The 55,065-nt window shown below is 50.1% G+C and overlaps 1 protein-coding gene across 1 annotated transcript; it reads left to right on the top strand.

The window, feature by feature from the left end:
• Positions 1 to 12,661: 12,661 nt before the first annotated feature.
• ZC3HC1 (zinc finger C3HC-type containing 1) lies at positions 12,662 to 27,988 on the top strand. Its single transcript, XM_032780930.2, has 10 exons — positions 12,662 to 12,822; positions 14,800 to 14,911; positions 15,158 to 15,308; positions 17,604 to 17,687; positions 18,163 to 18,290; positions 19,841 to 19,998; positions 21,418 to 21,661; positions 24,786 to 24,992; positions 25,882 to 26,091; positions 27,408 to 27,988. Exons 1-10 carry the CDS (start codon positions 12,686 to 12,688, stop codon positions 27,474 to 27,476), a joined length of 1,500 nt encoding a protein of 499 aa, XP_032636821.1. The 5' UTR covers positions 12,662 to 12,685; the 3' UTR covers positions 27,477 to 27,988.
• The last annotated feature ends 27,077 nt before the right edge of the window (positions 27,989 to 55,065 follow it).

The raw sequence follows: 55,065 nt of genomic DNA, 5'->3' as shown, positions 1-55,065 counted from the left end.
TTAAAGGAAAGCTGCACTCATTCTGCTCAGCCAAGCAGGATCAGTGTTCACATGGTAAGAACTCCTTGTCATGGCAAATAAAACACATTTCAAGGCTTTTTAATGCAGTTATTTCTGAGCCTAGAGCTGCAGGCAGGCACGTGGGGCTTAATCAGTTTTTAAACTCACTTTAACACCTAGCAACAATGGTTTAAGCAATCAGAACTGATTGTTGAAGCAGGATAGAGACTGGTTTAATGTCTCTTTCATAGGGCCCGCAGAATGCCAGTCACGGGAGACATTCTTTTCAGCAAGATGGCTGCCTGCAGCTCTAGGCTCAGAAATGCTAAATGCATTTTAAGCACACCTGCTTAAAAAAAAAAAGCCACGTCATAGTAGAAAGGGCTTGTTGCGTGAGCACTCTTACCAGAGGGGTGGTCAAAGTAGGGGCAGTTTTCCTCTGAACGTGGAAGCAAAAATGGAGGGTTTAGATGATTTTTGTTTTCTGTTTTATTTTCACAGGCTTAAACAAAGACAGTTCCCCTGCAAACAAATCACATCTGTTTCATTTCCAACCCCTCCCGTGTGCATTTTACAATTTTACCTCACTCACCATCTCTAGTTTGATACTCGGTTACTGGCCTAGAAAGGGATGTGGAACAGAAGCAGTGCCCAAAATTGGAATTCTAGTTCTCAACTTTCGACATCCTCTCCCCACAATTCACTGAGTTTATCCAGATCTGTGTGTACTTGACACAAAATGCTTGTGCCTTGCTTTGATCTATTGCATAGACAGTAGGTTTCGGACAATTCACTTGACAGTTTGTTCATTACGCCTTTAAAAGAAGCTACAGTATGTAAAAAGAAAAGAACAGGAGTGAGAAAAGAGTCAGTAGCAGACAGTAAGGTCTACCTGTTATGGTTAGGCTGAGCAGACATCCCAATATTAGTGGCTTTGTCTTATATAGGTATCTATACTGCCCCCACCCAAAAAAAAGTGTCCTCATTTTTCATACTTGCTATCTGGTCACCATAGTTACAGTCCCAGAAAGACAGAGGGAGATTTTCGAAGTCAATAGCACTTCGGCTTCCAGCTGCCATTTGCACATTTGAAAAACATCCTTTCCTGTTAAGTTGCGTGAAGTGTGGCCACAAGAATTCTCTCTCTCTACACATGCGACAGACTCCCTCTTAGGGCATGTCTTCACTCACTGCAGTTAACTCAAGTTATTTATACTCCAGTTCAGGGGTTGGCAACCTATAGCACGTGTGCCGAAGGCGGCACGTGAGCTGATTTTCAGTGGCACTCACACTGCCTGGGTCCTGGCCACTGCTCCGGAGGGCTCTGCATTTTAATTTAATGTTAAATGAAGCTTCTTAAACATTTAAAAAAATCTTATTTACTTTACATACAACAATAGTTTAGTTATATGTTTAGACTTATAGAAAGACATATTATAGACTTCTAAAAATGTTAAAATGTATCACTGGCACGCAAAACCTTCATTTAGTCACTCTAATTTAAGATTCAGCGCATCACATCTGAAAGGTTGTCAACTCCTGCTCCAGTTACTCCTCTTAATCTTATCTAGCATGAGTCAGATCAACCCCACTGGTTGCTACAGCACTCAAGTTGCTGCATTTCCACCAGCACTGCACTCCTTCATGTGTGACACTAAGACTTCTAGGGGCACATCCCAGGGCTGTGTGTGTTGCAATAAACAGAACTGCTCAATGAATTCTCTCTCAGCAAGTCTTGAGAGAACTGCTCTGTCTTTTATGAGCACACAGGGGAAAAGCGTGGGAAGGCACTGGAGGATAAGCAGCACTTGGGTAGCACTAGCCTGCATCTCACTACAGAGTGGTCATGTTATCAGCCAACAAGTTGTGCTTACTAATGTTTTAGCCTATCCTCCCTCTCGGGCCAGCCAAATCAAGTTAAAAGCACCACCAGGCCTAAGTTAAGGGCTTGTGTGTGTGTAGACAGCACTATAGTTTGAGGCAACACTAAAGTTAACCTTGCAGTGAAGACAAGCCCTAAGAGTGTATCTAACGCAAGCTGTCATTGTCTTTAACTCTCAAGGACAAGCTATGGCCTTATTATATCTGAATAAGGTAAGCATTTGAAAGGCATGTTGTACACGTGCAACATGCTTATTTTCAATTAACTTTTCAAGGCTGAAAGGCTTGAGCAGGCAGAAGTGGGTGCTCTAAATATCACGACTCTTAGAAAGTTAGCACATAACAGTGCCAGGGTGCAGTATGGACTTGCAAATACTTATGGATTCATTACAGGTAAATAACGAAACATCTTCAGCAGGGTCGGCTCCAGGCACCAGCATAGCAAGCAGGTGCCTGGGGCAGCCAATGAAAAGAGGGGCAGCACATGCAGCCATTCAGCAGCAATTCGGTGGCGGGGCCATCACCCCCTCTCGGAACGAAGCGCCTGCCGCCGAATTGCCACTGTAGAAGAAGCGGCGGTAGAGCTGCCGCTAATCGCAAACAAAGCTTTTTTTTTTTTTTTTTTTTTGCCACTTGGGGCAGCAAAAACACTAGAGCCAGCCCTGCTCTTCAGACACGTAAAAAGGCAATTGGGGATTATGACCATGGCAGTTAACGTTTACAAAAGGCATCTGAACCATTTATTAATTAACCATTATTAATACACTATTTTGCAGACGAGCTGTTCAAAACACTGTAATCTGTCCCACCAAGCGTTGTAAATGGTTTGTTGAAACTGAGCAATACTTAGGCCAGAAAAACAGTACTGCACCTCTTTATGCAATCGTATCCCAGTGATTGCTATCTGCAGTGACAACACACAGACAGCCTTCGGCTGATTTCTACCACATGTGTTGCCTGCTTGTGACAAAGAAACTAGCATAAATGGACCCAAGGTGCTATCATACTTGTTCCAACTAACATAACATTAAAGTGCTCCACTATGATGTTCAGTTAGACCAGGTCTAGCTGACTCCTCCGCTATTAGGAGATGATGGACTATTTGATAACTTTCCCCAAAAGTAAAAGATTGGTATATCCAGAGACTGAACTATCAGGAAATAGAGAGTTTCTTAGAGCAACTCCATGATGAAATAGAAGCATGAAAAAGCTGTAAGAGAAGCACCCCAGATTCAGGCTCACAGTATTGCAGGGATCGGCAACCTTTCAGAAGTGCTGTGCCGAATCTTCATTTATTCACTCTAATTTAAGGTTTCACGTGCCGGTAATACATTAATGTTTTTAGACAGTCTCTTTCTATTAGTCTATAACATATAACTGAACTATTGTTGTATGTAAAGGAAATAAGGTTTATAAAATGTTTAAGAAGCTTCATTTAAAATTAAATTAAAATGCAGAGCCGCCTGGACCGGCGGCCAGGACCCAGGCAGTATGAGTGCCACTGAAAATCAGCTTGTGTGCCGCCTATAGCACACATGCCTTAGGTTGCCCATCCCTGCAGTATTGTATAAGCTAGGGAAATTGTAATCAGTTTCAGTTGCTTTAAACAAAGCTACATATGTTTCCTCACTTTGATGGAATACAAGATTCTTATGCATTGAGCTGAAATGGATCAACATCCAGGATTTATTCCAGTCGAAGCATTTACAGCTGTCAGTGAAATAAAAAGTTTCACACTTTGCCAGCCTGGAATGGGAAGACTGCCAAAGCTGAGATCACAAGAATTCAAAAAATGACTGCTGGACTCCCAACTAAAGACAGCACACACTGATAAAGAGCATTAAACCCTCACTTCCAGGCTAGTTAGGTGTCGCATGATGCAGATGTTTTCAGTATTCACATTCCACTTCATTCCCATTTGCCTAAAGTTGTATCCAACAAACAACTGGATACTGATGAGGAATATGGACATTTAACTGGAGAGTTAAGCTATACTTGAAACATCTGAAGGCTTTCTTGTGAGGGACCAATGCCCAAATATATTTTGAGATAATTCGAATATGGATCCCCAACTGTTATGTCAGTCTACGGTTTCCTACGGATAAACTGTTTCCAAGTACAACCATGTCTCAGATTCATCTGGGGAAATGAGCCTCTAGGAGATCATTTAGCTCCATCTGCCTCCAGCATAGCAGGATTTAATTATTCCTGGAGCATGACAGACCTTTTTCTGGGACTTGCCTCATATAGCTCCAAGGCTGGCAATTGCACCATCTCCCTTCACAACTTGCATCACTACTCAAACTAGTCTTCCAGCTGTAGTATCCTCTCGAAAATGAATTCGAAAGTAAAAATTGTTTGTGCTCTTTACTGCTTCTTTACATTGCATAAACATGCCCTCAATACTCTTTTCCCCACTCACATTTTCAAAATGTGGAATTTCCAACTTCCTCCTTTGTTGCTGCAGGACATCAGCAAGATCTTTGGAGTAGGACTCTACAGAGGACCAAACCAAAGTTTTAGCCCTCCCAACCACCAATTAAAGGGCAAATTGATACTGACTTTTAGGTCTCACCTCCACTTTTTAAGGCAGTTTCAGCTTTTCAACAGTGGCCAGACAAACCAAGTTTGAAGCTATTTTAGTTAAAACCCATTCAAGAGATTTCAAACATGTTCAAAAGTCCCATGAAGACTCAATCTCCTCTCCTTCCTGCTTCAATACTTCATCTCTTTAAGAAATTGTAACCATCGCTTCTGTTTACGGTATTTCTAAGATGTCTATCCCCACTGAATCCGATCAGGCTACAGAAGCAGCACTTCAAGATTTCGTGAACATGCTGTTCCTCAAACTTCTCATCTTCCAAACTTTCCATGACAGCTAGACACCTTGGCAATTTTTAAGTTGTGCAGTCGATCACTGAGTACCTTCTATGATTAGTGAGACAGTTACATGTCTATAGGGGACACAATATCCCAGCATTAAGAGTAAAGGAAGACTCTGAAAACAATGTTGACTGACTGATCAGCTTGGCCATAAGCCTCACACAAAAGAATCTTTCTAATAGGATATTTAGATTAGAATTCTCATTATGCATGAATTGCGTTTTTTCAGAATACCAGTGCATGAAAGAGGAAAACTTTTCACCCAAAGCTTGTGTTGCTTAAAAAAAAATGCAACATTGCATAGAATATTCTAAGTTGCTTTCCACAAATTTTATATAATCTCATTCCACCTGCAAACACCCAAACATGGGTCACAAAAACGAAAAAAGAAACAAGAAACTTCAGATCATACAGGTTACTGCTTGCATCCTGTCATAAAGCATGTCAGGCAGTATATGCAATGCTTAGTTACAAAAAGAATGACCAAGTAAATACAGTAATAAGCAGGACTAAAGTTAGGGTCTAAAAACAGGGAAAGGGAAGAATTTGTATCGTGAATATTAAACCTGACCTGCAAACAAGTATTTTCCTCCTTCCTTATGCCACATACAGCGAGTCTGAAAGGCTTGACATTTCTTTTTTTAAGACACATTAGAGATTCAGATAGTGTCTGCCACAGAAGACTATGTTGACTACTGAATTAGTGAAGCATCATCACAAGAAAGTGAAAGTCAAGTCAGAGGACAGGAAGACATTTTCATCAGGCCATTTAAAACTCTCCTTTGTTAATATCTCAATCTCCCATGCCTAGCAAAAAGTTGAATCTTTAATATAGACAATTTTTCTCCACATGCCAAACATTCAATTAAGATGCAAGAACTCAAACTGCCCACCCACAGCCAAGAAATCCTCCAGGAAAAACAAAAACAAAACCCACATACATACAAACCCTCGCCCCTACCTTTCAAGACCTCAGGCCTGCTTTATATGTCAGAGAAGCAAAAAGGATTAATTTTTCCAGTCAGCTTTAACTGTTAAGGTACGAGTACAGCTTTTTGCAGTTGCTGTATGGACTGAAATATCTGCTCACCTAACACGGGTCTGTGAGCATGACTCTGGCATCAGATTCTGTAGACAGTATGACTCTTTTTATAATCCTTTTACAGTATGTTTTAAAGAGTTTTTACTTTAATACTTCAAAGAGTTTTTCCCTCGTTGAACAAGTTACTTTTATAAGTACAATTTTAATCTTCCTTCCCCCAAGTCTTTTCCTGAAAGGATCTGAAAAGAGAAAGGCATCCCCATTTTATAGGTGCAGACACTGGCATAAACGTTAAGACTTTCCATAGGTCACAGTGAGTCAGCAGCAGAGCCAGGAATAGAAAATAGCCTAGAGCCCTTTCACTTTTGTTATGTTAGTTTGACGTTCTGCCATTTAGTTCCCTCCCCCAGCAAAAAAAAATTAAAACCACACACTGCTTGAAATAATACAGAACATAGGGCTTACTGAAGGTGAAGGTATGCAAAGCCTTAGCAAACGTGCCACCTTCTACATGTGCTAAGAGCTCTTTGACATAAATTCATGTCAATGATCTCTGCACAAAAAACGATCACATCATACTTAATGGAAATCCAGGGCAGTTAAAGTAGGGCGGATGATGTCATGATAGAGACACCAAGTGGGTATTCACCCATGAAAGCTCATGCGTCAATACGTTTGTTAGTCTATAAGGTGCCACAGAACTCTTTGCTGCTCTTATGGTAGAGAGAGAAGATGCAAATTGGGTGGATGGACAAATACCTCAAAGCAAATAGTTACATACCAGCCAACATTTGAGATCTGTGAATGGAAACATTTGATAGGTATCACACTGAGTAGGTTATCACAACTGTCCCCCAAACCATATCCACAATCACTGGATGTTTCTGCATGAGTGACCAGCTAAGAAAAGTTTGACAGTTGTTACCAATCATTTTCAGCGTAAATACTGCATTGAGATGAATAAGAATAGTTTACACTTCTCCATAGTGATTGCTTGTCTGTCTACACATTCAGGAAGACAGTACTCCAACAGCTCACATTCAGGTTTTTTTCAGAACTGTAAAAGCTTAAATTCAGCAGAAATCAATGGGACCATCAGAAGACTGTAAGTAGAGTGCATTGCCAAGTCAGCTCAACCTGATCTCTGACATTTGGAAAGAAGAGATAGCACTGTAGAAAATAAGAAGTCTTGTTTTTAAAAGACAAGGAATGCCTTTAAAAAAAGAGAAAGTCTTTTGAAGTGACCTATGCCCGGATCCACAAAGGTATTTAGGCTCCTAACATCCACTGAAATCAATAAAAACAACAAGGAGTCCAGTGGCACCTTAAAGACTAATAGATTTATTTGGGAATAAGCTTTTAGGGCTTTTTACCCATGAAATCTTATGCCTAAATAAATCTGTTAGTCTTTAATGTGCCACCAGACTCCTGGTTGTTTTTGTGGATATAGCTACCGTCTGATATTGAAATCAATGGAAGTTAATGGCTTCATATTATTAGGCAAAACTGGTTTCAACTGAAAGAAACAAGTATATTAGCTCTCCTTTTTCCTAAAGGGAACCAAATTTATGTGATTGTCTTATAAGACAAAGTTGGTACAGCTGATTTTGAAGTTTAATAAAATATTTATGAAAAAATAAGAGCTGGCCTTTTAGATGGTAGTACATGTGAAGGTATTAGCAGCAGTTTTACTCATCCTTTGGTACATACAACATCCTTCACACGTAAATCTGCAGCTCACACAACCCTGTCACAGTGTTACTATTGTATGTTGCTGGCATCAGAAAGAGATCATCAAATTCAGTGTCAGGTTGACAACAAACACAATGGAAGAATGATCTTGCAGCCAAAGACAGAGCAGTCTGAAAGTCAGGGCTGATAGATTCTGCTTCCAGCTGTGCAGATTCAGTGTCTGGCTTTCTAACCAGATAGGTCCCTTGGTCCACCACTGCAGTAGTGAAGCACCTTCGAGATCACACACACTGTTCACAGGTTGTGCAATTAAAGGGCTTGACTCAATCCCCAGGGTTTGTTTTTATGATTCTGTGAGAGACTCTAGGCAAGTGACTGGACCTCTCAGTACTTCCCTGGACCCGGCTGTGAAACCGGGACCCCAACAGCTCCCAGGGGAGAGGATGTGAGGCCTATGTCCGCTGAAGAATGGAGGGACCCAGGATTGCAGCACGCTCAGCCCTGCCCCATTTCAAGCGATCGTGCCCCAGCGTGACCCTGTTTTCAGGGCAGCAGACACCCCCCGACGGGGCGGGGCAGTTCCATGGCAGTGGGGCGCCCCCTCCCCCATTATCAGGGGCACCCAGATGGGGTCACGGGCCCCACGCTTAGATGCCTCCCCCTTTCGGGGCTGCTCAGGGGCGGGGGTGGTTATGGAGCTGCCCCCTGGACAGCGGGGACGGGCCCGGGGCGGTGTCGGCCGGGGGCTCCTCAACCGCTTCGCTCAGCTGCCGTCAGGCCCACCTGGCAGTGAGTCCGCTCGGCCTCCCCCCCTCCTTGGCGGCAGCGCCACCGTCCCCGCGCCCGGGGGGGCTCCATAAACCCCCCCCCCCGCGCCCAGGGCCGCTCCATAACCCCCCGCGCCCGGGGGGCAGCTTCCATAACCCCCCCCCGCCCGGGGGGCACTCCCATAACCCCCCAGGGCCAGCTTCCATACCCCCCCCCGCGCCCAGGGGCAGCTCCATAATCCACCTCCGCCTTCTTGAAGCAGCCCGAAAGGGAGGCATCTTAAGCGTGGGGCCCGTGACCCCATGCTGCGGTGCCCCTGAATAATGGGGAGGGGGGCCCCACTGGCCATGGAACTGCCCCGCCCCCCCGATTCGGGGGTGTCTGCTGCCCTTGGAAAACAGGGTTCACGCTGGGCACGATCTCCTTGCAAATGGGCAGGGCTTGAGCGTGCATGCATTCCTGGGCATCCCTCCATTCTTCAGCGACATAGGCCCTCACATCCTCTCCCCTGGCATCTCTCTCTCTTCGCTGCACCCTCCGCCCGAGCCGCTGCCTCCAGCGCCCCCCCGCCGCCGATTCCCGTCCCAGCCGCCCTCCGCCGCCGACATGGCCCGACCGACTCCGCTCCGCCCCTCAGGGCCCCGGCCCGCTCCCTCCTCCGCCGGGGGAGTATGGGAGGGCTTCGCTCGCTTGAGCCCACGGACAGGCCAATCAGCAGCGGCCTTCAATAGCAAGCGCCAATAGGAGACAGGATTCTTGGCAGGTGGACTAGAAAGAGGGGAACGTCACCAAAGAGAGGGGCAGAGACAGACATGAGGAACTGATACCAGAGGTCCTCGAACCGCTCCGCTGGACTCTTTCTCCGGGCGCCACTACGGAATCAGGCAGGAGCAATCGGCAGCCGACTCCGGAACTCTCACCAGCCATAGAACGTTCTGTTCAGCTGTGAGGCTGGTATCTGTCTAGGAGAGCTAGGGTGATAAGGCGGGGGGCGTGTCCCATCGCAGCCTCTGCGAGAGCAGCATTCATGGGGTCCCCTCCTTCCTTGTGGCAGCTGTTGAGCACAGGGAATGCACCATACCACTGGTGGTTATTATTCATATAGAACAGGGGTCTTCAAATGGGGGCTCGTGACCCCTTGGGGGGGGGGAGTTGCAAGGTTATTACCGGGGGGCAGTCATGAGCTGTCAGCCTCCACCCCAAGCCCTGCTTTGCCTCCAGCATTTATAATGGTGTTAAATATATAAAAAAGTATTTTTAATTTATAAGGGGTGGTTGCACTCAGAGGCTTGCTACGCGAAAGGGGTCACCAGTACAAAAGCTTGAGAACCACTGATATAAAAGAAGGATTGGCAGAGACCTCAGGAGGTATCTAGTCCAACCCCTGCTCAAAGCAGGAGCAACCCCAACTAAATCACCCCAGCCAGGGCTTTGTCAAGCCTGACCTTAAAATTCTCTAAGGATGGAGCTTCCACCACCTCCCTAGGTAACCCATTCCAGCGCTTCACCACCCTACTTGTGAAACAGTGTTTCCTAATATCCAACCTAGACCTCCCCCACTGCAACTTGAGACCATTGTTTCTGTGCATACTGTGTAGGCCAATGAGATAGCAGCAGCCTGACCAATCTTTTTGTTGAGTTTGTACAGTGCCTAGCACAATGGGGCCCTCATCCATGACTGGGGCTCCTAGGGGCTACGACAATGCAAATAATAAAAACTAAAATAATTATTAATAGCAATTGCCATATTAGAACTGATCAAATGATGGAAAAATTATTCACTAATAATTATTCATGGGAGAGGGAAAAGAAAAAAATTGCAAATACCTGCAATACATTAGCCACCCAGCTCTATCTGGTCTCCTGTCTCCCATACCAGCCAGCGTCAGATGCTCTAGAGGAAAGTGTAAAACCTCTATAATTGACCTTTAAGCAATCAAATGCCTATACTGGAAGCTTCTTCCTAATCTTTTCATTAGTGGTTGACTTATGCCACAAAGATTCAGTGCTCACATCCTTTATATACTATTATACTTTCTTACATAACTGTGATGTTATTCTGATGCTTTTCTGAATCCTACTAGTTTCTTGGCCTCAATGAGCAGTGAGTTACCGCAGATACAAGATTCTAATCCTACCATTGGTCTTTTCCTAGAAAATGAAACCCTGAGGCAGTAATGACTGTGATCCTAGCAGTGAACAGACCTTGGGATTTGAAAGCATCAGCATCTGACAGTATCTCTCCTCCTTCCTTGCCTGCCTAGCTAATATAATCTATCAGTGCAGCACTCGTTGTCATAGACGCTCAACACCTGTATCCGTCAGCTGCCTCTGTTTGATGGCCACATTGCTGTATTATCTATCTTTATAGTCATACTGGGTCAGACCGAAAGTCCATCCAGCCCAGTATCCTGTCTATTGGCAGTGACCAATGCCAGGTGCCCCAGAGAGAGTGAACCTAACAGGTAATGATCAAGTGATCTCTCTGCTGCCATCCATCTCCACCCTCTGACAAGCAGAGGCTAGGGACGCCATTCCTTACCCATCCTGGCTAATAGGCATTGATGGACTTAACCTCCATGAATCTAGCTCTCTTTTAAACCCATTATAGTCCTAGCCTTCACAACCTCCTCAGGCAATTAATGTGCAAGTGTTGTGCAGAGCAGGTCAGCAGACTGTGGAATCAGTAATTAGACAGAGATGGCTACAGTGGTTTGGGCCTGTCATCAGGTTACCCTGGGACAAAAGCTCCAGGTACATCTCAGATTGGATACCATCTGGAGGGAAGAGAAGGCATGGAGGACACGGGATGACCTATCAAGAAGTATGCTGCTGTCATGGAGACAATTTATGATGGAGTCAGACATCTTGCTCTGGACAGACAGCAGTGGGAGAAATGAGTTGCCTCCTGTGCCTCTAGGCACTACAGCAGGGAGTAAGGTTTAGCAGCACTACAGGGTCACAGCTTCAGCTGCACTCATAGATGTCATAGAATATTAGGGTTGGAAGGGACCTCAGGAAGTCATCTAGTCTAACCCCCTGCTCAAAGCAGGACCAATCCTCAGATTTTTTACCCCACTTCCCCAAATGGCCCCCTCAAGAATTGAACTCACAACCCTGGGTTCAGCAGGCCAATGCTCAAACCCAGGGCTGGCTCTAGCCATTTCGCTGCCCCAAGCATGGCAGCACGCCGCGGGGGACGCTCTGCCACTCGCCGGTCCCGCGGCTCTGGTGGACCTCCCATCAATGCCTCCTCTAGGCACAGGAGACTCTAAGGCCTGGTCTTCACCTGAAACTCTAGTCGACCTAGCTACATTGCTCAGGGCTGTGAAACATCTCACGCCCTGTGCGGCATAGTTAGGTTGACCTAAAACAATTGTATACACAACTAGGTTAATGGAAGAATTCTCCCATTGATCTAACTACCACCTCTCAGAGGTGGACGTGCTGTAGCAATGGAAAAACTCCTATTCCTTCGCCGTAGTGCCTACACTACAGCACTGCAGCAGGGGAAGAGGGGTAGCTCAGTGGTTTGAGCAGGGCCAGCTCCAGGCCCCAGTGCGCCAAGCGCATGCTTGGGGCAGCACGCTGCGGGGGGGCACTCTGCCAGTTGCCAGGAGGGCGCCTGCGGCTCCAGTGGACCTCCCGCAGGTGGGCCTGGGGAGGGTCCGCTGGTCCCGCGGCTCCGGTGGAGCATCCGCAGGCACGCCTGCAGGAGGTCCACTGGAGCCGCGGACCAGCGGACGCTCCGCAGGGATGCCTGCGGGAGATCCACCGGAGCCGCGGGACCAGCGAGTGGCAGAGCATCCCCCGAGGCGTGCTCCTGTGCTTGGGGCAGCGAAATGGCTAGAGCCAGCCCTGGGTTTGAGCATTGGCCTGCTGAACCCAGGGTTGTGAGTTCAGTCCTTGAGGGGGCCATTTGGGGAAGTGGGGTAAAAAATCTGAGGATTGGTCCTGCTTTGAGCAGGGGGTTGGACTAGATACCTCCTGAGGTCCCTTCCAACCCTGATATTCTATGACATCTGTGAGTGCAGCTGCAGCTGTGACCCTGTAGTGCTGGTAAGCCTTGCTCCCTGCTGTGGTGCCGGCAGTGGAGACACACCCCCAGTAACTCCCACTGTAGCGCAGGTGCAGTGTAGACACACATCCTTCTCTTCACTCCCTTTATGCTCCTCCCAAGCCCTGTCTCCTTGTCAGGGAGGCTCCCTCTACTAGGGATGGGTTTGGAGGCTTCCCCCTATGGCAAGGGGGAGGGAGGATCTCGCTCAGTCCCCCCTGGGAGGCTACTCCCCTTAATCCGGGGGTGCGGCTGGAGATGAGAGGGCCCTGGAGCGCCCTACGTGTGGGGCCGGAACGGTAGTTCCCTGGCTCCTTGTTTCCCACCTCCGCGGGGGGAAGGATACACAGTGCGGGACCAAGATGGCGGCGCCCAGCGCTGCCGCCCCGGAGAGCGAGGAGGGGCCGGGGGGTAAAGCGAAGTCCCCAGCCGTCACCCCGCAGAAGATCCGGGAGCTGATCGACGGGGGCATCGCCCCGGAGGAGGCCGGGCTGGAGGGGTGAGCGGGGATCAGTGGGGGGACATAACCGCTGCTCCCTGGTCACCTCCCTTGGGCCCGGTGGCGGGGGGGCTGCAGCCCCACGCGGGGTCAGCCATGCCCCCAGCGTGGGCGCCGTTACGGCCGCGTGGGCCCAGGCAGGCGATGTCCCTCTCAAGCCGGGCTGGAGCGAGGGCCCCCGGGTGATCCAGGGGAAGGGCGATGAGCCTGGCAGAGGCTTTGTATTCTCAGGCCTCTCGTTTGCCCGGCCAGAGGCGGGCGTCTGCCCCTTCAGCCCTGGCATCTCGGAGGAGGCCGGTGTTTGCCGTGCGACGGGCCCTATTGTAGCTGCCACGTTGTCAGCACAGCCCCGTGGTTGGGTCCAGTTTGCAAAAGGCTTTGTGTTTACAACAGCTGACTCTCAAGTGGATTTATTTCCCCATTGGGACTCAAAACTGACTCCCTGTGTGGCTGGACTTAGGCACAGCCCTGGCTATGAGTGGTGAGCAAGTGTAGGAGCTGAAGATGGCCCCCAAGTTTTTTGGCTGGGGTGACATGGAGGGTTGTGGTATTTTTTAAAGGTGACCAAGAATGGGTGGAGTGGGGAGGGTTTCAGAGAGGATATTACAAGTTCAGGTTTGGCCAAAAGTTAAAATTGACAGCAACATATCAAGGAGGTGAAGTGTAGGTACCAGGTTCTGATGTGGAATTGGATGAAGGCCCACAAATGAAGGCAAAAGGTTTGTAATTCATCAGTGAAAAGTTGGTGGTTGAAGCCGTCTAGCAAGAAGATCTAAAGGGAGAAGAGGACAAGACAAGGGCGGACTGCCTCATGGAGAGGGGAGGAGGAAGACCTACCAAAGGAGATGTCGAAAGGAAAAAACAGAGAAATAGGAGGAGAACCAGGAGAGGACGGATTTACAGAAGCTAAGGGAGCACAAGATTTTAAGGAGGGCGTTATTGGTGGTGTCAGAAGCAACACAGGCTCAATCATAAGGAAATATTAAATAAGAAATTCACACTTTTCTTTAACAGTGCTTCACAGTCTTTTTTTCACCCCAGAAGCTAATGTAGCCTCGAGATGGGAAGAGAACCAAAGTCTTCTTGCTCCCAGTCTTGTACCCTGTCATAGCATCATAGAACTGTAGGACTGGAAGGGACGTGGAGAGGTCATCTAGTCCAGTCCCCTGCACTCAAGGCAAGACTACGTAGTAGCTAGACCAGAGGTTCTCAAACTGGGGGTCGGGACTCCTCAGGGGGTCGTGAGGTTATTACATGGGGTTTTGTGAGATGTCAGCCTCCACCCCAAACCCCACTTTTCCTTCAGCATTTATAATGGTGTTATAAATTAAAAAACACTTTTTTATATATTTAAGAGGGAGTCGTGCTCAGACGCTTGCTGTGTGAAAGGGGTTGTCAGTACACAAGTTTGAGAACCACTGAACTAGACCATTCCTGACAGGTGTTTGTCTAACCTGTTCTTAAAAATCTCTAATGATGGAGATTCCCCAGTCTCCCTAGGCAATTTGTGCCAGTGCTTAACTATCCCGATACTTAGAAAGTTTTTCCTAATGTCCAACCTAAACCTCCCTTGCTGCAATTTAAGCCACTGAATCATGCTGCTCCATCGCAAAGTTCTCAGATTTAGTATCAGTTTTCCATATTACTTCACCCAAATTTGGAAAAGAGTTGGGGGAACCTCGTGGCAAATGCATATCACCAGCTGTTACTGATCAATGTCAGGAGATTGCGTGCTGATGTTTAGTGTTCATTTTTGTTCCATTTTTCTCTTAATTGGCCTTTGTTTTGTTAACACTTCTTAGAATCTGAGGTTTGCAGGGCTTTTGGAAAAAAAAGTTTTGAGGTTAATCTTGAAGGGTGAGATTGGTAGAGGTGTTGTGGACTCATTGCTGTAATATGCATTTTTCTAGAACATTAATGAAATCTTTACACAGAGGACCAAGGGACTTTGCTTGCTGACCTGTTGCTTTATTTTAGAAAGGACACATCTTCCTTGTCAGAATCAACTAATGGATCTTCACAAACAGATGCTTTTCCTTTCGAGACAACTAGTAAAGAAGCCTACTTCAGCAGAGTAGAAACGTTTACTATATCCTTTTTGGTGTTGGGCTTTCTGTATCAAAAGCTGACCTACCCCTGCACTCCCACCAAAAACCAACCCAGAATTTCTCATGGCAGTCAGCCCCCACGTGTGTCTCTTCACCCAGCCACTCCGTTTCCTGAAAGGTGGAAAAGGTGTCCTTCAGTAAAGACCCAGGTGAACTGTTTGATTGGCACAAGTATTTAGCTGAATACAGTTGTGATGTCTCTGTATTGTTGTCCTTAACGGGAGCACTCTTTGAAGTGGGCAGGCAAACCTCATGAGCTTTCTCCCCTGATATGTGCCAAATATGGATGGACCAATATAGAGAGTGACATGCTGAAGTGCTCCAGCTGCCAGGCCTTCCTCTGTGCAAGTTTGCAGCTGGCATTTGACTTCAACAAGTGTACGTACAACAATCTCTCCATACGGCTGATCGCTTTGTTCCTAATCTGGAAATAAAACTAAAGATTTCACATCAAAGGGCCTAGGGCAGGCACCTAAATTCATACTGGGGCATTTACATTTGGTATTTTCTCTGGAAGCTGGGGTATCTCTGAAAACGGAGCCACTTGTTTAGCATATTTAAGTTCATGCACCCAAGTTTAAAAACACCCTTGGGTTTTAAAGATCATAAAACCTCCTGCCTGAGGGCATCGACTGAGCTCTACTATCAGAGGCTGGAAAGAGATTTCCGGGGGGGGTGGGGGGCAGGTTGTTCCACTGCAGGGTTTCTTGCACCATCTCCTGAAGCAGCTGGTACTGACCACTGCAGGGACTATCTTTTCGTTCTGTGCTTGGATAGCGCCTAGCACAAAGATATCCTGGTCCTTGCGTCGGGCTCCTACGTGCTATGGCAATACAGACAATAAGGGGCCAATGCTCTGAGCCAGTCTGCCATTTCCTTTGTAATAAAGAATTTATGGGGAATTGTTAGCAGTTAAGCTCTCTCTCCCTGTTCTGTTCACTTTGTTGTTTTTTCTAGTCTAGCAACCAATCTCAAGTTTTCCCCTTAGCCTTGGAGTACGATGGTTTCACCGCCCTTTCACTTGCTCTCCTTCCCTGTCCATTCCTTTGCCTGGAGACCATATTAACCCACACCCACAATTCAAACTAGTGCTTTCTGCTTCTTTTGGTCAAGCAAACGCTTCCAGCCAGTGAGTCGCTCTTCCTTTTGTGTCTGCTATGGAGATGAATACATCAGCGTGTGATAAATAACAATAACTTGTCCATTCGTATCACTTTGCTTTAAATAAGTAACTGATCTTGTTATTTGCATGTCCACTGGGGGCATATAATTGTTTGCATAAACATAACAACACTTGGATTAATAACCGTCTCTGATTGAGGCAACTTGCGGTTGGATTTTATCATGCGTCTCTTTTCGGCCCTTTCTTTTTTTTTCTTCAATTTCATTCAGACTGTTGACCCTTCATTAATTAAATAGTCACTTTAAGTAGCTACTAGTCAAATTAGTGTATTGATAATAGTATCTCTTAGAATCAAGTATTCTTTGTATTACTGTAGCGTCTCCAACAGTGCTAGGTGCTGTACAAACACAGAACAAACAGATGGTCACTGCGCCACAGAGTTTACAATCTAAGTAACTTGAGGCGATCAAAGCACAGGGTAGAATTTTTTCATTTTATTAGTAAGTGATTTGGGGCGGGTACGGGACGGTGGGGGGTTGATCAACTTTAAAAGCAGAATTAAATTTATCCTTAGCCAAGTTCTTAATTTCCAACCCCCCAACACCTGGACTTCAGCAAACTCCTACGGTTTCATGATGATCACTTGGGGGCAATGTGCCACGGGAGAGGGAGGGTTTGTGGCTGCAGGGAGGTGGAATAGGTTTTGCCTGACTGAGAATGTCCCCTTCTTTCCCTCGTAACCTGCCCTGCTCCCCACTGCTGCTGGTTCCTGACTGCTCCTTCAGAGCATGAACCAGTGTGGGAAGAGAGAGCAAGGATGATGGTAAGACAAGGCAGGGAGAAATGAGGATGAGGCCTAACAGAGTTATCTACAGGGAAGACGAGCTGGTGGGGCAGAGAGTATGAGGCAGTCTGCCCCCAACGGGATGGGGTTCTGCTATGGGACAAGGGGAAAGGAAGGTGGTTTAAGATGAGACGTTAAATTTGCAGTCAGTAACTTTTCAGGGTTCCTGCAGGGCAGATTTGTATGCATCCATCCATGCAAATATCAGACAAAATGACACCACCTTAGACATTAGAGCAGGCGTAGGCAATCTATGGCACACGTGCCGAAGGAGGCACACAAGCTGATTTTCAGTGGTACTCACACTGCTCGGCTCCTGGCCACCAGTCCGGGGGGCTCTGCATTTTAATTTAATTTTAAATGAAGCTTCTTAAGTAAAGTTTTCAAAATGTTTACTTTACATACAACAATAGTTTAGTTATATATTATAGGCTTATAGAGACCTTCTAAAAAACATTAAAATGTATTATTGGCATGTGAAAACTTAAATCAGAGTTAATATATGAAGATTCGGCACCCCACTTCTGAAAGGTTGCCAACCCCTGCATTAGAGCTGTTAGACACCCTGTTAGCTCTCCTCCAGCCATTCCTCTGCCAGTGCGGTGTCTTCTCCTGAGCTTTGTCCAACTAGATTGAAGTGTCCCACGCACTTCTCATGGAAGATTATTTTGCAGCTACCTAGATTTCAGTGCTGTTTGCCTTTCAGACAAGGAGAGGTGTGCGGAACTGAAGAAAGCTTTGTGTACTGCCCATGAGAAGTTCTGTTTCTGGCCCGACAGTCCCTGTCCAGGTAGGTGTCACTAAGTCCAACCTGGGCAACAGTCCAAGAACCTGACCCCGTTCTAGTCTTACTCCCCTCTCTCCTTTTGCATTGGCCCTCTCATAGCATTGCCTTCAATAGCACCTACCTACAAGGTTGTTACAGTCCCTTTTGACAGAGAGAGATGACTGTTAAAAACTATGCTCGGGCTGTGGAGGGAATTGCATGACTCAGGGCATTTGTAAAGGGTTAGAGAATTTCTTTTCTACAGCCCTCACGTCGCTAGGAAATTGAGTCACATTTCACCAATGGATCAGGCTTAAAGGTGACCTGAAAAAAAACAAAACAGTAGGTCCATGCTCCTTTTTGTGCGTGGCCTTTCAATGGCAGGAAGACCCTTGTTTTTAATTTGGCATCACTGATTCCTGTTCTCTCTGTCTGTGAAATAACAGGAGGGCAGGGATCTGCACTGAAACTGAAGCCTCCTGCTTTTGCTTCCTAATAGATCGCTTTGCTGTTTTACTGGTTGGCGAGCCAATAGCCCTTGTCAGTGACTTCCTGGATCGCTTTCAAAGCCTGTGTCAGCTAGAACTTCAGCTGCCCTCTCTGAAACCAGAGGATCTGAAAAATATGGTGAGTTTGTGCTCACCACTGGGAGGAGGTGGGGAGGGTCAGATGAAGGAGCCTGGCATGCTGGCACTGTCTAAATCCATGTAAAAATAACAGTAAGGTTGAGATGTCAGAAGCCAAGAAAGGTTGAAGTGAGAGTTGCCTGGGTAACCTTAGCTCTGCCCCATGCGCGTGCATCAGCATACAGTTTTAATAGTCTGCATGGGTAATCTGAGGTGCTCACTGATGTTTGAGCACTTAATTTTGCAACCGCAACATTATCCTAACAGAGGTTTTGGTGTGGAATTTCCTAAGGTTTTTTTTTTTTTTTTAGAGGTGGTTTTCAAAATTGTGTCCAGTAATCGCACAGTTTGGGGAGGCAGCTCCCGAAAGTGGGTTTACGTGTCCTAATGTTGCATATGTGCATAAAGATGTCAGCAACCTCAGGGTTCCCACTGCTTCACGTGGAAACGCTTCATGGGAAGGAGACGGTGGACTCCTCTTTTTTTAGCTGCAGAGGGAAGGAGGCCAGGCCTACCAGCAGACCCTCACCTCAGTAACAGTTACTTGCATTAATCAGTGAGCAGGAAGTAGCCACCAGCCTTGTCTCGTTAGCTGCACGATGATTGTAAGATAGAGCAACCAGAAAGTAGTAGCCTGTAGACTCTCATCTTCTAATGGTTGCCCAGAGCATTGGGTCTAGCGCCCACCAGCCATGAACGAAGGCCCGTTGCTATAATCAGGTGTTTGGTTGTCTCTCAGTATGACACCAGGGTGTAAGTTATTTGCTGGAACCAAGGGTTCATCAGTTGGTTGGAAAGGAATAACAGTGGAGATGGTTGACTTAGCTACCTCCATGGATAGCATATATATGGTCATAGTTTTAAAAGCCGTAAGGGGCGTTGGCAATAGGTGTTGCCAAGGCAATGGGCACTGAACACATTTCTGTATCCCATCTGTGTCCTTCCTAACGTTCCGTTCTGAAAAGGGCCTCCCCAACAATGGGACCCTGGGGCTCCTTCCTAATTGTGTCTCAGCGATTTCCCCATCAATGTACTCAGTTTACACACACTGCTCCCGCCCTTTGGGATCTGAGAGTCAAGCTGGGTTCATTCTGGCTCCTGCACCATCACCAGTAACAAAGATTCTGCAGGCCACATTCCACTTTCAATTTCAGCTGGGCGGCCTTCGGGGGGGTGGAGGTTAGTCCGGCAATGAGAACTTAGTTGTTGATTCTGTTGCTCGTGTATGAGGCAGGATAGAATCCATCCCCCTCTCTGTGTTGGTTCTGAAGAGCTAGCAGGAGTAGAACCCTACAACAGTCGCTAACGTCAGCAGCCTTGATTCTGAAAAATCCAGGGAACCCATCTGAGGAGTAAGAAAGTGACACTTTTTCCACAGCCACTTTCCTGATTGCAACAGTGTAATCATGTATTTGTAGTACTGAGATCAGAGCCCCAAATAGAGACAGTCTTTGCTCCAAGTGTGCCCCGTGTATTGGAACTCAGTTTGAGGGAGCAAAAGCATGGCTCCAGACCCTCCCAGACCATGACTGAGTCGTGTGTCCTCTGCAGTCCTTGACGGAAGATAAAATCAGCCTTCTCCTGCATCTGATCGAGGAGGAACTTGAATGCAAAACCGAAGGGGAGAAAACACCAGTGAAATTGGGCTCTGACCTCTTTCAAGTACATGTCCCCGCCTGCATCCTGGCCCTCTGTGGCTGGGATTACAGGTCAGTAGGTGACTAATCTCTGATGGTGAAAGCTAAAATGCTGTTTGTAAATATCCTACACACGCTTCAAAATGTAGGTAGCACTTTGCTGTAATTTGCTATGAAACCCGTCAGAAGCCGAGGAGGCTGGATCACAGAGGACTGTCCTCTCCAGGGCCTGAGGTTCCATTGTTTAAAAAGCATCAGCCTGTAGCTCAGAGGTGGGCGACATCCAGCCTGCGGGCCACGTCATGCCTGGCCCCTGAGCTCCCGGCCAGAGAGGCTTATACCTGGCCCCTCTCTCGCAGAGCCACGCCGCCGTGTGGGCAGTGTTCTGGGCGGCAGGGCTCCGCACGGCTGGCTCCAGCCAGGTGGTGCGGCTGCCAGACATGTTGCTCTGAGCAGCATGGTAAGGGGGCCGGGGCCAAGGGGTTGGATAAGGGGCGGAGGGTCCCCAGGGGAAGTCAGAGGACAGGGAGCAGGGGGCGGTTGGATGGGGCGGAGGTTCTGGGGGGCAGTCAGGGAACAAGTGGGGGGTTGGATAAGTGTGGGAGTCCCAGGGGGCGAGGGTGTGGATAGGGGTCAGGGGATGGGTATCAGGGGGGTTGGATAGGCATGGGGTCTCAGGGGGGCTCTCAGCAGGTGGGGGTGTGGATAGGGGTCAGAGTAGTCAGGGGACTGGGAGCAGGGGGGTTGGATGGGGATGGAGTCCTGGGGGAGCGGTTAGGGATGGGTGGTTCCAGGAGGGGGCAGTCAGAGGACAAAGAGTAGGGGGTTGGATATGTCGGGATCTGAGGGGAGCAGTCAGGATGGGAAGTGGGAGGGGCAGATAGAGGGCAGGGGCCAGGCTGTTTGGGGAGGCACAGCCTTCCTTACCCAGCCCTCCATACAGTTTTGCAACCCCCGTGTGGCCCTTGGGCCAAAAAGTTTGCCCACCCCTGCTCTAGCTGCTATGGTTGCAAAGAAAACCTCCAAAACCATGAAGTGAAGTAACTGATGCAGAGATAGACAGCTGCCTGAGTTTGCAGAGAGTCTGAAACAATAGCTCTGAGCTGTCAACTGCCCCATTAACTTAGATGCCAATGATACTGACTTAAATGCCAATGATGCTATTTCAAATAAACATCAACACTGTTGATTATTTCGCTGCTCATCAAAGCATGAAAGGAAGGACCATACAAAGAGCTAAATGAGGTGTGTGTGCAGGATGGTGTATAGACTTTTAATGTATAGACTTTTAACAGCAAATGGCGAGGGGGTGTGATTTGTTTCCCAGAAGTAGGAGCTCAGCTTTCAGAAGTTTGGGGAATGCTGAACTAAATGTTTAGTCTATCAAATACATCTGTTTGTTCTAAAAGTTGGGATCAGTTTTGAGGACGTGCTAGATTTCTTCCTGACTTTCTCTCCTCATCCCCACTCTACCGTGCCTCCAACACACAGCCCTACATCGGTGTCCATGCACCTCCCGGTGATCATGTGTTCCCGCTGCATGAGGAAGGTGGGGCTGTGGGGTTTCCATCAGATTGAGTCTTCCATGCTCGAGTTGGACTCTTCCTTTGGACTGGGCAGCACTCCCACTACGCCCACAGAGGCACGCTCGGACCGAACCCCACTGGTGCCCACGTCTCCCCGCAGGATGATCACAAGGAGCCAGGACACGACCTTTCCTCCGGGCTCGGAGCAGGTACACTTTGCCTCCCTTGGTCGGAGAGGTCCCTCCACGTTTCTTTGGAGAGAGATGGAGACACCTAGCAAAGCTGTGCGCACTGAAGCCCTGTGGCCTTGTGAAAAGGCCTGTAATTGTGATGTGTGTGGAAGGCCTTCATGGCCGTGTATTTACTGTCCCAGCTTCAGACGTGCTGTTTGTATGGAGCTAGATGTATGTCCTAGGGAAGGAGAAATGTCTGGGCCAGCATGATGGTCCAGGGACAGCCCCCTGTGTTGGCGCTCATGGGATCTCGGTTTGGGTTGCTGAGCCAGGTGGGTTAGGAGTGCTGCAGGAGAAAAGATGAGTGCGCTTATCACGGTCTAGTGACCCTCCCTCCCCCCTTCTTTGGCCAACTGAAACCACATCCCTGACTGCCCTCCACCAGCGCGTTGGTTTGCTGGGGTGGAGCTCCCTGCATAGATCTGAAATTAGAACGTCTCTCGTGGGAATGTTAAAGCAACATGATCACATAGTCCCTGCCTGGCCTTAAACTTACCTTAGCACTGTCCTAATCCTGCTGGAAAGCAGCCTCCAAGTGCCAGCTGGTGAGGGTGGCTGATGGGGGGAGGCTGTGGGAATCATGCATTTTGCTGAGAGGTTAAATCCCCCAAATGCCCGCTGTCCTGGCCCATGTGCTCGACAAGAGGCTGGGCTCAGTTGTGATGAGCGTGCTGGGGGCTCTTTATTTAGGCCACTGAACGTGGACAAAACCCAGTGGTTTTCTCTGGCTCCCAACTCCAGAAACTAAACGTAGCCTGTGCTGCCTGATCCCATGGGATCTCCCTAAATTCTGGCCTGGACTCCGCAGGTAGGGAAATGGCTGTTGACTATATTACAGCACTGCGCTCTGCGGCTCCTCCAGATTTGCACCATTGTAACTGGTCCCAGGTGGGTACTTGTGGTGGATTTCTGATTTACAACACAGTAGTTGGCAGCATCCTTTTGCCATTGCCCCCAAATGAAGATGGCTCCTTATTTGATCAGATCTGCAGACATGAGCATTCTTTCCAATGGAACCTGGTTTCGATGCCCAAGAACCGATTCCCAAGTGTCTCTTTAAGCTGGTTATTGAGAGCTTTCCACTGGTGCTTATGCACTCAAGGCAGCTTTCCCCCAACCCGGGCTCTGTCGCGCTGCCATGTTTCCAATCTCACCGCTTTTATGGAGTGGCCCCCTGCAGGCCCTCCTGTCATCTCTCTCATGTGGGATGGCATGAAAAGGAGCTTTGGTGCCGTTATCAAGGCCAGGTTCACAGCGCAGCCCCAGCTTTGTTGCTAGAGAGTAACAGGGGGATGAAGCTGCAAAAACAGCAAGACTGAAGGATTTCATTATAAATCAGGGAGCATCGTGTGCTGTGAGCACCGATCCCTCTCACCCGTGCAGATTTCCAAAGCTAGGTCCCTGGGAGAGACCATTGGGGAAGAGAAGGAAGGGGTTACTTCTGTCCCTTTTGAAAGGATACACAGTGCCAGTGGAGGTGTCTGACTGTGGTCCCCACAGGCTGGAATTTTCTCTACAGCCCAAACTTTCCAAAGTAGCCATCGATTGCCTGCATTTTAGGCCAGGTTTGCCGAAGTGCTGAGCACCCACAGCTCTCAGTGACTTGCTCAGTGCCAATGGGAATCCGCCCCCAGGGGTCTCCGAAATCCAGACACCTCCATTGATGCGGCTTTTGAAAATGTTGACTTCTGACTATTTTTATTTATAGACACCTCTGGGGTGGTCAAGCTCCCACTGTGAGTCACGGGGAAAAATGCCTCCAACTCCTCAATGTGCATTCAGTCCGTCATCCCAGAGCTACCCCTGAAAATTCAGTGCGCAGGCTAGTTCTGGGAGTGTCTAGTGGAACAGCAGTTTATTGCCCGTGGGGGCAAGGTCTGGGATGAAACCTAAGTCTCACTCTTCCATAGATTCCCCGGGCAGAAGGGACCATTGTTACCCTCCAGTCTGACCTCCTGTATAACACAGGCCAGAGGATGTCCCTAAACTAATTCCTAGAGCAGATCTCATAGAAAAACATCCCATCTTGATTTTAAAATTGTCAGTGATGGCGAATCCACCATGACAAGTTATTCCAATGGTTAATTACCCTCTCTGTCAAAAATGTCCCTTCTTTAGCTTCAGCATCCGGGCATGTAATCCCTGTGATGGGGGGATATCTCACGCTGCTTTGGACTTGAGCGACCCCTCTGCCCGTTTTGGGAATAGCACTGAAGTTGTATCCAGCCCATTGGCGAGGTAGCTGTGGCAAAGCCTAGAGGGTGGGGAGAATTCCTTTTGTTGGAGAGCCCCAGCGGGTTTTTTGAGGAGTCGGGATGCGATATACTGTCGTTTGCTCAGGGAGTCTGAAGGCTAGTGGCATTCAGATACCTGGGGATGAGCGTGGAATAAATCTCAGGGTGTTCTGTAGCACCCATGTAAACGCTCATTTCCTGACTGGGTGGTGATTGGATTTTGATGTATTTTTACAGTTGCATGCCCTAGGTTCAGTCACTCCCATCACCGCAAATTAACTGGGTGTTGACACTGCAGAAAGTGCTAAAACCCTTATCCTGGGCACAGCACCACCTCCCAAGGAGGAGGAAGTATGACAGCTAGGATCAGTGCAGCACTTCCACCTCTCCTGCAATGGTGTTGGCACCAGAGGTCAGGAAGCCTCAGTGGGGCATTGCAGGTGGCAGGTTCAGGGCAGCAAGGAGCATTTGTTATGGGCAGTGGCCTGTGCCACCTTTCATCCCGCACACATGGGTATTTTCAGGCTGGTTGTCTGGGACCGGCCCTGGGAACGTGCTCTCAGAACAAAGGTCTCCCCAAAAGCGTAAGGTCTGGTCAGGCTGCACTTGGGTAGGACTGGCTGTATATGGATCGGTTGGACTGAGGGAGGAGGTTAGTGATGTGCCAGCCACTTGGATCTTCTCCTTACAGCGCCTACCCAGGCTTTTGAGCTGGGGTGAGTAGTAATAGGCAAGAGGTTCTGCTGTGCTTCGGGTGCAGGTCCCTTCCTCCAGCAGCTGAGGAAGTGCTGGTCACCATAGGAACTCTGCTACCTAGTGCTGTCCATCAGGGGCTAACTTCCCCACCCTCTCCTTCCCACTGATAGCACGAGAAGAGCCCGTCCCCCGTGACAGCCCGTGTCCGGAGCTGGGATGGCTCAAGCCCCATGGACCGGGCTGAGCCGGAGGCATCAAGCCCGTTGACGAGGAGCCGCCCGGTAACCCGCAGCATGGGGCAGGGGGACAGTGTGGAGGTGCCGTCCAGCCCTCACAGGAAAGCCAAGCGGGCGCGCCTCTGCTCTTCCAGTAGTTCGGTGAGTGCCTGGCCACGCGCCAAGGAGAACGAACGAGAGAATTTGCCATTCTCTCAAGAACCCAGGTCAGGTTTTCCCTGCTGCTGGCAAAGTCTTTGCAACTTGCTTCCTCGTCCTTGTGTTGCTCTGTCCTGGCTGCATCCCCTGAAGCGGAGAGAACATCACGCACACACACACACCCCTCCAGTTAGATTCTATCTTTCTATCCAGCTTGGGGAAATTAGACCTTCTGCCTCTTCTCAGATCTGGCAAAGTCAGATCCTTTTGCAGGCCCAGGAGGGATCAGGAGGAAGGTAATGGGATGTGGGGCCTTTCACACCCCTAGGTTGTGGGTTTTAATCCAGATGGGCCTGGTTGTGATGGGAAGTTGCTTCCCTCTGGTGGCTGCTTGATGGCCTTCAAGTATTGAATCAGGGTCATGGAGTGGTGTCCTTGGTGGTGGGACAAGTGTCACCTTATCAAAGCGCCATCATTGCGGTGAATTTGCTCCTTTAAGCCTCAACAGAGGGTCCACAGAAACAGTCTAAAGATGGCCCCTCCAGCTCAGGGCTCAGGAGAACTAATGGCAGATTTGAAAGGGCTCTGCAGAGTCCACTGAGTTGCCTTCTTTCACTGGCAGTTGTCAGATACTTTCCTCTGGGACAGTCCCAGGCTGCAGGATGGAACCTACCCTTCCCCAGACAGCCCTGGAGATGAATGACACCCGTGTCCTGGGTGGTGATGCTCTGCTGTTCTCTGCTGCCCTGGAGAGGGCTCCCCAGCGTAGCTTTGGAGGCTGGAGTCAGGGGTGATTTTAAATCAGTGTCTGACTGTATTATTAATGTCTCTTTAAAACAAGTCGTCCCGCCTCTCCCTGGTTTAGACCCATTCTCCTCTCCTCTCCCTGCAGGACACTTCCACCAGAAGCTTCTTTGACCCCAGCTCTCAGCACCGCGACTGGTGCCCTTGGGTCAACCCAGTGCAGGAGAAGGCCGTCTCAGAGGACACCGGCGACCAATCGGAGCTGACATCTGTGAAGGCGGAGCCTGGCTGGCGGGCGGTGCTGAATGTCCTCCTGGCCGCCAGGAAATCAAACAGAGCAGCTGACGCAGAGCTTGTGGTGAGAGCTCTAGCAATTGAGATCCCAAAACTGAAACCTGCCTCAATCTTTGAACCCCCTGAGCTCCCAAAGGCCTACTACAGTTTGCTTTAAACTTGGCGTTAAAATTCTACCATGGGCTGAGATCCTATGTACAAAATTTGGGGCAGCTTGGTTCTGATCTGCCAGAAGGGGTTTTGATCTCTAATAGCCCTGACTGACGCACTCTGCCCATTCAGAAACAGCTGGAGCGTCATCCACTTTCCAGCTCCACAAACTCACTGACTCAAACTGCCCCAGCTCTATAAGGGAAAAATCAGCTGGAGCCTGAAGCTGCTAGTAACTTACACAGATGGAGTCTGGTGAGTCTGTCTATCCGGAGGGAAAGTGAAGGTGAAAGCAGAGCCTGGAGAGCATAGAAGGTGCTGAAGATATTTATAACAACCCCGTATGCAGCACACATGCGTATATAAATACGCCATGTTAGAGAGGGACTGTCAGCATAGCCATGGAGAGATACTAGTCCCTATAGAGAAGGTTGGGTTCCCATTATAAGCCTGATTTTGACATCACTACCTCTATCTTAGCCAAAACTGGCCCGAGCTACCCCGAAAGAGAGGTGCTGTTTGTCAGTTTTACTCGCCCAGACCTCTTGTGTTGGAGAATGGGACCTTTGTTCTAACTTGGGAGGGCTGGGGGTTGGTTTTCAGCATTTGTCTTTGAAGATTCAAGCAATTTATATCACAGACAAGATAGCTGGGTGTCTGTCCCAGATGTGCCACGTACAGCTGCCATTTGGGCAAGCCTCTGAAAGCTGGTAGAGTTTGACAGATAATTTATCAGGATGACAGAACAAGCATAGGCTGGAGGTTAGAGCCCAGGCCTGGGAATCAGGAGATCTCAGTTCTATTGCTGACTCTCAATGTCACTGCCCCATTCCATGCCTCAGTTTCCCCTTCAGTAAAATGGGATTATGTAATGATAAGGGCTAGTGTCTGTAAAGCAAGTATGACCCTTGGATGAATGTGCCAGTGGTTGTGTCCTGTTGCACTTTGTCCTCTCTCCTGGGGCTTTTGAGGGAACCCCCCAGCTGGGCCATTGAGGGTGGAGGGGAGAGAGCTCAGTGGTTTGAGCATTGGCCTGCTAAACTCAGGGTTGTGAGTTCAATCCTTGAGGCCATTTGGGGATTTAGTTGGGCTTGGCACTGCCTTGAGCAGGGGGTGGGACTAGATGATCTCCTGAGGTCCCTTCCAACCCTGATATTCTATGATTGGGGTGTAACTCCCTGCTGGAGTGACTTGACCTCTGATTGTCCCCTTGTTTCCTTCTTGTTGCAGAGCCTCTCAGTAAAATCCTGCAAGGTGTTCCGGATATTCCGGCAGTGGGAAGCTATGTGCTCCTCCTGAAGATGCTTGGTCCCAGCCAGGGAACGACTGCCAGGCGGGTTGCAAGGGACATTGGGTTGGATTAGAGAGCTGCTTTACAGTTGCTTGCCAGGCTGCTCCTGGAGACGCTCCTCCAGGCTCAGCGAGCAATGGGAGCCCTTTTCCAGGGGGTGCCCAAAGCACGGTGTGAAGGCCACACGCAGCCCTGGCTGTAAACAGCAGCCCATGGCTGTTTGATTTGAAACAGGGTGAGCATACGGGCACATTCGCCAAAGCCTGCACCCTCCTTGCAAGCTGCCACTGCATCTCTCGGAGCCACTAGCTTGGGGCAGCCCCCCACCGGCTCTGCGTTTCCCCCACCTCCAACCAGAACAGGCTCCATGCAGGAAGGATCTTTTTCTGCCAAGGAACTACATCCATTTCATAGGTTAGGTCCCTCACTGCACACCATAGAAGGGCTTATGAGGCAGGGCCCCACTGGCTTGGGGATTGATGACAAATAGTAATAAAATCTTTCCCTGTTTTTTTTCTTAGCTGTCTAGTGCTCCTTCCTTCAGGGGTGGGGCTGACTAGTGACACGCAGCCTTAGGCCTGGGCAGTCATACATAGATGTGTTCTGCTGGGGTCCCTGCTCACCACACATGGGCACAGTACCTCCCCTGACTCCCTGCCAGCAGACTCATAGTGGGTGCAGTTCCCCAAGTACCTTTCCTAGCCCACCGCCAGGCTCAGGGTGTCTCGCTAGAAGCTCTGGCACCTCGGAAAGAGCCGGGCTGGCTTTGTCCGCAGGTCAGGGGGCCTCCAGGCAGGCACGAGGGAGCTTAGAGGAGGGGGAGGATCCAATCGCAGCTGCAGGGCCTCCCACGGGTGACTTTCTACAAGGCCCCACAGAACCTGTGATGCCTTGTCCGCACTTCTGCTGGGACTGAGAGTCCCAGGCAACGCTCACGGTGACCCAGGAATCGCACTGGGAACTTCCAGCCCAGTTTGGCCAACCCAAGAAGTCTGAAGAAGCATCTGAACATGCAGGAACTTGCCCAAGCCCTGCTGGGTTCACCCCTCTCCAGCAGGTTAATGCAGAGAAAGAGGAGGCCCTTCTGTAGCCAGAGCTGGCTCCCTAAATCTACCCCCACCAGTGTCTCTTCTCCCCACTCCTTTCTCGCTGTGAAGTAGTAATGCTTCTGAATTCATATGGTGCCACTCATCCCACACATCCTAGGATGCTTCACGTTATACCCCCGGCATCACTAAAATGCAGCTACCTCTGGTGTGGAGCACGGCAGTGAGCCAGTGCAATGCACAACACTGGCAGAGGCTGTTCAAGGACACTGAGCAAACCCTCTTGAGAAGGAAGTTGCACAGCTCTCTAGTAGCCACACTGCACAGACTGGACCTCTGCAGATTTCATGTCTGCCCTGCATAGAACTCTGCCTTGGAGGATGACGAGCTGAGCTGAGCTGTCCCTGCTGGGATTCAGACTCCTGCTTCTAGGGAATCTGGGCATGTCCAACAGTCCTGAAAGGCTTTTATAGACTAGTCCATTGACAAGCCCCTTTTGGCCAAGGACAGATGTGCCCTTGATGTATCTCCTGCCTGCCCCGGGTGCCCCCTGCAGCTGTCTGTCGTGTCTGCTCTTTAGTCCACCCAGCTGTGGATCAATCAGAATATGGCTCAGGTGCCAAGGTGATATGGGGTCAAATGGTGGCACGAGAGCCCCCAAGCCCCACAAAATATGCAATGGAAACTACCTTTGTTCGAGCCCCTGAATGCAGCCAACCGAGAATCCTAAGAGCTGGCCAAGTCAACCCCCCCTGCCGGGAAACTTCCACAAGAAGGGTTGTGGTTACAGACAGACCCGGCTCCGGCTAATTCGTGTTCAAACAGCCGGCTCACTCGCAGTGCAGGGGTAGGTGTCATGTGGCCACTCCAGCCAGAGGCCTTGCAATCAGTGCAGGATTGGTGCCTGCTAGCACCACCTACTGTCACTGTCGCAGCATGCGGGTCCCTTCCAGGGGCTCCCCCCAGGCTGTGTTCCCTTTCGTTTCTATCGGGGGGGGGGGGGTCCCCTCTCTTTTCACCCAAATTGAACTCTGTCACCTACATTTTTTTTTTTCTGATAGCTACAAGCTGAGGTTTAATATTCCACCTCCAGCCTCTTTACCAACATGGATTAAAACCCATAATGCCCCTATCAGGTAGGTCAGATTATATTATCCCCCTTTTACAGTTGTGGAAACTGAGCCAGAGAAATTAAGATTTGCCCAGAGACCTAAAACAAATCACCATGAGCTGGGCATAGAATCAGGCCCTAGCAACCCCCTGCTTTAACCTTCCCAGAACTGGGCGTAGAACCCAGAAATCCTGATTCCCAGCTACCTGATCCAACCACTCAATGAGACGGATTCAAACTAATATTGTTTTTCCCTCTGCATTTGAAGCACCTACTTTTTAAAAAAAAAAAACTTGTTATTGGGGTAAAGTTACAATAAAGTGTTTAACAAATTCCATGAGACGTTATTTACTCGGGATCAGAAGTTTGGGCTGAGCAGAAAAGAGGAGCTGAACTTTAACCTACTGTCCCTCTGGAGACTCCGCTCGCTGCTGGGTTTGTTAACTTTAGGTCTCTGGCCTCTGCACTTGGCAGCATCTCTCCTTGCTGGAGTCTAAGGCTCTAGCTTCACTTGGGTGATACAAAATTCAACTCTCTTTCTTGGGACTAGGCTCACCTGGCACCCTCCTGGCTTCGAAAGCTGAGCGGGTTCACTCTACGGTGAGTGGGTGTGTCTGACCTTTCGAAGCCTAATATCTTAGCAGCAAGGGCTCTGCCTTCCAGTGAGAAATCAGCAGGGGGAAGGGAGCTCGGCTTGAGATTTTGCCAAAACCACAAACACCAAGCAAACCAGCTGTTTTATTGAAAAAAACCTCCAGCAAATTCATAGGCTGCGGCCTCTGTCTGCAATGAGCTGTTGCTCCAACACTTGGCATGTCACTGTTGCCCAGGCGCTTCTCCTTAGGGGACGCTTCCTTCCACTCATGATCCTCTGAGCCAAGGAGATGGGACCAAGATCATAATGTGTAACTGTTAACAGTGAACTCTCAGCTAAGCTGCGCTCCCCAGCCGTGCCTCTTGTGCAGGGGGGTGAACCACTCAACCTCAGTGTTAAATCACTCGCAGCTTCTTTCCATGGTGGGATGGGTACGGCCTGGATCCCACCCCGGGCCCCACTGGGGTACTTACTAGCAGAGCCAACAGCAGGATCAGGGCCTGGAGTTGGAAGACAAGTAGCCGACTCTTGCTGTCACCATCTGGGTCCTTCCACGCTGCCTCCAATGCTAGATTGGAGCATCCTCCCCCCATGGGTCTGCTGAGCCTCCAGCCCCTCTTTAAAGGGTGGCTTTCCCCTGAGGCAAGTCTGTGTCCATGTTTGTCTCCAATACTCACTTGACAAGTCAAAAGATTCTTTTCCTAACCCGTTCTGCCCCCCGAAGCTGAGAGCCAAGCTAGGCTCTTTCCTTCTCACATCATCCCCAGGAATCAAGTTGCTGCACCCCAAATGTTGCCTTCCCTGATGGGACCCCAGCAAGTGAGTGAGCTGCTGATGTGTCAGGAGGCAGAGAATCCCGCTGGCTTTTCTGTAGTTGGGGTGGCTTGAGGAGAGCTAAACGCTGGGACATCATCTCCCTACGTTGTCTATTCAGACTGTTTGAGCCTGCACCCGATCCCCTTGCTCCCCGTGAGTCGTGCCTTTCTCCTGCAGTAGTCCCATTGATTTCTGACCCTAAACTCCTTGGAGCAGGAACCTGGAGGCCCCACCCAAGCTCAGCACCCCCTTTGGCTGGGTATTGTACAGTTCCGCTCTGAAGAGCTCCCCAGCTGAACAGAGGACAGACACGGTGGGAGTGGAAACAGGTGCGGGGGGCAGGGAGTGTCTTCCCCAAGATCACGCAGCAGATCTGTGCCCATGCCGGGAAGAGAGCCCAGGTCTCTGCTGGGTCCCAATCCTGTTTCCTGCTTGCCCCATTGTCTGTGACATGCCAGCCCACTCGTGGTCCTATGTAAACACGGATAGGTGGTCTCTCCTTGGCCAGAGAGGAGTGATCCATGCAGGCAGTGTGGCCTAGTATCTGGAGCACTGCCGTGGGCTGCTGGAAACCTGCATTCTAGTCCCGGATCTGTCACTACCCTGCTGGGCGATCTTGAGCAAGTCACCTTGTTCCTCTGTGCCTCAGTTTCCCCTTCTGTAAAATGGGGATAATGAGCCTGACATCCTTTATAAAACGCTTTCTGAACTACCTGTCTTTTATGGGAGTCCTCTGCTGCGGAGGCCCTGAAGCTCCATCTGGTCTCCCATTCAGCATCTAAGGGAGACCACTAGGAGTGGGTGCATTGGTAGAGCGAGGGAGGGAGTCGCAGACTGGGACAGCAGGGAGGGGACTCTGTCAGTATATAGGCCTGTTTGTTAGCCTGAGATAGAATTTTGGGTTTAAGCAGGACCAGAGCAGCCTGCCATACAGTAGGAATCCTGGTCCTGCGTCCTGGCTTCCTGGCTTCTCTTTAGCACTAGGTTGCATGGAAGTGTGGATGGGGAATAAATCGCAGGATGGAGAAACTATGTTACCAATTCCTCCAGGAGAGGGAATGGGGGCTGGTGGTTAGAGTGTGGGCATAGCAGTCAGGACTCCTGGGTTCTTTTTCTGGCTCTGAGGATGGAGTGAGGGTCTAGTGGTTAGAGCTAGGAGAATTCACAACTCCTGTTCCTTGTTCTGCCGTTCATTCACTCATCTTGGGCAAGTTCCTTCAAGTCCCCGTGAGAGGCAGCTGAGAGGGAGCTCCTGGGCTGAAAGGAGCTACAAAGCGTTACTGGTCTGCAGGAACTGGCCCCCCATCCCCTTCCCCTAGAGTCCAGCTCAGACCCACTGAATCCAGCTCTGCAGCAGGTACAGGCTGGCTGCAGCCTGGACTGGGCCAACTCTGATTCGGTTTGTAGCAAAGTGATTGATGGCTTCCCCCACCCCCATGCACCCCTCTCTCCCCCACACAAAGCACCCTGCCCTCTCCCAAGTTCCTGCACTGACAGTCAGGCCACCGGAGAGGCCCTTTCACCTACTTTCCCAGCAGGCCAGGCCCATGCAGCCGAATGGCATTCCCCACTGCCTCTGCCTCTGTTCCCATTCCTGGAACACGCTCCAATGCAATGTTTCTCAAATGCAGCCGCTGTGGCCGCATGCTGCCACCCACCACCAGGTGGGTTTCGTGCCGTCCGACAGCTTTCTGGGCGATGACAGACACCCTCCCCAACCCTCCCTGTTGCTCGTGGATGTGGCCCCTGCACGGCTCTGGAGAGAGGTGGGGCACAGCACTGCATGAGCAAGGCGAGTTCTTGACCCACCTTGGGGGAGGGGGTTGGGTGGCAGGCTCCAGCAGCAGGACGTCAGGAAGCTGGCTCTGCGGCCCCAGGCTCCGACCGTGGGGCTGCAGGTACTGACCCCCTCCCCCACCCCCGGCTGTGGCCACACGGCCCTGGCCTCCAGCAGCAGGACTTCAGCCTCCGGTTGCTGGTTCCAGCTGGGTGGCAGCAGGGGCTGGCTCCAGTCCCGAGCTTTGGCCATGCAGTGGCAGTTGCTGGCCCCAGGTGCCGACTTCCAGCCCCAGCCGCAGGGCAGCGGGCTCCAACCACTGGGCTTTGTGCTGACCCCTGGCTCCGGCCGCGGAGCTTCATTCGGCCTCTGGCCCCCAGCTCCGGCCATGCGGCCCTAGCCCCTGGCGCTGATCCCATCCCTCAGCTGCATGGCAGGTGGCAGGCATCAACCCACAGCTCTGTTCCCAGGCTCCGACCACGCGGATGGGCCTGTGCCTTTGATAGCCAAGCTTCACCCATAGACTCTTGCCAAGGCACTGTGAAGCTCTTGTTACGTGCAGCTGGTTGGAACCAGCCACAGCATAAAGCAGATCCCTTGCAAGCTTCTTAAGCACCGAGGGTACATTTATAATGCAATAAAAGAACATGTGGCAGCGAGTCTTGAAACTCGGATCAGCTGATGTGGGCTCATGGGGCTTGGGCTGCAGGGCTAAAAATAGCAGGGTAGCCATTCGGGCTTCAGCCCAAGCATTTGTGTGTCTATTTTACAGCCTGGCAGCCCGAGCCCCGCAAGCCGTGTCAGCTGACCCGGGCCAGCCACTGGTCTTTTACTCCAGCACAGACATATCCTGGAATTCGTTGTCAGGGGATGGTGTGAAGGCCAAAAGTATAACTGGGTTCAAAAAAGAATGAGATAAGTTCATGGAGGATGGGGTCCATCAATGGTTATTAGCCAAGATGCTCAGGGATGCAACAACGCGGGATGGATCACTCGATAACTGCCCTGTTCTGTTCATTCCCTCTGAAGCACCTGGCATTGGCCACCGTTGGAGACAGGATGCTGGGCTAGATGGACCATTGGTCTGACCCAGTATGGCCGCTCTTATGTTCACTGAACATCAAAGCTCCATAGTAAGCTAACCGCCCCCTAGTCATACCTCATTTGTCTATCTTAGGGCTGACCTCTAGCACCATCATCTCTGAGGGCCTCTCCCTCTTTAGTGCAACCTGAGACAAAACAGCCTCAGTGACGTGTCCACAGGCATACCAGGCATCTGCGGTGGAGCAGACCCTTGGGCCCAGATCTCCCAAGCACCCTAATCATTAGTCCAGCCCTCCTCTCCAGCCTGAGCATAGGAGAATGTCACATCTTTAAGCATCTCCACCTTTCTAATGCACCCAGATGGGAGCTGGATTCTCCACCTCCACATCACGCTGCCCTGTGGTGTCCTGCCAGCTGCTTGTTAATCATTCTCCATGATATTTCACTTTTTGAATGGGCTGCTCTTCTTTTTTTGCAGTCAGATGTAGGGATCGGCTACTCTGACCTGTCAATATTGTTTGCACTGAACTCAGGAGAACGTCCGCAGTCATGTGGATTGTGCCAAGTTAGCCTTGCTGAACCTTTGAAACAAGGGGACGCTAAGCTATGCCCAGGTCTGAGACTCTCTCTAGACGAGGCCATTGATGTGTCTTTCACAAACATGTTAGTTAAGCGTGTTAATTAACACAAGGGCTGGTGTTTCAACAACAGAGGTTGTTATAAGGAGGAGGGAGAAAAATTTTCTTCTTAACCTCTGAGGATAGGAGAGAAGCAATGGGCTTAAATTGCAGCAAGACAGGTTTAGGTTGGACATGAGGAAAAATTTCCTAACTGTCAGGGTGATTAAGCACAGGAATAAATTGCCTAGGGAGGTTGTGGAATCTCCATCATTGGAGATTTTTAAGAGCAGGTTAGACAAATACCTGGTCTATATAATGCTTAGTCCTGACTTGAGTGCAGGGGACTGGACTAGATGACCTCTTGAGGTCCCTTCCAGTTCCATGTTTCTATGATTTCAAAATAAACAACAAAAAAAAATTTTCATTTGCCTTTTTTCGCCTGAATTCTTTTTTTTTTCCCAATAAAATGACAAATTTCGAGTTTTTCATAGAAATCTTTCCTAACTGGAAGGAACCTCTAGAGGTCATCTGGTCCATCCCCCCATGCTAAGGCCGGACTGAGTCCACCTAGACCACTCTGATGGGTATTTGTCTAAACTAATCTTAAAACCCTCCAGTGGTGGGGATTCCACAACGTTTCTTTCGTCTCCTTTCATTTTCTTGTTCTCCTTCCCAACCCCTGGGAAAAGCAGGGAAATCCCCCAAACTCCAGAACATTTTGGCTGCCCAAACCTGTTTTTTTAAAAACCAAAACGTTTTGCTCAAAATGAAAAATTTCATTGAAAATATTTGGTTTGGGTTAAAGAGCCCCTCCCCTTTTTTTTATCAGACCAAAATTGCTTGGCCTGTTGCACCCCATACAGACACAGCAGCGGGGCTCCAAAACCTGTTTGCTGGTCCTGGTGAGTCCGAGGAGAGAGTGCTTGGAAACCATCACTGTTCAAACCTTCTCTGCTGAGACGGGGAAGTTCTTGCTAACGTGCAGCTTCTCCTGTGGTAGCACCTAGCCGCCCCAGTCAGGGATTAGAGGGGCCCATCGTGCTGCGTAAACACAGAACAAAGTGATACCATCTCTGTCCCAAAGAGCTCCCATGGTTTGTCGTCTCTGCAGAATTAGTGCTTACCTGGGGGGGGGGTGCTTTCCCACCCATACATAAGACCCTCTCTCCTTAGTTTAGAGGTGCTTTCAAACCGGGCTAGCTGGCCCAGGTGGGGCTGGGTTAGAGCCTGGGCGTGGCTTTCACTCGGATGGGTAACCCGCCCACTTTGCAATGAGGGCTAAGGTCAACCACGCCAGTGCTGAGGTCCTCCGGCGCCTTCCCACAATGCCCCCTGCATGCCCAGCATGACGAGCAAGTTATCCCACAATTCACTGGGGGTCAAAATCATAGAGCAGCTCAGCTCCCAGCAGCACAAAGAGCCAGACGATGTGCCCGCAGAAGACCTAGCGACACCCGGGGGAGAGTGCCGCACTAGTGTGAGGGCACAGTTGGGCGTGAAGCGTCTTAGTGCCGTCGGAAGGGACGAGAAACCATGCTCTCGCGGAGAGGTGGAACGTCTCCTGGGGACTGGCTTCCTGCTGATGCTGCGATTTGGCTAGAGCGAGATAGTGGGATGTGCACACCAGCAGGTTTGGGTCGAGTCCGATCTCCACTTGCGAGGAATCCCCTCCTTGCTTCCACCTTTGGCAAGGTGAACAGCTGCTGAGCACCTCTGTTCTCCATATCTAGGGTTCTATCTGCATTGCCCCGGCCCCATGGAAGATGAGATGAGCGCTGAGGTAGCCAGGTCTTGATCCATTAGGGCCTTTGAACCCAGAGCACTGAATTCAACCCAGAGTCAAGCTGGCATGGGAGATAGTGATGTTGGCCTTTGGTTCTTCTGAGGCATGGTGCTGAGGTTCTACCGCAGTTTCACCTGGAGCAGGTGCACTCAGCAAACAGGAGGAGCTGTCATGCCTAACCCTGGTGGTGGTAGAAACGTGGGTCTGAGTTGCTGGGTGTTTGTCATAGAGAAAAGGCCCTGGTCTTCTGGGCAGGTGCCTACAGAAGGCGTTCCTCAACCCCAGGACAAAGTGAGCACCCAGATGCAGCAAGGAACCCAGCAGGACTCCAGAGCTTTGCATTATTGTGACTCACCTGAGTCTGAGGCCCTCGATCCTGGCTGAGGTTTGAGTATAGGCAACTTTGTCTTTCTCCTACGTGCTCTTGGGGGACTGCAGGGGGCTCATGCACTGAAGAGATGAGGGCTTAAGAAGAATCCTGCATTAATGTCGCAGCTTGTGTTCTCTCAGCATCCAGTGGGGAGATTTCTACCTCCTGTGATTAATTTCAGAATCCAGCGCCACTGCTAATGGGGGAAGCAAACAGCTCATTTTTTAGCTGAACACTGCTACTTAAAATATGCTGCAGCCCTTGGCCCTCCCCGAGATCCCTTGAATTTCCTGGCATGTGAGTCACACACAGGTTTCTTTTAAAGCCCTCGGTATGACATTCCTAGGTGCAATCCAGACCAGTGAGAAGCTGTGTCACCCCTGCCCTGAAACCTTGGGTGCCCCACAATGCTTTGCTGCTATAGCTCCCAACCTGGGCTCCACACAAATCCAGCCAAACAGCATCCAGGTCACACCCTGAGCTTCTGTGTCTGGCCATGGCCCTGGTCCAGCAACTCTGACCCCAGCCGCCTGCCAGCAAACACCAGCCTGGGTTACTACCTGAAGGGTGGCCCCAACACACTCCCAGTCCCAGATTTTCCCAAAAAAGTGTGTTCTGCACTGACCAGCCCTCTTCTGGCGGGACCCAACTAAGAGTGCCAAATCAGGACCAATTGCTCAAACAGGGCAGTCACAGCCCTAGGCTGGGGTTTTTCCACCTCTAAGGCAAACCAAACCAGCCAGACAAAAATGACTTCGGTTTCACCCCAGCGGCTACCACAAGTCCACAGCATTTCTTGTAGACACTCCATTCTCCAAGTATCACACCAGTGCCACCGTCTTGGGGATGATGGTTATGAAAACCAACACCATAAAAAAGAGGTTCTCTTGATCCAAAGACCAAGCCCAGACCAGGTAATTTACATCATCTTACCACAATCCACGCTTGTTTGCCAATCCTTTGATTCTAAATCTAAAGGTTTTCTCTCAAAAGAAAAAGATGAGAGGAGTAGAATTGGTTATATGAATCAATTACACACATGTAATGGCAAAGTTTTAGTTCAGGCTTGTAGCAGTGATGGAAGTAAATGCAGGTTCAATCAAGGTTTTGGAAACATCCAGCTGGATGGGTCATCCAGTCCTTTGTGCGAGCTTGCAGTTTGTAGCAACAGTCCCTCAGGTAAGAAGCAGACTGAAGGACAAGATGGGATGAGGCTCCACCTAGCTATTAGGCTTGTCAGGTGTAGAACATCCTTTGTTTTTACTGTGGAAGTTACGGCAAAATGGAGTTCTGCGAGTCCATGGGCCAGTTTATGTACCTTGCTTGGACCACGGTGCTAATGCCTTCTCAATGGATCATTGTGTAAGGTGACTGGTCCTTATGGTGCCATCAGGCAGGTAAGGAGCTACCCACAACTTGTCTGGGATCTTCCCAGTAAACACAGCACAAGTTTGAATTACAGACAAGATATAGCATTATTCATAACTTTCAACTACCAAATGATCAGAATCAGACAGATAATATAACAGTAAACCCTAACGCCTAACTGGTCTTAGACACTTTATATGACCCCCTTTACATAAGATTTGGTGCCACTACAGGACCTTGGTTGCAACCCATGTTCTATATGGTCCCAGTTTATATTAATAACGGCACACACCAGCCTGGGTTACTACCTTAAGTGTGGCCCCAACACACTCCCAGTCCCAGATTTTCCCAAAAAAGTGTGTTCTGCACTGACCAGCCCTCTCCTAGACAGTCCAGATAGAGTAGGTCCGTTGCCCCTCTATGGAGATCAAGATACAACCGTCTGCCACGCCTAAATGAGCTAACCACACAGTTCACAACGCTGGATAAGTTTGGGTGAAAGAATAAAACAAGTTGATTTAACTACAGAGAGAGAGGTTTTAAGTGAGCACAAGCATTAAGGCATGAAAGGCAGAAATGGTCACAAGAAAAATAAAGAGAAAAAGCTTCCTAATACTAAGCTTAACAACCTAGACTTGGTTCAAGATGAAATTCCTACCACAGGTTCCCAGGAACATTGCTGACTGTGTGTTAGGCCAGAATCTGTTCCCAAAGTCTACAGGCTGTTTTTTTGTCCTGAACGAGAGAGATGGATAGGGAGAGATCCCTTGGGGGGCTTGCCCCTCCCCTTTATAGTTCAGGACCTCTTTGAAATGCATTTTCCTGAGGGTTCCCCCTAGATCAAGTTCCTTCCCGCTGGGAGGACGGAGACAAAAAGTCTGGTGGTGATAAAGGTTCCATGCTGTTGTCTGCTAAGATGCAGACCTGCTTGTTCCTGCCCCACCTCCTTGCCAGAGAATGGCCACTTGGTAGGTGACAGCCCAGCCTCTTTGAGGGCACCTGGCTAGAGGCCTCAGCATGGCGTCTGTTTTCGAGAAACAGGTTCACCTCTCTCCCCAGACTTGTCTGGTAAACACACTTCAGTGGTGATTTCAGTTTTTGTTCATAGCTTTACCCACAATGTTGCTAAACACATTACACCATGGTATTATTGCCCAGCAAGTTGTGGTTTTCAAATGATACCTCCCAAGGCATATTTTGCACAAAGATTATTTACAGTCGTGTGCAGGGTGCGAATACAAAAGTGCATTCACTCACGCTGGGCTAAGTGGATTGTGTCTGGGTGCGGTGTCGATGCCAGGGCCGCACTTGTGAGAACATTTGGCTCTAACCCGCGGTTCTCAGACTATGGTGCTGGAAGGTGTCAAAGTTGATGCGAGCTGTGTGCTTTTTTGTGTGTGTGTGTAGAGCTCAGGCTGTCAGCCCGGGGTGGCCGGGCCTCGTGCAGAAGGGCCATGCACACATGGAAGGTGGGGATTGAGGGACAGCCAGAGACCCACCACCCAGGATCTCCTCCCCCACCAGTTCCTCATCAGGAGGCAGCCCAGGCTCGGGCTCTCCTCCCCTCACCCCAACCTCTCACGTGGAGGTGGTGGGGCTCCGGCTGCCAGCCCTGGGGTGGCAGCAGCAGTGTAGAAATAAGGGTGTTAGTGGAGCACTAAGTCTGCTGTGAAAAGTGATATCCACAAATATCACTTTTCTCATTGCCATCCTTCTGCACTGCTGCAGATGGAGCTGCCGGTGGAGCTGAGCGCCCAGCCAGCAGCTGCTGCTTTCCGCTCTGCCTTCAGAGCTGGGTGGTGGTAGATGTATTTGTGGGGTGGCATAAAATGATGATAGGTGCAAAGAAGGGGGGGTCCGATCAAATAGGTTTGAGGATCACTGCTCTAACCTGATAAAAATCTGCAGCCACCTGGCAGCGCACAGCTGTCACGGCACTTCCTGGCCATGCAAATCTTCCCTTACACAGCTGGGGCAGAATGCAGATCCTCTTGTTCCAAAGGCACAGGTCCCTGCCACTTGAACGGAAAGAGAATGTCCTCTCGTGCTCCCAGTATAGAGCCTATGATGCACAGTTGAGTTCTGGGTCTGTCCAGTAGAGGGCAGCGGAACACATATAATCTGACCTCTACACTGCAGTACAGGTGGTTTGTAGGGCAGTACAGCATCCTAGATCATGGAGATATTGTTTCCCTCTACTGTGAAGTGGACCAGCACAGACAGCATCCTTAACTGAAGTCTGGGAATGGATTATTTCAGCTACAGGTGCCTATCTAAAGGAGGGGCGATGGGATATTCCAGTGGTCACCCTTAAATAAAGGTTGGGAATGCTAGTCCTTCCCCATGGAAACATGGTCTGGGCAGATCAGAATACAGGATGGGGAGTCAGGACACCTGGATTCTGTTCCTACTTGTGCAAGCTTGGGTGAGTCACATTGCCTTTCTGTGCCTCAGTTTCCCCACTTGCAAAATGGGATGGTACTGAACTATATAAGTCTTATTGAAGTAGCCTCGATGCACACCAGCTGGGAGGCCTTATAGGTGCAGTTAGCCCCAGGTGGCCAGAGTCACAGATCGAAACATGCTACAGAGCCTTTTAAATGCCAGATGGCCTGTGGTGCCCATTTACCAAGAGTTGTTCCCAGCTAGTGAGAGGCAGGAGGGGTTTTGCGGTGATTGCAGTAGTGAATGGAGAGAAGGTCCAGTGGGCAGATGCCTGGGTACAATTCCCTGCTTTGGCCCAGGCATCCTATGTGATAGCTGCCAAGTTACTTCACCTACTCTACTGCTCAGTTCTTAGAGCTGGGAGCTGTGGGATAAAATCCAGGAGTGCACGAGTCACTCAGACACTGTGTGATGGAGGCCAGCTGGACCAAAGAGGAGTTTCCTTTCTAGACGACCTGCAGGGTTAACCTCAGTGTCCTGGCCAAATTCCCAGGAGGCTAAGTATATTCTACTTCCCTAAAAGTCTCCATGTGTTTCAGCTGCATATGGGAGTGAGGCATTCTTAACATCCTGTCCTAAACTTCAGTGCAGGATTGCTGTGCGCTGGTTTCCCCACCACTGCATTCCACCCCAGAGGTGGCTGCATTTTGGAGGCGGGTGAAGAGGTAGCTTGGAAAGGTCTTGGGGATCCTGAGGAGAGGGGCTGTTTGTGACAGCCGATGATGTGATTATTCTGTGGCCCATGAAGCGCTGGTCAAGTCTATGGGGTGAGAAGAATGTCTGAGCCCCTGCCTGTGTGGCTCCACACAGCTCCTACCAGGAAGCTGTTACTCAGCAGCGGCAGCTCCCCAGCTGGCTGCAGCTGCTGCTTTTCCCAAACACCTCTCGTGTCTCGCAATATCCCACATGACCACGCCGCATCACTTGTACACCTTCAGCGCACGGCTGCCTGTGCATTTACCCGACAGCAAATACAGCCCAAAACCAAATTGCATTAAAAGAACGTTAAGGTTCTAAAATCAAGCACTCCAAAGTTAGGATATGCCAGTATCAAGGGTGCCCAGGCTTCCTGTGTGTACACATTATGACACAGCCTTTAATTACATGAACACGGGGTGTTTTTTCCACAGGACCCCTGCCTCCTTCAGTGCCCAGGATGGACAGTGCTCACAGAATGAGCTTCCTTTCAATCTTTCTTTATATCCTTCTCATTCAGCGTGTGGCCCAATCCGTTATTTTCTGCTCATTGTCCAAACCCTGCTCTGAATAAAGAATTATTAATCCCCCCCGGGCTTCTTGGTGATGCTGGCAGTGTATTGTGTCAGTTCTTTGCAGACACTGATGAATGCATCTGTTGAGGCGAGGGGGTGTGTCATAAACAGATAGTTAAGGGTTAATGTCTCTTTTACCTGTAAGGGGTTAACAAACAGTGAACCTGGAACACCTGACCAGAGGACCAATCAGGAGACAAGATTCTTTAAAAATCTCAGTGGAGGGAAGTCTGTTTTGTGTGTTTTTCTTTGTCTGTTGTTCTCTCTGGGTTCTGAGAATGACTGGATGTACCTACAGGCTCTCTAATTTTCTGTTCAAATTTAGTAAGTACAAAAGTAGAAAGGTGGTTTAGTCTTTTTGATTGTTTTCTTTATTTGCAAATGTGTATTTGGCTGGAAGAATTGTATCTCTGTTGCAATTTGTATGTAGGCTGGGGGGAGGATTCTCTCTGGAGTCTATAAGCTGAAAGACTCTGTAATATTCCATCTTGATTTACAGAGAATTTTTACTTTTTATTTTTTTTATTAAAAGCTTTTCTTTTTTAAAGACCTGATTGATTTTTTCCCCCTTGTTAAGGCTCAAAGGAACTGAGTCTGTACCCAACAGGGAATGGGTGGGGCTGGGGGGGGGAAGGTAAATTTCCTCTTTGTTTTAGATTCAGGGAGCTTGAATCTGTACTGCCTCTGGGTGAGGGGAAAAGGGGAGGGGGAAAGGGACATTCCTCCCTGTTTTAAGATTCAAGGAGTTTGAATCACAGTGATCTTCCAGAGTAACCCAGGGAGGGAAAGCCTAGGAGAGGCACCGGTGAGGGAGAGGGTTTACTTTCCTTGTGTTAAGATTCAGGGGGTCTGGGTCTTGAGGGTCCCCAGGGAAGGTTTTGCGGGGACCAGAGTGTACCAGGCACTCCAAGTCCTGGTTGGTGGCAGCACTACACGATCTAAGCTGGTAATTAAGCTTAGAGGAATTCACGTTAGTACCCCATCTTTTGGATTCTAAGGTTCAGAGTGGGGTTTTATACCATGACAGGGTGTTACCCCCATTTCACACAAAGGGAACAGAGGCACAGAGGTTATTCCCCAAATGGTCAAAAATGTCAGCTCATTTTGGGTGCCTGGGAGAGAAAGGGTGTGAGGGAGCTGCCTAGAAGGAAGCCTGGAGCTGGCTTACATAAGCCAACCAGAAACACCTGTTGTGGGGAGGGCACCTCAGGCTGCTGGCCATGGGTGGCAAGTGTCATTGGTCAGGCCAGGCTAAGCCTCCCATGACCGAGGCCGTGGCCCTGCCCATGTTGCAACCTGAGGCCCCGCCCTCTCTCTCTACCTGAAGCTGGAGGGCCACCAGGGACTCAGCTCCAGCTGGCCACCCTGAGCTCGGGCCCGCCAATGGTCAGGGGTGGCTTGGGGCAGTGCTGGGGCCAGCCCAGTGCTCAGGGAGGCTGTCAGGGCAGGTGGATGAGCCGGGGCCCCTCTGGCTGAAAGTGGGGGTGCTTGGGGCTCTGGCAGGGCCTCAGGCAGAAGGGACAGGGGGGCTAGCCTCTCTGAAGGGGAGGTTCACCCACCACCCCCAAGCAGCTGGTTCCTTATAAGATAGCTGAAGCTTGGAGGCAGCTGACTCTGGGAAGCTTGTAAGGAAGGCAGCTGCTAGCCAACCCCCAGAACGGGACACCTTCTAGGAGCTGATAAAGGACACTGTCGAGGAACCCTTGTGCTCACCCAGGCTCAGAGGTAAGAGCCGTGCTCTGGGACAGGCTTTTGGGACTTTGTGGTTTACATCTGAATTCATCATGTTTGAATAAACCTAGTTCCTGTAAGGATGGTGATTGGATGAGCAAATGGGTGGAGTATGTTTTAAAGGGCCGGGAAGAGGAAGGATAAGGAGCAGGTGCACAGGGTAGGAGGGGAGTGGCCGCCTCATTGACTGGGCCCAGTTGGAGACCCCCGTGCCTGTATTTTCAGAGCTCTTAGCACTTTATGCATTCAAGCACAGCACCCACGGAGTTCCATTGCCACTGCCAATGCTCAGCGCTTCTGTAGATCAGACCCTGAGTGGCTCAAGTCGGGCACCCAGGAAATGAGGATCACCTGAGAACTTGGGTTTAAGAGACTCTCCCAGTATCACCTAGGAACTCTGTGGCAGAGGCAGGGATAGAATCCAGTTCTTCATGGCTGCCTTCAACTGCCTTAAGCATGAGACCATCCTTCCTCTTCCTGTAGTTCCCTGCCTCTTTATCGGCAGAGCTTCCAACTTCTGCAACAAAGGAGGCTGAGGTCCCACAGACAACAGCTTCGTTCACTACACAACCCTGATTCATTCACAGAGCAGGTTCATCCTATGCACTGAAGGAGGCAGGGAAGGAAATGTGATTATGTAATTAAAGACGATCATAAGGTATATGTGCAAAGGGGGCAGAGTTAAGGTTGAACAGGCAACCTTAATTCTGCCACTTCCTAACTTCAGAGGGCTTGACTTTGCAAACTTAATGTTCCTTTTAATATACTTTTTTACATGTAATGTCCTAATATTAAAAAAAAATACACATTTTAAAAACAGAAATTTTATCATGTAGAGCTATAGACCCCACATGGAGCACCAGCAGGATTGGGGCCTTCAGACCTGTAGCACTGTCCTCTACTACTTGAGCTAAGCTGTATAGTCAATGGCTTGACTGCACTTTGGTTTGTTCTGACGTATGTACAAGAGCCCAAATAGCCAAAATCAGCCAGGTTCATTGCTACAGCCCAATGATAATACACTGTGACAGAGTGCAGGGAGTGAGTAGCTGAGCCTGCACTCTGATCACTTACAGCTGGGGTTCTCAAACTGGGGGTCATGACCCCTCAATGGGTCACGAGGTTATTACATGGGGGTTGCGAGCTGTCAGCATCCACCCCAAACCCTGTTTCACCTCCAGCATTTATAATAGTGTTAAATGTAAAAAAGGTGGTTTTAATTTATAAGAGGCTTGCTGTGTGAAAGGGGTCAGCAGTACAAAAGCCTGAGAACCACTGACGTAGTGGGTTGATTAGGGCTCTGGAAGAAGTGGATTGGGGTAATTATCTGATCGGGCTGGGTGGGGTAAACATTCAATTGGCCCCATCATACCAGTCTCCAAGAAGCCATCTCGTGGCGTGTTGTTACATCCATCTTATGCAGAAGGTGGGTGCCCAATGTTAGATCTCTAAAATCAACTTTTTATATCTAACCTGGTTCACAAGTAAAAGGTACAATGTACATCATCTGAATCAGATTCAGCCAATCAGCTTTCTACCTTGTTTTTCTGGGACCTTTGTGTGCCCTCTTATCTCTTGGTTCTGAACACATGCATTCCAGGTCCCAAGGGGTGTGAAGGCACCTCCTACGTCTGTACGGGGGTAGAACAATCATAGTCTTATCCTTTTCCTTCGGGACATTCCAGCACTGACCTGTGAGAATAACTCCCTTGCTGTTACTATGGCAAAGCACTCATCTGTCCTCATCCTGACAGCTTTGCTCTAGCCAAAACTTACTTCAGTGAGTGCAAAGGATACTTAGCAGAAGTGTGCAGGGTTATTTTAAAAGCACTGCTATTCTGTTATTATTACGTGTTTAATACATTCTCATACATATATGGTGCGGATAATACATATTGGTAACATGACATAAGAAGATAAGAACAGCTATACTGGGTCAGATCAAAGGTCCATCTAGCCCAGTATCCTGTCTTCTGACAGTGGCCAATGCTGGTGCCCCAGAAGGAATGAATAGATCAGGTAATCATCAAGTGATCCAGCTCCTGTCGCCCATTCCCAGCTTGTGGCAAACAGAGGCTAGGGACACCATCCCTGCTAATAGCCATTGATGGACCTATCCTCCGTGAACCTATCTAGTTCTTTTTTGAACCCTGTTATAGTCTTGGCCTTCACGACATCCTCTGGCAAGGAGTTCCACAGGTTGACTGTGCCTTGTGTGAAGAAATACTTTCTTTTGTTTTTTTTTAAACCTGCTGCCTACTAATTTCATTTTGTTACCCCTAGTTCTTGTGTTATGAGAAGGAGTAAATAATACTCTCTTATTTACTTTCTCCACACCAGTCATGATTTTATAGACCTCAATCATATTTCCCCTTAGTTGTTTCTTTTCCAGGCTGAAAAGTCCCAGTCTTATTAATCTCTCCTCATATGGAAGCTGTTCCAGACTCCAATCATTTTTGTTGCCCTTTTCTGAACCTTTTCCAATTCCAATATATCTTTTCAGAGATGGGGCGACCAGCTTTGCACATGGTATTCAATACATGGGCGCACAGTGGATTTGTATAGAGGTAACATGATATTTTCTGTCTTATTGTCTATCCCTTTCTTAACGATGCCCAACATTCTGTTTGCTGTTCTGGCTGCCACTGCACATTGAGTGGATGTTTACAGAGAACTCTCCACAATGACTCCAAGATCTCTTTCTCGAGTGGTAACAGATAACTTAGACCCCATCATTTTATATGTATAGTTGGGATTATGTTTTGCAGTACTTTGCATTTATCAACTTTGACTTTCATCTGTCTTTTTGTTGCCCAGTCACCTAGCATTCAGAGATCCTCTTGTAGCTCTTCGCAGTCTGCCTGGAACTTAACTATCTTGAGTAGTTTTGTATCATCTGCAAATTTTACCACCTTTTTCCAGATCATTTATAAATATGTTGAATAGGACTGGTCCCAGTACAGACCCCTGGGGGACACCACTATTTGCTTTTCTCCATTCTTAAAACTGACCATTTATTCCTACCCTTTGTTTCCTGTCTTTTAACCAGTTATCAGTTCATGGGAGGACCTTCCATCTTATCCCATGACAGCTTACTTTGCATAAAAGCCTTTGATGAGGGACCTTGTCAAAGGCTTTCTGAAAATCTACATACACTATATCCACTAGATCCCCCTTGTCCACATGCTTGTTGACCCCACTCACAGAATTCTAGTAGATTGGTGAGGCATGATTTTCTTTTACAAAAAAACATGTTGACTCTTCCCCAGCAAATTATGTTCATCTATGTGTCTGACAATTTTGTTCTTTACTATAGTTTCAACCAGTTTGCCCAGTACTGAAGTCAGGCTTACTGGCCTGTAAGTGCCAGGATCAGCTCTGGAGCCTTTTTAAAAATTGGCACCACATTAGCTATCCTCCAGTCATTTGGTACAGAAGCTGATTTAAATGATAGGTTACAGAATACAGTTAGTAATTCTGCAATTTCACATTTGAGTTTCTTCAGAACTCTTGGGTGAATCCCATCTGGTCCTGGTGACTTTTTATTGTTTAATTTATCAATTACTGTTTAGTTTATCCATTTGTTCCAAAACCTCCTCTAATGACACCTCAGTGTGGGACAATTCCTCAGATTTGTCCCCTAAAAAGAATGGCTCAGGTTTGGGAATCTCCCTCACATCCTCAGCGGTGTTGACTAATGCAAAGAATTCATTCTGTTTCTCCACAATGGCCATAGATACTGTAGCTCACTATATATTAGTCAACACAAAGGAGCTCGTAGCAGTAAAAGGTTGTTATTTTCCATGTGGCCCTGCCACTAAAAGGCAATGGTGATACACACTTTGCCAGTGGGTTTCACATCTATTTACTAGAGCAGAGGAATGGGGAGGCTTAGGAATGAAGAGTTCAGGTTCTGCACAGAAGTGTTCTCTAGTGGTTAAACCCTTCTGACCTGTCCCCACAACTTCTGCTCATTCTCCCAGACGACTCCTGCCTACATCTCCCTCCTGCTCCTGCCATCTCTCCCAGCCCCTGCCCTTGTCCCCATCTCCCTCTCTGCTCCTAGCTCTGGCCCTTGCTCCTCCTCCCCATCCCTGCTCCCCCCACCTTGCATCTCTTCCCTGTTTCCCCCATTTCTTGCCCCTCTGCATTCAAGTCAAGCCACTTCTGCAATCTCCTTTATGCTGCCGGGGCACTGGCAAGGGGAGCATTGAGAGACCATCTCTCAGCTCTCTGGTCAGGGGACCAGCAGCCCCCAGGAGCAGCAATGGCCAGGAGAGTCCAGCTCAGCTGCAGCCCTGGGCTGGTGCACACTCTATGCAGATGGAATCTTTGGCGAACGCTGCTGAATGGCAACAGAGATTTTCAGTGGCTTACAAAAACGCAGTCAAATTTGGGCCGATTTTCATGGTGACGACAAAATGCACCTCCCTGGCCCCAGCCACACAGTGAAACCATTTCAGCTGAAATTTTCGCAAAGCATTCAGTCTGAGGGAGACACCTGGCTTCGGAAATTTCAGCTAGAACAGAGTAAGTTTGGCAACGTAATGAGCAACTGGGGTCTCAGAATGGAAAGTGTCAGGTAACTTTAACTAAAGGAGTCATTACCTGCTCTGCCTGTAATAAGGCGCTTATGAAGCACATAAAAGCTCCTCTAGGGATTTAGCTTAACAATGTTTCCCAGCCTTTTGCCATGCGCCATAATCTCCAGAATCTAACCGAAAAGTCACTGAAGCATGTTCCTGGAGAAGAAGGATCATCTTGTGATTAAGAGCCTGGCCCAAGATTCAAGAGATTGGGATTCATTTCCTGGCCACGCCAAAGACTCCTTGTGTGACCTGGGGCAACTCACATCAGCTCTGTGCCTCAGTTTCCCCATCTATAAAATGGGCTTTTAAGTGCTCCCTTTCTAATCTACTTAGACTGTGAACTCTTCAGAAGAGGGATGTCTCTTTCTCAGTGTTTTACAGCACCTTGCACACTGGGATCCTGATTTTGGTTGGGACCTGTGGGTGCCACCATAATACACATAATTCATACAGCAGATGCCTAAAGAACACTTAGCCCCTTTCCTCTTCAGAGCCGCAACAATGCCTTGTACAGGGAGCCAGGACTCCTCAGTTCTATTCCCAGCTGTGCCCCTGACTCCCTTGGTGACCCTGCCCAATTCACTTAATTCTAGTGCCTCAGCTTCCCCATCTGTAAAATGGAGAGAACACTGACCTAGCTCCTCAGGTGGGAGTGTGAGAATTAATGAGTGGTCAGCTAGTGTGGCGAGATATTTAGAGGAAAGGATCAGTCCAACTTCATTACCTATTTCCAGGGAGAGCACCCCCCGACTTTCCTGCATCACCTGAAAGTGTCACACAGGCCTCCCATGCCAGCAGTGAGTGCTTAGCATGGCAGAGCTGGTAAGAGTACAGAGAAGGGTCTGTCCCTTTGACTTCCACCTGTGCCTCTATCCCAGGCCACAGTGTTCAGCCAACCAGACGCAGTACCCTGGACGTGGCCCCTTTGGCACTAGGACTCCATCAAGGTGATGGAGAAGTGCCCTCAGCACAGTGACAGTTGCAGACCCAGCTGCCTTCGGGGCAGCCCAGTGCCGCTGAGCCAGAACCACGTCGTGTGAGGCTGTTTGGGTGGCCTCTCTTGTCCCAGGGACAGTTATCATCAGACAATCGGGGCCTGTTTCCCCGTTGCTGCTGAGTCATGGAGCTCATCCAGGCCCAGATGGCTCCTGGTGCTGACTGCGCCTTTGCTGACTCACCCACCATAGCAAGTCCTGGTAAGATCAGCCCCTCTCAATGTGCTCCAGGGCCACAACCTGTGGCATCCCGAGTGGGGACCAGATTAGAGACTGAATGGACTAAGCAAGAGGTAGCCTGAGGTCCTGATTCTCACTGGAGTTTAGGGAAAGCAGAGCACAGATCTCCCAGCGAAAGGAGATCACTCCTTATTTTGGCCCCACTAAGAGCTCCCTGAGGCATGGGAGAGATAGCTCAGTGGTTTGAGCATTAGCTTCCTAAACCCAGGGTTGTAAGCTCAATTCTTGAAGGGACCACTTAGGAATCTGGGGCAAAAATCAGTACTTGGTCTTGCCTAGTGAAGGCAGGGGGCTGGACCCAATGACCTTTCAAAGTCCCTTCCAGTTCTAGGAGATTGGTATATCTCCAATTATTATACAATGTAAACCCCAAATCAGATCCCAGCACATTTTGGCCTTTTGCTACATCCTGCCCTTCTCAGCCGTGTTTGGGTTCCCATGGAAGCTTGGCTGCAGCTTTGTGGCCCCAGGGGAGACCCTCCGGCTCCCCATACCTCTGTTTTCCCCTCTGCAAAAGGAGCAGGATGATCTGGACTGACTCTTGAGGGCTGGGAGGTTCCACTCCCTGATTGTGCAGTGCATGGAGGGGGTTGGCTGATGGATGCTAGAAAGGGGCAGAAAGGGGGTCAGGAGCCAGGGGCACTGCTTGAAAAGAGTTGGGGGTAACCCTGGCATCCTGAAGCAGATTGTGGTAGCCCTGGCCTGGGTGAGAGGGTGCAGAGCAAGTCTGTGCTGCCTTTGGCACAGCTCTGTGGTGTGTGGTTGTGCAGAGACTATGGGGCAGGGCTGTGGGTCTGGACTGTGAGATAGCCTTGGGGCAGATCTGTGAGGTGGCCACAGGGCGGGGCCATGGGATAGGTCTGCGTGGTGGCCGTGGGGCAGGTCTGCGCAGTGGCCGTGGGGTGAGGCCATGGGACAGAGCTATGAGTTGGCTAGGCAGTGTGGCCATGAGGCAGGACTGTGAGATGGCCACAGTGAGGGGCCACGGGTCTGGTCTGCATGTCAGCTGTGGGGCAGGTCTGTGCAGTGGCCATGAGGTGGAGCCACGGGGCAGGGCTGCAAGGTGGCCATAGGGCAGTGGGGAAAGCCTGCACGGTGGCTGTGGGGTGGATCTGTGGACTGGCCGTGGCATTGGCAACAAAATCCTGAGTGGCTCCCGCAGACAAAGCGGGTGCAAAACCTGCCGTCTATTTGCCCTCTCCACACACTGGCATGCCTGGGGGTGAGAGTGCACTCTGTCCCCTTCTGTACTGCATGATGGGGTAGAGATTGGGGCCAGCTGGCACAGCAGGTCCACACACCCGTGGATGTGGGCCATGGAATTCGCAGGGGCCAGCTGGGCCGGAGTTGTACTGGTGCCACTGCTGCAGATGCCAGCTAGCCCCCAAATCCACCTCCCATCTGCCCACCCACACTACAGTGTATTCAGGCTCCAGCCCTGCAGAGGGTCCCTCAGGTTCAGGGCTGCGGCCTGGAGCCAGAGCCAGGGCCTCATTGCAGGTGGTGAGGGAACAAGGGCCAGCCTCAGGCCAGCAGCACTGTTTAGAGCCCAGGGGTGGCCTAGGGGCACAACTCCCCCCTGCCCTGGAGGAGGCCGGTCAGGCTGCACTGGGAAAGGGTTGATAGCAAAAGCCAGGCAGTCTGGCAGTAGAGGGAACTGGGCGCATCCGCAGCAATTGCCTGGCTTTTGTTTCATGTGTGGCTGGGATGACAAAGGGCAGGGAGGGGGAGCCCAGACAGGCGTCCACGTGGGCGAGAGCTGGGGCTGATTTTGTCAGCATAAGCTGACACAAGGCCCCATATACCCCTCCCCTGGTGACAGCTTAATATCAGGGCCTAGCGCCAGGGTAATTACAGGCAGCTGCCACGCGCTGCTCTCCATTAGAGGGTGTGGACACTTGGTATGTGTACATAGGCTGTGGTCTCACACGCACACAAACATACATATATAGGTGACCACAACCCAGATTCATTCCCACACAGCAAGCACACCCTCACCCACGCCTGTTGGTGGTGGTCTATCTCCCTCACACGCCTGTCGGCAGTGGTCTCTCTCCCTCTCTCTCTCTCTCCCTCACACGCCTCTTGGGGGTGGTCTCTCTCTCTTTCACATCTGTTGGCAATTATCACTCGCACGCACACATCTATATCGGTTGTGTTTGCTCTTTCTCTCACATGCACATATGAATGTCAGTTGTGGTCTCACACATGCATATGTGAGAAGTGTTCTTTCTCTTGCACTCATGTATGTCAGTGGTGATTGCTCTCACACACACGTGCATGTTGGTGGTGCACATTCTCTCTCTCAGACACACATGTATGTCGGTGGTGATTGCTCTTACACACACACACATGTATGTTGGTGGTGCACATTCTCTCTCAGACACACATGTCAGTGGTGATTGCTCTCTCTCTCTCTCACACAAACATGCACACGTATGTCGGTGATGCACATTCTCTCTCTCTCAGACACACACGTATGTCAATAGTGCACCTTCTCTATCTCAGACACACACATGTTGGTGGTGATTGCTCTCACACACACATACACGTATGTCAGCTATGTGCCTTCTCTATCTCCGACACACATGTATGTCAGTGGTGATTGCTCTCAGACACACATGCATATATTGGTAGTGCACATTCTCTCTCAGACACATGTATGTCGGTGGTGATTGCTCACACACGTATGTCGGTAGTGTGTGTTCTCTCAGACACTCACATATGTCAGTGGTGGTCTCACACACATGGCACAGTGGTCTCTCTCTCTGTCACTCCCCAAACTCATGTAGGCAGGGCCATCCTGGTGGGGGTGTGTGCGGGGCCCAGGACAAATCAGCCTGTATAGGCCCCACTTAACATTTTTTATACAGGTGAAATCTGGTGTGGGGAGGGGACACCAGTGCTGGGGGGCGAGGGATGATGGAGAGTCATAGGGTGGCATCTGTGTTAGGGGTGAGGGGCCCCCCTGTTGGTCCGGGGTGGAGGGGCAATGAATGGGGTCAGCCTGGCATTGGATGTTCTGGCAGTGCTAGGATGCTGGTGCGGTGGCGGGCAAGCACGAAAAAGAAATACAACGCATGCTTCCCACCAGTGACTGCGGGCCAGACCCCTACTACCGGCGCCAGGCCCCCCTCTAACCCGTTGGGCTGGCCTGGCCCCCTGAACCCCTAACCCCACCCCCTTGGAACGACCTAGTGCCCCCCGAATGACACATGCCCATTGAAGCGCGGGGCCCCCCAGAGCATGGGGCCCGGAGCGGTTGCCCCGATTCACCATACCCAAGGGACAGTTCTGCATGTAGGTGTGGGTCTTTCTCTTTCTCACACGCCCGCATATGTTGGCATGTGATGGGGTGTCCCAGCCCCATGCTGGGGAACAGATGGTTATGGAGCAGCTCTGGGCTCGGGAGGCTCTGCCTGGCCATGCTCACAGTGGAGGGGGAGCTGGAAATGGCAAGGCACAGCGTGGTCAGGGTGGGCAGTGCCAGGGAGCAGAGCTGTGCAGGTAGCTCCTGCAGAGACCCAGCAGGAGTCTCTCACTGCCCAGAGCAGACCCCAAGAGGGAGCCGGGGAGAGGTGGTGCGTGCAGAGCAGCCAGACCCTCTCTGGGCCTCTGGAGAGGCAAGGGTGTGTGTGTGTAGGAAGTGGCCTGGGGAGCAGGCGGGGAGAAACCATTGCCCCTGGAGACACATCTGAACTGCCAGCCCCAGGGCCCTGGGCTGGAACCCGGAGCAGTGGAAGGATCTGGGTTCCCCTACTGCTCACCCACAGGCGTGGGCCACTAGGTGCTACTGCCAGAACACAGAGTCCAGCCACCAGAGGGAGAGTGAGCTAGTGCTCTGATCACTAGGAGCCACTCCCCTCACACACGTGTGCAGGTGGCGGTCTCTCGCGCACACATGCAACTGTAGCAGTGGCTTAACAATACTCCAGTTCCTGGTGCACACTGGCCCAGAATAGCGACACGGTTAGGGGAGAGGATCTTCGCTGTCCAGCAGGGGGCCTGGCAGATCTCACCAGCTGGGCAGTGCTGAGCCTGGGAGGCCTGGAAGGAGAAGCCAGGTGGTACGGGAAGACGAGGGTTGTGCGTTTTCCCGAAATCAGCTTTGCCTCCCTCTTGCACCTTCTGTCCAAGGATCCCAAAGCACTTTGAGGCCAGAGGCCAATTCAATGACTCCCACAACCCCCAGCAGGTACATCAGCATTATGATTCCCTTATTACAGATAGAGAAACTGAGCTTCCCCCAGAGCTCTCTTGATGTTTCTCAGTCCCAACCCACAGCCCTCCTCCCTGTTCCCCAGTTATTCCAGTTCTAGGCTTTCCCCACACACAGCTCTGCTGATGCCCCTCAATCTTGACCTACATCCCCCCAGCTGTTCTAGTCCTGGGCTCACCCAGCCCCCGGCCCCGGCCCAGTTCTGTCGATGCCAGGCTGAGTGAAATGCAGATAGCAGTGATTTGACCTAACTAGTTGGAGATGCAGCACGAGTCATCTTCTCAGAGGGACCCTGTCTCCTGCTGCCCTTTCAGGCTGGGAGTGGGGTTTCAAAGAGGAAAAGACCTGTGTCAAGAACTAAAGACCCTGACAGCTTTTCCACTCAAAACCCTCCCGCCTGTGCCCACCAGGGAATATGGGGCAGGTGACATCCCCATCACCAGAGCCAACCAAACCTCCCTCATCCTCTCCGCGTGTCCCCAGCCCAGCCACATGGCAGGATGTGACATGCTTGCCTGGCCTGCTTTGCAGCCTGTGCCAGCTGGGTGGAGTTTCCAGCCCGGTTGGTGACTCATTTGGGTCTGACACAGTGAGAGTTACCTGGTGCTGGGACAGGGAGAAATACAGGAAATACAGGAGCTTAGACAGGAAACTGGCTGCAACCAAATCCCTGGCTTCAAACCCCCTTGGGCTTTGGGTTGTTTGGAGCCAGAGCTGGTCCCGATCCAAACTTTGTGGGATGGACCCATCGGTGGGTTAGAGTGAGCTCCCGGAGGAGAGAACGCAGTATGGAACAAACAGCCTGCATGGGAGGAAGTATGGTCTAGTGATTAGAGCAGCTGAGTGGCTGTCAGGACTCCTGTGATCCACTCCCAGCTCTTCCACTGACTCACTGTGTAACCTTAAGTAAGAAACGTCACCGCTCCCTGCCTCGGTTTCCCCATCTGTAAAGGAGGAGTAATGATACCGATTTAGCTCCCAGGGGAGTTTTGAAATGTGGTGAATGTTTGCCAAGTGCTGGGGCACCCTCAGCTGTCTGGTAGCGAGAACTAGGCCAGAGAGGGGGAAAGGGCTTCGCAGGCCAAAGCGGACACTTGGAACAGGGCCAGCTGGAGAAGCCATTCTCCTATATCCCCCTCCAAGTAGGAGTAGCCAGGGCCACCCGGGGGGGGCAAGTGGAGCAATTTGCCCTGGGCCCTGCAGGGGCCCCGCGAGCCCTGGCCTGGCGGCGGTCCTGGTCTTCGGTGGCATTTCGGGGGCGGGGGGCCCTTCAGTGCTGCCGAAGACCCGGACCACCAGCGGATTAGTACAAGTGCCGCAGCTCCCCCGCTTTGCCCCAGGCCCCCTGAATCCTCTGAGTGGCCCTGAGTAGCTCAGGGGATTGGGTGTTGCCTCTGAAGCTACCACAGGCCTTTAAATCATAGGTTTGATCCCTAGAAAGGCACCCTCATTGCTATGGAGATAGACTGCCTTCCACTCAGTTTAATGTATTTGTTACGTGAGGCTTTAAAAACGCAGCCATGTCCACTCTGTAAGAATGTTAAGGATCCCTGGGCTTCTCTTTATAAGTGATTTGC

Source organism: Chelonoidis abingdonii, chromosome 1, assembly GCF_003597395.2.
Source record: "Chelonoidis abingdonii isolate Lonesome George chromosome 1, CheloAbing_2.0, whole genome shotgun sequence".
Classification (NCBI taxonomy): Eukaryota; Metazoa; Chordata; order Testudines; family Testudinidae; genus Chelonoidis; species Chelonoidis abingdonii.
This window is presented reverse-complemented; position numbering and strand designations above follow the sequence as displayed.

Bases quoted from the DNA above. Each gene is read 5' to 3' on its own strand.
- ZC3HC1 (XM_032780930.2), top strand. From the start codon at position 12,686: ATGGCGGCGCCCAGCGCTGCCGCCCCGGAGAGCGAGGAGGGGCCGGGG. The intron at 18,291-19,840 runs GTGAGTTTGTGC...TGTCCTCTGCAG, and splicing joins CAGAGGATCTGAAAAATATG to TCCTTGACGGAAGATAAAAT. The intron at 24,993-25,881 runs GTGAGTGCCTGG...CTCTCCCTGCAG, and splicing joins TCTGCTCTTCCAGTAGTTCG to GACACTTCCACCAGAAGCTT.